A 72,089-nucleotide genomic window follows, 5' to 3' on the forward strand; every position below is an offset into this window, starting at 1 on the left:
GAGGGAGGGCATTGAGGGAGAAGGGTGACCATGATTATGACAATGAAAACATACGGCCAAGTTATAATGGACTTAAGCAAGAGGTAGGTTTTAAGTAATGGCTATAACATTGACAAAGAGTACAGGGAAATAAATGTTCTCATTGACAAAGAGTACAGGGAAATAAATGTTCTCAGCATAGGTAAAAGTAACGTATTTTTTTAATGGGCAAGATGCACAATCTGTAGGCATGCTTCGTTTAGAGATTACAAAAATTCTGAGACTGATATGAGTTTACCTAAAGAGAAAGCATTAGACATTGAAGATGTGGCGATGTTACTGAAGGCTTCAGGAATAGCGAGATCAGATACTTGAATGCTGTAAAGATTGTTTTCTCTGTCTCGTACTTGCTTCTTTCTACATGTCCACTTGATTATAGCATTTTTTTGAAAATTAGCTGGCTTTGTGATTGTCCTCTCTACCTGACTCCCCATAATTCAAGAAGTTAGTTTTATTCTATGAAAACATTGGCCACAATGAGCCTATTATCGCTTAGTTTTTGATCATTCCATTTTGTTTATGGTCTCTCTTTTCTAGGGCATTAATTCACCATGAAGATGGCTTTTTTGAGTTTCAGTGGTGCTACCAGGAAAACAGGGAGAGAACCTACTAGAAATTAGAAGTGGAGACGTCATCATCTTGTGTACATGCTTTTGTGGGTCATGACTATGTGTTCAAATTATTTGAGATGTAACAAAACATGAATATATGAGCACCATAAGTTAATAAAAGTAGAAAACGTACTTGGATATCAAGAGGATTTTGAATAAAAGTTAAGTTACTAGAGATTTAATGTTTACACAAAGAAAAGGTATAAAAATATTTAAATAGGGACTTTACACTGTCCTGTACATACTGTACATGTATAGTTAGGTTCACAAGTAAAATATGAACTCAAAGTTGATGGCATATGTAAGGTGAGAAAAGAATGTTTAGAGTCACAGGACTGACTAGAAAGAATTTCTAGTTTGAATATTTGAGTCAGTTGTAGCTGATGTTTGACTTTCTCCGAGAGAGAGAGAGAGAGAGAGAGAGAGAGAGAGAGAGAGAGAGAGAGGGAGATGGAGGGAGGGAGGGAGGGAGAGGGAGAGGGAGGGAAGATGGGAGGAAGAAAGGAGAAAGAAAGGGCAGGAGGGAAGGCGAGAGAGAGAGAAATGAGAGAATGTGAACATCTAATTCTCAGCTACTTAGCTCTCGCTATACCATATTAAAAGGGTTTGAATTCATTTAAAGAAATGAAATGTCTATCATCTTATTTTATGGTTAAATTCCCAAAGGTGCATCTTCCTTTGTCTGTACTAACTAAAGGCTAAATTGAGCCTGTGACTTTTCATTCTAAGGATTGAGGGTTCTCACCCAGAGTAAGCCACACTTCACAGGTACCATGTGCAATCATGTAGTATGAAAGGAAAGGTAACCATAGAGACAAATTAATTCTGCAAATGCTACAATGAATAATTTCAGAGATCTTTGCTATTCTCAAGGTAACTCCAAACTCCCATTCATGTTTGGTAGAATCTTTAAAAGCAACATTGGGATAGACAGTCTCCCATAGGACCATGAAACCACTTTTTAGAAGGAAATCTCTGTGGGCTACATTCTGTTTAAAATTCAGTATGAAATGCCACTCAATCTAGAAATTTCCAAAGATAAAAAGGCCTATTTGTACAGTGAATATCCCTTAAGATGTTTCACCTTGCAGTGACATGACGAGCATTAGAAGATATATGTGACATTGTATTAAAATGATTCAAAATGATGACAAAAAACAACTCTCATCTTCTTTCAGATGTGTGTTCTAAATGTTCATTGGATCCTAAAGGAAGCCCAGGAAAATATTCATCACTAGAAAACTGTATTTTTAATGGAACTAAATTCATATCATGAATTCTCCAAAGGAGAATATTATAATAGTTTTTGTACTATCAATATTCTTTAATAGAGAAAATTCTACCTATACCAACACTCAGGCAATTGAAATAATAAGGTAGAGTATTGTCTGACGAGAAACCTAAGACTATTGCACAAGAAAATTTCAAGTAAAGATAGAACTATGCAACGCAATAGCAATATTTAAAATTCAATATGTTGGAAATTAGCTGTACAACTTGGGGGGCAGACTGAGGGGAAGGAAGGTGAGAGAAAAATGAAGAAGGGGGTAACAAGTATGACAAGAAATGTACTCACTAACTTATGCATGTAACTGTAACACCTCTGTAGATCACCTTGACAATAAAATTAAATTTAAAAAAGGTAACTGAACATTGCTATTCTCCAGTAAATACTGTTCAAATTTTTCCTTTAAAATCACATAATTAAAATATATGTGATTTTAAAGGGAAGGTATACATAAAGTTACATTTTTTTAACCAACTGGAAATTCATTTCACATACATGCAGGCTATACTTATATTTCTTTAATCACATTTTAATAAATCCGAAGACTTCTCATCACTCTTTATGTAAATGTGCTCTTTGAACAACCTACATTGAAATTCTCTAGGGGTCTCCCACTAGAGACCTTTTAAATCAGAATTTGTAGAGAATCTGCAGAGACTGTAAGAATCTTCAGTACAGTAAATACCCAGGTGATTTTATGCACATGGTTTTTGAGAAAAACTCTATTAGTTTTTGCTTGTCCTAGAAAATGTATAGTCATTATCATCAAAAATATTGAAAAGTACAAGCCAACTACAGACTCAATTATTAATTAATTCATAGGTCATGCATCCTTACTGAGATGATTTCCAAGGGGGTAATAGGGTGGCTTCTGAGCTTATAGTTAATAAATTCCTTTTCTAATTTGGATATAAAACTGATAAATAAAAGAAAATCTTCACTATAGTGTGAAATGTGCAGAAATATTGTTTGAGAATTTTTATAATGTTGATTTTTAATGGTAAGTTTGTTTTCTAGCTCAGACCTCGAAAATGGTTTACAATTTGTTTATCCACCAGGGAGGTGGGCATAAATTATCAGAATTTTAAACACAAAGTATTTTTAATGTGTAATTCCTCCCAAGCCTTCCCAAGGAATGTCTATCAAATTGAAGAGCTGATGTACTTTGAACACTTAGCTCCAGAAAGAAGATGACATTTTTTTCATTAGTTTAAGATTTGTATTCCAAACTATCTGTCACAATAATAATAAATTCTGACAGTGCAGATCATCTGGTTTTTGCACACAGCAGAGGTATAATGTGTTCTTTCAGAGATACAAGTGACAATTTGTTCAAATCAGAGATTTAAAAAATTTAGACAAGCATGGGAAATCCAAAACATTATATTTCATCATTTCAAATCATTCATTTAAGGACATTTGTGTCTTGTCAGCCATAGTGATTAATATTCTGTATGTAAGAACAAATATAAGGTACTAGTTTATCAATTATTTGATTATTAAGATTTTCATAAGGTCAGGTGCCAATCAGCTTAAGTGCATATGCAAAGACAGATGATTTGGGATATAACTTGAACATAAATACACGGTGTCATTGCTGAGCTTTTTTGGCTTTGGTAAATATATCTATATGAAATTCCAATCCAGTAGACATAAGAGTACTGAAACATGTGCAAGTAACTTTACTTAAATAAGAAGAAATATCTTCTCAGGAAAAAAGTAAAATATTAAGGCCCCATTGTCTTTCTGCTCTGTACAAAAATACCTTGATCGCACTAGCATGCATCTCTCAAGAGAATGGTTACATTTTATCTGTTTTTGTCATCCATGACAGAATTGAAAGAAAAAGTGAATAAATAAATTTGCTCAGGAACCTACCACTAATGTCCTGTAAATAAATTATGAATGTGTATGTACTAAAATAACACCCACAAATACCTCACAAGTACCTCTACTTTCAAAATACAAATTAAGTAGTAGATTAAAAAAATAACTTTTCAATGTCTTTTACAGCTTGGCTCCCAACTACTTCCATCAATATACATCAATGTACAAAAGAAAACAGTTGATCTCTTTGAAAATTACTTAATACTGAGAGATCATAATTTATCCTGAATGAGTTAAACTGTCTCCTAACATACTTTCTATATTCTCAAGAAAATAGTTCTTTTGAGGGAGTGTAACTCCCTGAAACTTGATTTTCTGCACATAAAGTGCTTGCTTTAGTTTCTTTACCAAAAGAAACCTTTAGAATAGTCATCATTTTTTATCCTCCAAGCTACATTTTGTTGTCAAATTGTATTTTACATGAACACTGCAGAAATTTCCAGTTTAACCCTCAGGGAAAGAATTCATACCATCTGCAGCCCAGAAAGGATTAATCACAGATAAGTATAATGTGAAACTACAGCATTTTATAACATCACTAAAACATAATTACATAAATATAGTGTCAAAAACATTCAGGAACAAAGAGGGAAGCTCTCATGTTGAAGCTCACACTAGAAATTAAAAAAAAAAACAAACTAGGGGCTGGGGATATGGCCTAGTGGCAAGAGTGCCTGCCTCGGATACACGAGGCCCTAGGTTCGATTCCCCAGCACCACATATACAGAAAACGGCCAGAAGCGGCGCTGTGGCTCAAGTGGCAGAGTGCTAGCCTTGAGCGGGAAGAAGCCAGGGACAGTGCTCAGGCCCTGAGTCCAAGGCCCAGGACTGGCCAAAAAAAAAAAAAAAAAAAAAAAAAACTATAATTCTCTAAGACAATTACACTGAAAATCCGTATTGAGTCTCCGAACCAAACTACCTGTCTAGAGGAAGCTTTCCTCAACTGTTCAGATTACTTTTCTTCTATATTCTATTACTTAAAAAAGTGTCTTTACACGATCTAGTCCCTTAAGTGAAGTAAAGTAAAATTTTCCGAATCCTGAGAAAAGATCTATCTTTATAATGTTCATGATACCAAGTTGCCTTCATCAGTAAATGGTTCATAAATACTTAATAAGTTATTATGTGAACAGTTACATATTGAATAAGCATCACAGGAAAACAGAATTCTTCAGACTTGCACATGAAAGCATGCATGCATATGCACATAGTTATAGCTTCATGGGTCTTTTGAGAAGGACATGGCATATCAGACACTGTCCTATAGGTAAGTGAAAAAATAGGGGAACATATTGGAAATAAGTCCTTTATGCCTCTTTCTCTTTTTATTAGCCAAATCTGGTAAGTAAATAATTATAAATATGAAAAAAATGCATTCATTATACTCAGGATGTTCTTATTAATGTTCCATTAATGATGTCAAAACCTCAGTGACCAATATCAAGAAAAAAAAGCAAAGGCCAGGGCTGGAAATATGGCCTAATGACAAGAGTGCTTGCCTCATATACATTAAGCCCTTGGTTCGATTCCCAGCACCACATATATACAAAATGGCCAGAAGTGGTGCTGTGGCTCATGTGGCAGAGTGCTAGCCTTGAGCAAAAGAAGCCAGGGACAGTCCTCTGACCCTGAATTCAAGCTCCAAAACAGGCAAAAAAAAAAAAAAAAAAAAAAAGCAAAGGCCAAGCTCTGATGATTATAATCCTAGCTACACAGGAAGCTAAGACTTAGACAATTGTGGTTCAAAGTCATCCAGGGCAGAAAAGTCTCTGAAAAGCCAAAATAACCAGCAAAAATTAAGGCTGGATGTGGGTCTCAAATGGTAAAGTGACAGAGGTACAAGTATGAGGCCTGGCATTCTGCAAAAAGGAAAAAGAAAGAAGATAACCTATTCCTTTTGAATTATGTCTGTTGCGTTATATAAGAAGAGTTCACCATATCTTGTTGTTCCTAGTCAGAGAATCTGCCATCTTGACTATCGCCTGTGGTTAAGCCAAAGGAAGATGAGACAAAAAGGTTTCGTTCACAGGTTAAAAGCTCTAAATTATCATGTTAACAGATATTTGCGTTTGTAATTTATGGCCTACAAATGATCAATTTGTCTGACCCACCCAAAAGGGGCATTAATAGAGTTATAATAAAGATAGAATAAGAGATAAGTATTTAGCACTGATGTCTCCCTCTCACCAACACAGAAATAAGGACAAAAAAAAACATAGGTACCAATTACCAAGGTGATGTCTGCATAACATTTTCTTTTGAGTAGAATATCCAATTCATTTTATGTCTTTGTCTAACATTGTTGTTCTCTTGTCATTACTTCAAGCCACTTTATTGTAGTCTGAAATTTTACCCATTTTTTTCTCTGAGACTTTGAGCAGACTAAGAAAATTTGCCATTTTTCATTATTTTCAGTACAGGTCCTGACATCCTGTAGGTACTCAATAAATTTAATAACCAAATGAATGGCTCCTGAGATGCCTGGACCTTTTTAAACAGAGTATGCAAGGAGATTTATAACATACTCCATCCTGATTATATTTTTTTCAAGAGTAAATTTTAGGTCTTTATAACATGATCCCATTCTGTTTAGTTATGGAATCAGCTAATACATCTATAGATGATTGGGTGATCACATTAAATACCTTGGTTGTATTTTCCTCCAATTGAAAGATATGATCAAGGAATTTTTTTTTTTTTGCAAATGGAGCATTTTAGAAGGTGATGTCTAGAAACAAGAACTGCTCAAAAGCCAGAACTCACTGTCAAAGATTTAATCTAAATAATGAAACCTAGAGGCTGAGTTTTCCAAAGTTCATTTTAACTTTATTTCAGAAAAAAAAAAACACCTTTGAGTTCAATATGATTGACTAAAGGGATTTTTCCCTTGTCTGCCCTTTCCTTTTACTTGATATTTGTATCAACTGTTATCAGGTCATTTTTTTAAATAACCATGTCTATTAACATTGGATCGTTTATAACTCATGTAAAATCTAATTTACTTTACAAATGAACAAAGAAAAGAAACTGGTAAAATTTCATCCTACCCAATTCTCAGCAGTGTTGGCAATAATTTTTTATCTTTGCCATTCTTGGGCCTTGGACTCAGGGACTGAGCACTGCCCCTGGCTTCTTTTTGCTCAAGGCTAACACTCTGCCACTTGAGCCACAGCGCCACCTCTGGCTGTTTTCTATATATGTGGTGCTGGGGAATTGAACCCAGGGCTTCATGTATACAAGGCAAGCACTCTTGCCACTAGGCCATATTCCCAGCCCGGCAATAAAATATTTTTCATGATGATCTTTCTACCAAACACTTAGATGTTAAGGTAACCCTCTTGCATACTGCATTAGCCAATGACACTGTTTTGACCACAGTAGTTTACTGTGTATTATACTTTAATGAAATATGACTAGTTTAAGTCATCCCCCTACTTCCTAGAAAAGAAAAAAAGAAATAAAATGTTGAGAGGGAAATGATTAAGATGAAAGAGATAGACTTCTACTAATGCTAAGTATGGAAGTAATGTCAACTTCCATTTTTATTCCTCAATCTTATTCTATAATTTTTCCCCTGCCTTGCCAATTCCCTAGCCTTGGCAACTGTATCAGTCAATCTTTGATAAACCACCACAAAACCAAGTGACTTGAAAGAGAGTGCTATTTTATATAATAATGCCGTCTGCCCGTGGTTTTGTTTGGGCCCTCAATTATTATATAGCAATAAGCTCGAGGTCAAGTGAGTTGGAACCTCTGAGGTGGCTTAACTTTTAGGACTGATGGGTAAAATTGGTCTTCTGTCTTGAGTATCATTGGTATTTTTCTTGTAACATAGCATCCTCCAAGATAACTAAACATTGACACTTCAATGCTCAGCCACAGAATTGTACAGTGTCATTCATTATTTTTTATATTAGCTAAAGCAAATTTATGAAACTAAGTATAAGAGATATATAAGGACCTTCCATACCTGGATTAAAATGTTCTGAAAATATTACAGCCTGAACAGACAAAGTTATAAACAGCTTTGACTTTTTTTCTTCTAGAATAACCAAATAGTTAATTTCTAAACCTTATATTTTCACATAACAGTATACCATTAAGTAGGCAATGTGAGTCTGATTAGTTCCTTTTTCTACAGCAAGTATCTAGCCAGGAAAGAGTGTGCAAGCCAGTTCAGATCTAAGTTCCAATTGGCAGTTGAATTAATAGTATTAAATCTATAGAGCTAGCTTAATAGAAATGATGTTCTACTAAAGTAAGATGAAAGGAATACACCCAGAAGATGCCAGATGATATACAGGATCTTAAAAGCAGAATAAGTCACTGCACATGGCAATAACATAACTGAAGGAATGTATTTTCCCCCAGATCTCCCAACAAACACACATACTGAGAACCATCATCCTTCATTTGGTCAGTGGATGACCTTAAGCAAGCAAATTTCCGTCAGTTTCTTCAAAGAGTTGATACTCATAAGAAGGATTTTGATGAAATTGAGGGAGATCATTTATGTTAAGTAACTAGCGGTATAGTTTGCACTTAGAAAACATTCCCAAAAGGGTTTGCATTGTCATCAGCATCAACAACATGGTGCCAGCAATTTCCTTTAAAAAAAAAAAAAAAGAATCTGCTATAATATTTGGCAGAAAAATCCCTCCTGTTTATGTTATACAGAACCAGTTCTCATAGTTGGAATTCCAGAACTACATATACTTTTATAACCTTAGGTATGAACATAATCTGAGTTACTTACTATAAATGTGTACATTTGTGCACAAAATGATTTACAAATCTCCAAGGAATGTAGTATCTCAGGAAGCTTAAAGATGACCTAAACTGTATACCAGAAAACATTTCAAAATTGGGTAAAATAGCCTAGAGCAGCACTAAGCAACAACTTTTCTCTGACTTTAAACTAGAAATATGTTTGCTATTAAATTACATATTTCTGTAGCATGAATCACAGGACTTTGTGCAATATTTGCTACTGAAGAAAACAAAACAAAACATAGAAGATAGACACAAGGCATGGTTGACAACCGAGTTTTTCCTCTGTGAGGTGATGTGTCTATTCTCTGTCCAATGTGAGAATTTCACTATGTCATCCTTTCTATCTTGGCCTTTTCTTAATTGGATTATTGAGTTGGAGACTGCTTTTCAAGTAACTTAGTAACAGAAAACCTTTCCCATTTATTGTCTTGGTAACTTTATTCTCCAGCTCTGTTTTTCTTCCCAATTGCATGCACCACTCAAACTACAAGAGCAGCTTGCATTAGCACGAACATGCAAGGCCTTCATTGCCTCAGAGACACTTGGGCAATTTACGATCATTTGTTGCAAAGAGGCTTTGCCATTTCTCTCAGCCAGAAGGAAAATATCATTGCTTCCTCAATTGCATCTCAAGGACTCAGCTAATGCAGCCTTGGTGCTCTTCTCTGGATAGAAGTGTCTACAAAGGCTCTGAGAGCTCCGATCAAGTATTTTCACTGTCAGCCACCAAAGGTATTCTGCCCCCTGCCTGCCACAATTACAGGACTCTCTAGCCAGCAAAAAATAGGCAATCTGACATTTCTTCTAATGCTCCTGTCAATATTGAACTTTATAGATTGCCTGAAAAAGCAATTCTATTCTCTCTGCTGCTGAAATGCATTGCATAGTCTCTATAGCCCTCTGTGTCAATCTGGGACTTGAGGTTTCAAGATCTTTCTATGCTTGGCCACTAATGGCCCCTACAACATACTGTGCAAAATTGCTGCCTCACTGCTGAGTAGAAAGAGGAGGTAGTTGTTCCACTTACATCGCTCTTTCAGAGGATGAGATGGCCCAGCAAAAGAGCTAAGAAGTAACAAGGAAAAGGAGATTTAAAGACCTAAGTTATTATTATAACAATGACCTCCAGAGAGCAAAGGTGATTTTGCTTTCATACCTATTAGTGATGGAGCACTAATGAAGTGAACAGATTTCAGTATTTGAAAATCTCAGTAAATTTCCCTTTAGGTAGTATTCATTTTTTTCAGAGCACATTTTATTAAACAAAACAAACCCTTAACCCACACAAAGCCACCAGTGTGATATTCAGACAGGAGTCAACATTGTTAAGGAGAGTGAGTATAGTTTATTCCTTTAGGGTATAGTCAACGTGCAGAGGGTAATTAAAAGTGTGTACAGCAAGCAAAGACACAGCAAGGCTACGTCTGCCATGCACTATTAGTCACATAGAATTTCCAATTTATGTAACAATGAGAACAGTTAAATAGTGTTGTTCACCTTAAATATTGATGTTTTAATAGCTATAGCATCCTATAACTGCCACTTACTCCATCATCCTTAGCTAATATGCTTGAGAAACACTGTTTTCTTTATAAATTATCAAACATAAAGCATGAAATGATATTGTCTTCATATTTTCCATATTAAATCTAAAAAAATCAGTCTTCAACCTATTAAATGGCACTAATATGAAGAATATTATATTCGAACACTGAGAAAAAGGAAACTGTAGAGAACAAAAACAATCTTCATATCAATTGAACTGAAAACCCTTTCAAACTCATTTTTAAGCAGAGAAAATGCCTTTTGGCTGTTGTTGAGTTTAGCAGCAGCAGCAGCAGCATGCGTGGAAGGCAAGAGGAAGAAAGAATATGTCTTTAAGGTTGTTGGTGAGATTTTCCAATTTGGGACCAAATAGATATTGAATAACTAAACAAAAGAAAGAAAAGGAAAGTAGACTTTTTTGCATTCCAGCGGCCTATAGTGGAGAATTTTCAATGAGAACCAGCCTCTATATCCAGAGTAAAAATAAGTACAGAGAAAATCAAATCAGAGCACAGGTTACAGGAGAAAGAGTCATTGATCATTCCTAACAGCCATATCTGGAAATAATTCAATGAGGATGTGGAACCTTAGAGTTAGACTAAGTTTTCAACATGAAGAAAGCAATTATAACATGGCAGAGTCAGAGAACAATATGTGAATATTGTGCTAGTGAGCTTTCCAATACTGCAACACAATACCTGGGAGAGATCAACTCAAACGGGAAAAGGTTCATTTTGGCTCATGGTTCCAGACTATAATTACTTGGCCAGGGAGGTTGTTTTTAAGCCCACAACAGGGTAATATATCATGGCAGAAAAGCATGTTGGAGAAAGTTGAACTCTGTAGTGGCCAGGAGTCAGAGAAGACAGGAAGGAAGAATGAGTGAGTGTGAAAATAAGGAAATGTCCAAATATTTCCAAAAGAGAATTGCGGAATCAATTAGAAGACTCCAAGATGATGCTTAAGAAATGATTAGAATAATGCTTGATAAACTATTAGAAACTTTTAGAGTGATGGCTTGACAAGAGAGGGGAATGAATGAATGAATCTGATCAAAAGGAAAAGGAGTGAATGTAGAAATCAGCAATATAAGCAAAATTGTCCTCAGCTTGATGAGGGAGGTGGAATAGGAATTCATAGAAGGTTAGGTAGAAATTGAAAGTCAAGAAGAACAGTAGTCTTAAGGTAGTGAATATATCAATTTTTGATCATAAAATGTGCAGTTGGTCAAGACATTTCCTACGGAAAATTCTTTTAAAGAAAAAATTTATTTCCATGGAAAATTTATTTAGAAGAAGATCAAGGACACTGTGATGATGAACTCTAGTGTGACAGTTTGGCTGGGTTGTGGCCATGTATTTGGTGAATCATTACTTTGGTCATGGCTATTGGTTTGTTTGGGGATGGGATTAACATTTGGCTTGGTATAAGATTAAAAACCTTGTCTTCAGGGACCCATTCAGTCCGTGAAAGGTCTGTTTAGATTGGTTTGGAGAGTGGGAAGGGGAGACAAGGAGGAGTCATAGAGATTGATTTACATTATAGACACATTTAAATATGTCAAAATGAAAACTTTAACTTCATGCACAACCAACTGATCCTAATAAAAATGTGATTTACAAAAAGGAAAGGAAATTGAAGTTGACAAAATTTATCAGCATCATTGAATTAGCAACTTAACAATAGAAAGATCATCAGCTCACTCAGAACATGGAGAGATAAATACGAAACAAACCAAGAAGAATAACTAAAAGTTAACTGCACATGAACAGAGAGGATTCTGGTATTTTCCTAAGTTTCTCTTTGAGCATCAAGCACCACTGCTCTCCAGAATCAAAGCAATTTATCATCCATGAACAACTGCCAACAAGAACATCACCAGGGACAGGCTGAGGTTGTATTTTTACCAGGCCTGGGTTTTCATATAAAAGTATTGAATTTATGCGGACTGTGGAGAGTTGCTAAACTGAGTGTCAAGGGAAAGTCCCATCTTATTAGCAGTGATATTATCTTAGTTATGGTACTCTGTCATGTACAGACAAGCAAAGAAGAGCCAGATATGGAGTCACAGTTGCAAACAAATCTCAGTGTGCTTCTAAGGAGCCTCTTGTTACTAACCTTGTACTTTGCTTGTGGAAGAGCTTTTTTATGCCAAGATGTGTCAGGGACCCAGTATTATATCTTGGATCTTCATCAGTTCAAGCAAAAGTGATTGTGTGTGTGTGTGTGTGTGTGTGTGTGTGTGTGTGTGCTGAAGCTCGTAATCTCAGATTGGAATGCAGTCCCACTGACAACACATATAAAGAAATGCCCATAAATATACAATGAGAAACTCTGTGTGTGTGTGTGTGTGTGTGTGTGTGTGTATGTTTAGTAAAACCCACATACCTTCACAGAAAAAGGGACTATTCAGATGTTCTGAAATGATGGAAATATTTCATATTTCAAAATGTGATGGGGTAAAAACCTTCTTCCTTCACGGAGGGCAATGGCTGTTCCCATGCCCCACTCAAGCCTAATGTGATTAATGAATGCGCTTGCATGCAATCATCAAAGAGGCTGAAAGCAACACAGATGATATGTGTTGGATTCTCTAGACTGCATTTTCTTTTTGTGAGACAGGGTTACTGGGTCTTGAATCAGGACCTATTGTTCATTCTGCTTACTAGTCCATGGCTAAAACTCTACCACTTGTACATCAAGCTCAGCTTTTTGCTGTTTAAATTGAAAATGGAGTCTCTCAGACTCTTCTGGGCAAGCTGCCTTCAACCACAGAGACATCAGCTTCTGGGGTGGCTAGTTTGACAGGTGTGGGCCACCAAAACACTAGGCTTAGAGTAATTTTTGACTATTCATTTATACCTGACACCAACCCCTTGACTCTACTACCAATACACAATACCCCAGTCACACAAGCAGACTATCCAGGATGAGAACAAGAGATGAGGTAAGCTCATAGGGGTATAAACTGAAATTCATCTTCCCCTCCTCCTCCACAGTCTCTGAATACTTAGCTGGACATGGCATAGAAAGAGAGAGTGTTGTGACAAGAGGGGGGTGGAGAATGAGCATTTTAACACAGTAAAAACAAACCCATCTCTCAGTCTGCATGATGAGACTCTGTCCAGCCTCATATCTGACTGGTGAGGAGACAGAGTTAAGCAAACACGTAAGACGGCAGTGCCGCACAAGTACATTAACCCAACTGAATGGACTTCTGCCTCTAATGTATTTTGATAGTTTCAAACACAGAAAGTAAAACCAAATTCACAGAAAAACATTCCAACTTAAAACTAACCCACCATCACTTAAAATTAGTATTTTGCTATGCTTGATTTACCACCAACCTATGTGACTATTCCTCGCTGTATTTACCCACTAATCCGTTTGTCAATTTACTTCTTAGCAAGTCTCTGACTTAAGTGAACTTTCCTTTAATACATATGCATGGGCATCATGTTCAAGCATTTGCGGAGGGTTTTGGTTTTTCTTTTTCCACTTGGAATTTTGATATAACTATAGATGGTTCTATACATACATACTATATATACACTCTATGTATATAGATATATCTGTGAGACCAAAATTCGTATCAAAATAAAGAAATTAATGTTGTTTTCCAATTCTCAAGATACCTACTAAGGAAGACAATCACTCAACTGACACGTTGGAGTGAACTTTCATAGAAGCTTTTAAGAGGCCTCTCTGTCTACTCAGGAGAGATGGCCACTTAGATATTAAAAGACATGTTCCTAAACTACGAAGACATTTTTTAAAGTATGTTCCTAAACTAGGAAGAAGTGAATCAAGGATTAGGGAACCAGGAGAAGGAATGAAAATATGATGCCAAGTTCAAGAGGCTACAAAAGTGACTAAGGAACTTTAGGTAAGGTAACACTACACAGAGATATATATTACCTTATGTCTCAAAGAGTCAAGAGTGAATGTAGTTTTCACATTGTATAAAGCAAAATTGGAATCAGACTTCACTTTGACTACTTATTAATTGTATTACATGGAGAAAATTAGAAAAACAAATTGGGCCTTGAGGCTTCATTTGTAAAAAGTGGTGCAGAATTGTTCAAAATTACAAGAACACTCCAATAATTAAATAATTTTTCAAAAGGGTTGACTATATGCTAAACACTATATGCTAAACAGTAATGTAATCTTTGCCCTCAAGCAATGAAATCTTTACCTTTACTTTTCGATAATACCACAATTATTCTAAAGAAATGTATCCTGATGCCATTTTTTTTATCTCACATTGGGGAAGATCAAAGAAAAATATGGATTTATAAGTGGGATACTGATCACTGAAAGAAAAGACAATAATCCTCTAAAAGTTTTCCAGAGATACTATAAATATATTATAATTTCAATTTCTGCAATCATGGTAATCGTAGCAATGGTAGTCAATTTAAGAAAATGGTAGGCAGAGACAGAAAGAGAATATAGTATCAAGTCAAACTAGGTTAAAGACTAGAAAAGAGGGGCTGGTGATATAGCCTAGTGGCAAGAGTGCCTGCCTCGGATACACGAGGCCCTAGGTTCGATTCCCCAGCACCACATATACAGAAAATGGCCAGAAGTGGCACTGTGGCTCAAGTGGCAGAGTGCTAGCCTTGAGCGGGAAGAAGCCAGGGACAGTGCTCAGGCCCTGAGTCCAAGGCCCAGGACTGGCCAAAAAAAAAAAAAAAGACTAGAAAAGTATCACAATATAACAAATATTCTTGCTTGTTTTAGATGGTTGGGTTAGATCAAAAAAGAGGACTTTTTAATATAAGAGCATGTTACTATCCCCAAGGGGAAAGCCAATAAAGTCATAAAATATAGCTATATTCCTAGATAAGAATAATAAATGTGAAAATAAATATATATGTGCCCAAAAGAAGAAGATTCATGTATAATATTAATAGGGGAAGAACTGGGTTCTATAGTACATAAACATAAACACGACACAGCTTTCTTCAGAAAAAAAGAATTAACCAAATTACAAATCCAAAATTAAGTGTGTGTGTGTTTTCATTTCTTGTTTCTTACAGTAACAAATTCCTACAAGATTAATCATTCACACAAGACAATGTATTATCTTACAGTCCTGCAGATAACAAAGCCAAATTGAGGACCATGGGGCTTAGATGAAAGGTTGGCAATTGTACCTCTTCCCAGGAATTCTATGGGGAATTCCTTTTCATGCCCTTTCCAGCTTCTGGGCTACCAGGAGCTTGAAATTTGCCACATCTGAGCTATACTAGATCACTCTTACATTGGCTCAGCTTCCTCTGTTTTTCACATTTAATGACTTTGTGATGACTATTATTTAGATAATTCAGGACAATCAGTTGATTAGTAACCTCAATTATGTCTGAAACACAAATTCCTATTCAGCATGAATTTAGCATGTTCATAAATTCCGTGTGGCAGAATACGGACATTTTGACAGGGCATTGTTCTGTGAGCCAAAATACAAAGTAGAAATTTATATTTAGTCAATAAATAATTATATCATTGCCAATATTGGTATTCAAAGACAGCGTATAACTAGTTCACGTTTTTAAAAATTTTTTTCTTATTTATTGCCAAAATAATGTACAGAGAGGTTACAGTTTCATACGTCAGGCATTGGATACATTTCTTGTACTGTTTGTTACCTCCTCCCACATTCCCCCCTCTCCCCCTTCCCTTGCCCTCTCCCCCCATGAGTTGTTCAGTTGGTTTACACCAAACAGTTTTGCAAGTATTGCTTTTGTAGTCGTTTGTCTTTTTATCCTGTGTCTCTCAATTTTGGTATTCCCTTTCACTTTCCTAGTTCTAATACCAGTATATACTGTTTCCAATGTACTCAGATAAGATACAGTGATAGTGCAGGTACAGCCACAGGAAGGGATACAAGAGGATCATCAACAATAGAAGCTATGGTTTCACATGGCATGTTGAAAGTAATTACAACAGTGATATATCACTCGTTTCCATAACATGGTTATATTAACTACAGGAAACCTGAATGTATTTCTTCTTGGCTCCTCAATTTAATAGAAACTTGTCTTCTACTGACTATTTCCATCCAGCCCCAGGGCTACTTTCAGAATACCCCAAATTCTCTTTTCCCTATGGGTTATAAGATTTGGAAGACACACTTAGGAAGAGAATTATCTCAGCTCTTGGCCTCTTGGTGCTGTGGATTTTGTGAAGAAGCTGAGTGAGATTTCCAAAACCCCAAACTCTGTATCTGAACCAAGATGTGTGTGTGTGTGTGTGTGTCTGTGTGTCTGTGTGTGTCTGTGTGTGTGTTTGGGTGTGTTTGGGTGTGGGGGGAGAACCACAATCCCAGGAGGGTTGACAATGCCATTCTGCCATTCTGCCACTTAGCAGTGTGGCACTTGCTAGCCAAGGAAGCAAAGAGTAGATAAGGAAAAGGGCAGGACAGGATTTGTAAGGCAACTTGTCAATCCTTTTTCTCCCAAGCACCTCTTGGAAGAACCTTACAGCTGGATTCACAGTGACCATCATGAATATTTCTATGTGCCCCCAAATAACCAAAAGCTGACTCCTTCCAGAAGACAAGGGAACACAACCTAAGGCAGACAGCATGCATAGGAAACTGGTGCAAAGATGCCATCAAGAACGTTGGAGATCCTCATTTCAGAGACACAGACAGCAGGGGTCTAGGCACTGGGAAACAGTGACTCCTTAACTCACACAGGGAGCAGAACCCGGTTTCTATATTCCAGCTGGGAAATCACACAGCATGGCATCCTCTAACAGAACCTTGTGACTTTACTTGTGTGTTTGTTTAATATAAAGTGCTTTGTCCCGGTGAAAGCTGCAGAATTAATAATATGGAATAAATACTACCTACCGCTCTATTGCATATCCACTGTTAATTAAAAGAGGAACAATGGATAAACTGCAAGAAATCACTGAGGTTCAGTCGAAATAGAATCAATAGATTCAGCGGAATATAATGAGCTCAAACTCAATGGAAAAATAGCATTGGGGAGAATCCAAATGCAATATATTTTTATGTAATTATTCTTATAATTTTACATTTAATAGTATGCAATGAAGCCTTTTGTTCCCATTTACCATAAGGTTGTAAAATATTTGGCTCATAAAAGCATTAGGAGGGGGAAATGAGAGGGAGAGAAAAGGAAACCCTTTGTTTGGTTTTTTAAAAAGCATTCTTTTGTTTTGCTCCCTGGTTGTGAATCTGTCCCCTGAACTCATTGTTCCCTGATTTAAATTTTTTTCTATGCTCCCAAATGCCTGCCTTTAAACTTTCTATCATGTTTAAAAACAAATAGTGATGCCACTTAATTCATTTTGCTTTCCAGGGAGCAAAGGAAATGAACATTAAAAATGATTTCAACTCCTGTAAAGAAATCTAAAATAGAGAGGTTTAAATGGAAGCATTACAAGAATAATTGTATTTCCATATTTGCTGTTGATTTTTCTTAAGAGTTTCCCTCATCTGTCTCAAATGGCAATCTGGTAAACACTGGAGATAGCTGAGTTATACATTCTGCAAGTGTAGTGACCCAACACAGGTCTTGTGTTCAAAAAACAGCTAAAAAGCAGGAGAAAGAATGAAACTGAATACAGACTGGAAATGAAATTACTTCAGAAAGGGTTCTCTTTTTGTTATGACTTTAAGCTTCCTGATAACTCAAAGCTATGTTTATCTTACTCACTCATAGTGACCTGGCTACTGGACTTCTTCCATATTTGTCCAGTTAATTACTGTGATGTGTAGTCTCAGGGGAAATGATTCTTTACACAGACTGTGTCCTAAACCTATGGTCAAGAATCTCAAAGACAATTATGAATAAACAGGGAAGGAGCCTTGGCAAAGTTTGTGATGAGGCTGAAAACCAAACTGTATTGGCTAAATTGGGGTCATATTGCGACAGCAATGTGTCCATGAGTAACTTATCTGATATGGCAAATCAACTCTAGATGAGTTGCTGTAAATCTGAGATAAGTCTGTAAATGATAGTTTGTCTGTTTCAAAATACAGATCATATTAATTAATATCTGTTTCACAGGATTCTAAAGGTTAAGTAATATCCTTTATTCAAATTTCGTGATACTAGAAGTTAGCCCTTATTGGTGTTGTTACGTGCACTGTAATAGTTATAACTGTTGGAGGGGATGTGGCCAAAAGGGAACCCTACTTCGTTGTGGGAATGTAAACTGGTTCAGCCACTCTGGCAAGCGGTATGGAGATTCCTCAGAAGGCTAAACATAGAACTCCCCTATGACCCAGCAACCCCACTTTTGGGTATCTATCCAAAAGACCACAAACATAATCACACAAAAGCCACCAGCACAACAATGTTCATTGCAGCACAATGTGTCATAGCTAGAATCTGGAACCAACCCAGATGCCCCTCAGCAGATGAGTGGATCAGGAAAATGTGGTACATATACACAATGGAATTTTATGCCTCTATCAGAAAGAATGACATTGCCCCATTCATAAGGAAATGCAAGGACTTGGAAAAAGTTATACTAAGTGAAGTGAGCCAGACCCAAAGAAACATGGACTCTATGGTCTCCCTTATAGGGAATAATTAGCACAAGTTTAGGCAACTCACAGCAGAGGATCACAGGAGCCCAGTAGCTATACCCTTATGAACACATAAGATAATGCTAGGTGAAATGAACTCCATGTTATAGAAACGATTGTTATATCACAGTTATAAATACTTCCAATATGCCATCTGTAACTGTAGCCTCTATTACTGATGATATTCCTGTATCACCTTCCTGTGGTTGTACCTACACTATCTCTGTATCTTATCTGAGTATATTGGAAACCGTGTATACTGGTATTAGAACCAGGAAATTGGAAGGGAATACCAAAATCAAGAGACACTCACAAACTGTTTGATGAAAATGAACTGAAAAACTGAACAACTCGTGGGGGGGAGGGGGAAGGGAAAGAAGGAGGGGGGAGGGGGGAATGAGGGACAAGGTAGCAGTACAAGAAATGTATCCAATGCCTAATGTATGAAACTGTAACCTCTCGGTAATTCAGTTTGATAGTAAATATATATGTACATATATATATATACATATATATAAAGAAATCACAAATTTTAGGACTGAAAACAATAAGGAATAATAATTGTAGCATATCTAAAGTTCAGAAGTACCAAGTAAGTCTGATGATGTTACAGTAAAGGTACTAGTAGGATTTTTACCATAGGGAGGCTCCCTGAGAGAAACTGTTCTAGATTTTTCCTGACTGCCTGAAAGCCTGCCTTCAATGTCTCTGGGAGACATCACATTACTTACTCTGTTTCCCTTACTGCCTCATCTTTTTCTTCTCTTATTTCTAGCTTATACATACTTTTAGATCTACATAGATAATCAGGTATAATATCCTCACCTCACTATCAACTTCAATATATCTGCAAGGAATCCTTTATCAAGTGAGGTATCTTTTTAGAAGGTCCTGGAAACTCAAGCATTAAGATCTTCCAAGGTTTTTCAACCCAATTACATACACCAACATGATCAAATTCATAGTCTGTTATAAATTTATAAATCTTTTAATGTCTAATAGTAGTTCTCTTCTTCAAAACCATATACCTAGGGAAATTTTTGCTTGCTTGTAGGTTCCCATGACTTAACTAAGTTTGAGAAAACCTCAGTAAATTCAGAAAGACTCAGTAAATTCTAGAAAGACAAGAACTGGGGACAGCTCCTAGGATTTGTATGGAAGTTACATAAGTTATTTTTAATTGCTTTGACCTTCATTTAGTAAGTAATGATTATTGTTGTGTGAGGTACAGACTTTTAGGTTCATAAACACATTTTAAATAGGAAAACAAAATAAAATTTTAATTGATGTGGCAAATACATAAAGTAGACTAGGGCTGGGGATATGGCCTAGTGGCAAGAGTGCCTGCCTCATATACATGAGGCCCTGGGTTCGATTCCCCAGCACCACATATACAGAAAATGGCCAGAAGTGGCGCTGTGGCTCAAGTGGCAGAGTGCTAGCCTTGAGCAAAAAGAAGCCAGGGACAGTGCTCAGGCCCTGAGTCCAAGCCCCAGGACTGGCCAAAAAAAATAAAAAAATAAAAATAAATAAAGTAGACTAATGTGAAGTTGAGATCTAGAAGCAATAATATGAAGGGTGACCTGCTATCAACAGGAAGAACATTTCCCTGTGTTCAGATTTTATTTTCCTTCTCTAACTTTTAATTTGGTATGTTAAAAAAAAGATTTTTCTTCCATCACCATCTATGATGGTGAATTGTAGATGTGTATTTGACCAAAGAATTGTTCTTTTATGCTGAAATGTTTAGAGCAAAGCTATTTCCTCCTACAACTTAAATAAAAGGTGTCAGTGTGGGGGTTGCTCTAGTCTCAGGTTTGCCCTCCAAAGTACTGTTTAAGTCATAAACTCAACCCACTAGTAAGGAGCAGAAATTTCTTTTTTAACAGGAAAGACAGCAAATGACTTGGGGAACAATGGGCTGAGATGGAAGATGTGCCGGCCAATCTGATGAATCTGGCCAACCACCAGCTACCAGGTCCCTGAAGAGTGCGCATGCTCTCTCCCTGATGCTCTTGCTCGAATGCTAAGTGCAGGGCATGCATTCAATGGTAGCAGAGGTCATTCTGTGTTCCTGAAGTTTTATGATGACAACCTCATTTTAAATATAACTCCAGACTCCCTAACAATAACATTAATAAAACACAGGGTACTAACCAAGCTAGCAAATGTTCCAAGTGCTTCGTAATGAGAAATCTTTTAAGCACACAAAATCCTGGGAGATAGACCGGGCTATTATCTTGATTTCACAGATGAGAAAACTGGGACACAAAGTTACATAACAGAACTGGAATCACAGATCACAGAATTGGAAGGCGAGGCTTAGTAGTCTAGTTCAAAAGTTTGCCACTCCTTGCCTCCTCCCTTATTCTGCCTTATTTGATGATTTATAAAAATTCCGCACAAATAAAAATACTAAATAATGATCATCTTAAATCCCCAAAAGTTTATTTAATATGTTACTAATATTTTAACTTTACTACTATAGAAAGCTTCATGGTCTGACATCTCTGGTTCTGCTTGGTGGTTTGTTTATGTTCCTATAATTCTCTTCCTTGTCTGTACTAGTGCTCATCATCAAAACTGTTAAGATCTGAATTGCCTTTATAAGAAAATAATTATGTCATATGCCAAGTGATAACAGTCAAGTGTCTGTCCACTCCAGCTCCAGTGTATACTATGCTTATTTCTGTGAATAAATTATCTTTCTTAACATTCACTGGACAACAGAGAAAAAAGGCGAATTTGCAGTGAAGATTAGCATCATCACATGAAAATAAGAAAACAACTACTTTGGTTCTTTGAACATCCTGAGCATTACAAGGTGTGTAGGAAATGGTAAATCTAGAATCCAAGTCTTGCAAAGAGTCTATTTTCTGAAAGAAAGTTACTTCTGTAATTCCGTCTATGCACAGCCAGAAGTTGGAGGAACTTTGTATTTATCACTCAATAAAGAAGCAAGATTCATAGACAGGAAACATGCCCAATTCTTTCTGGAAGGAAGGTATGTAGATGATTGCCAACTTTATTAGGTGATATTTCCTCAAACTTAAATGGTCACATTATCCCTTTACTTGCCTACAACAAATAGATGCGTGTGTGTGTGTGTGTGTGTGTGTGTGAGAGAGAGAGAGAGAGAGAGAGAGAGAGAGAGTGTGTGTGTGTGTGTGTGTGTGTGTGTGTGTGTGTGTGTTGTCCTGGGGCTTAAACTTAAGGCCTGGGCATCATTCTTAAATGTTTTGTGCTCAAGGCTAACACTCTACCACTTGAGAGGCACAGATCCACTTCCATGTTTTGCTGGTTGTTTGGAAATAAGGGTCTCTGGAACTTTCCTGCCCAGACTGGCTTCAAATTATGATCTTCAGAGCTCAGCCTCTTAAGTAGCTAGGATTACAGGCAAGAATCACAGGTACTTTTTAGTAGTACTGATGTCCTTCCTGAGCCAACCTGAATACAGCTTTTATGAGTCACCAAATTAAAACCATGAATTTGCTATTCACAAGCAGTGGTTAGAGGTTTGGGGAGGTCTTAAAAATTTAATGACATTTCTTACCTGGTGCCTTCAGTCACTATTTGATGCTTTTACTTCTGCTCTACTCCCTATGGTAAATAAAAGATGGTAAATAAAAGATGTCATATTTTAAATAACAGTTTAAATATTTTTCCCCAAAAAACATTTTCCTCCACAAGTACTGCAACATTGTATTTTGTAATTTTTGACAACTGTTTCTTTCCATTAGACTTTAACACCTTGGTGGTATTTATTTTGTCTCAGTTTTGCTCACTGACAGAGACAAAATGCCAAGAAAAGAGGCTACAGAACCACATCGACCCATTTCTACACATTCTCCTACCATAGTGTGGGTTAAGGTCAGTGTAGGCATCTAACTTGTCCATTTCTTTTTTAAGATCACTCTCTCTCTGACATGTCCCATAGCCTTTCTTCCCTGTGGTATATTTACCAAGAAAATCTCTGCCCTTCGCAAGCCAGCTTACCATTTGGAATAGGTAAGGTCAATTAACAAAGGATGGATTTTAAAACTTGCCGAAGGACTGCACACTATCATCTAGCTCTTTCAATAAGAAAAATCACCATATTAATATTCACCTGACAGTGTGAATTGTTTATAACACTGGAGTAACCAAATTTCCTAACCTGTACCTAACACTGAGATTATAATGATATAACAAGCCAGGAGTTTTGAAAGAATCAGACTTACGTTTGGTGTGAGAGACATAAATTATCATTTGAGTAAATTAGTGTATCAAGGGTGGCTCTGGTTTCAGACCTCTAGGGACCACACAGCAGTCCACTATAGCAGACAGCAAGTGGTGTTCAGTGGGCTTTTCCTAAGTAGCACCAGGATAAGCAAGCACAGCTCATGCTGGCTTTTGCAGCTGACCTTGACTGATGCAGGTACAACTTTGACCTAAGCAAGCATGAATGAGATAAGGATTAGATTATCTGGGGACAGGGAGTCTTTTAGTTTCAGTTAAGGCTCACTTCATACAGGCTTTCCAGGCATTGAGGGGTGAAATGATTTTTGTTCCTTGTAGTGTTTCTTGTCCTCAACCGACTGGCACTTCCATCTGCAAAGGGAGTTTAATATCTATGTGGGCTCTAATGTAAGTGGGCGAGTTTTAAGCTTTTGCATTGTTAGTATTTGACATTAATAGAAGCTATTAGTTTAGCTACGTGAAATTCCTTCCCCTTGCCACACTTGAAAGGGTATCTAACTCCAAAAAGAGATTTAAAAAAAAGAAACCTTCCGGGGCTGGGGATATGGCCTAGTGGCAACAGTGCCTGCCTCGGATACAAGAGGCCCTAGGTTCGATTCCCCAGCACCACATATACAGAAAAAAACGGCCAGAAGCGGTGCTGTGGCTCAAGTGGCAGAGTGCTAGCCTTGAGCGGGAAGAAGCCAGGGACAGTGCTCAGGCCCTGAGTCCAAGGCCCAGGACTGGCAAAAAAAAAAAAAAAGAAACCTTCCCAAAGTTAATATCTTGGATTTATGTAACAGGTTCATAGATTTGAGAACCATCTTCTACCATGCTTTTTCGAATTGACTCTGGTCATTGAATAGGCTATGACCATAGCATAAGATTTCCAAGACCCAGACTGTATTATTGATCCACAAAAGGCTGTTTTATTAGATCAATCAATAAGTAAGCAAGTACAGGGAAGAGAAAGATATATGATGTTGAAAATGCCTCTTTCTTGAACAAGACTTAAAGAATAATGAATGATAACTAAGCACGAAATAGCACTTGAACATTTGCTTTTTTATGAAGTATGGACTCATAGTTGCACTAAAAAAGGAGCAGGGACTACAATCCTTATGGGGCTTACATCTCAAGCAGAGAGAAACAAAAGATAAAAGATTAATAAATGAGTATCTAGTATGAAAGAGAGTGAGAGGAAAAGAAGAAAACAAGAAATGTCCATTGAAGGAAGTAATCAAAGACTGATGATCAAGTTCTTTTCCTTATTGATGGGAAAAAGGATTGTGATTTAACATCAGGTGTCAACATGACTGACTAGAGTAAGATTATGTAGACAGTTGGTTAATCATTATTTCTGAGTGTGTCTCCACTTCTAGAAGATATTGCTATGTGAACCCCTGGGCATAATGAAGCATGTAGCAGTGGTTTTTATTTGTGCTATTGTGGGTACAGGCACAATCCTATTGGCTAGGAGTTTGGATCTAATTAAACAAAACAGAAATAAACCAAATTCTTTCATCACTCCAGGTGTTCATTCATCTGTCCTCTCCTGCCCTAAAGGTGTGGACACCAGGACTTTCATCAGTGACTACAGTTATCAGGCCTTCAGCCTCAGGCTAAGATCCAGATCACTGACTTCCTGATTCTGAAGCTTTCAGAGTTGAACTAAATCATGCTACTAGCAACGTAGCCAACCCACTTGTACATGGCCTATCAGGGGAGTTCACAAACTTCATAATCAGATAAACAAATATCCTGAGTAAATCCCCTGTTTATCTATCATTTATCTACCTGTCTCTCTGTCTTTCTATCTTTTGCCTATATCTATCTCCTATCACATTGATTCCTTCTCACTGAGAAACCCTGACTAACATAGGCAAACAAAGGGAAGGCAAAGATGTTAGAAACAAAGCAAGGAAACAAAAATGAAGACAAGGAGAACTAAGAAACCTAAAACCCTAGTTCTTGGACTTTGGACAATTGGACTTCATCAGATAAGTTCATCATGGTGACTTGACTCTTCTCTCTGTTTTTTTTTTGTCTTTAACAATAATCTAAATGCAACGGAGCCAACTACTGTGTTATATGGATTCTATTGACTTGTCAGTTTGGTATATATTGGGATTTCCAGGGTTGAGGGTACAGTGCCAATGCTGTGAAAGAATAAAATACCATGTGTGGATTATTTTTTAAGATGTGAACTCGTGAGAAAGTTTTGATAAAAGCATTTGAAAATCAGAAGTCCTGAATTATTATTATTTCTAGGTGATGTTCTACATCCTTCAGCACTGGACCACCTGACTGAACATGGTGGAGAGAAAGAAACTATAAAGGTTAAACTTATATATTTTATTCAGTTTTAGCCTAAAGTACTTCAGAGAATTAAATACTAGAATTGGAATTTCTCCTGTGAGTTTAATAAGAGTAGATAATACCGGAATGCAAATTTGCACCATTTTCAGAATTATATTACTTGGAATAATTTTTTTCCTCCTATGTGCCTACATTATGATGTCTCTTGCATGGGAGACTAGAAACTGACAGGTCAGGTTTTAGGTTAAGTGTGGAAGAAAGGATGAACTTCCAAGGGTACAGTTCAAATGAGGATTATTTCCATTTGTAAACTATATTTTTAATCTTTTGTGGGTATACACTGAAATCCACATAGGAGTCCTCAAAAGATAAATGAAGTTGCTGTGGTGGTAAGATGTAGGAGGAAGGAACAAAGATATTTCATAGAGAGTTGGTCTTTCTAGAAAGGACAGCTATAGTCATACCATAGCTCAAATATAGAAACATTTTAACCAGATCCCTTATTCTGAAGCACAGAGATTCGATGGGAAAAGCATGGGAATTTAGAAGCTTTTTTTCCTCCTTTGTCCTCACACTAGTCAAGTCAGACATCTAACGCCTATCACCTTTCTATCATGCTCATTTATTTGAGCATAATAAGAAAGGAAGAGGGAAATTAAGAATGGCTACTCACACTTGGATAAATGTTCGCTCTGAAGAATCTGTGGAGAGGTGGTTGAAGATTTCCATAGAGATCCCCAGCTCCTTGTCCAATTTCATATTGGGAGTCAAAAGCTGAGCTGTTGATCTCTGCACAAAGAACCATTAAGGTACATGTCACTTCCCTCATTTTCAACCAAATGAAACACTTCTCAAAATGAAGGAACTATTTTAGAGGCACATGTTAAGTACAAAAAAGAATTCCCAACTGGGTCTGTCATATAAAAAGCATCTGCTATTCCCACATTGTATCACTTAAGATCCTTGCCATCCTCCCTTAAAAACACATCCCACATGGCATAGCCCCAGGCGCCATGTTTTCCTCTGTTATAGCATGCAAATTAATGTTCAATAAATACCATATGCCTCTTTCAGCTTCCTCAGAGTTTCCATACACATATTTTTCAGCCTCATAAATTATTCCTACTCATCCTCCAACTTGCTTGCATGCTCTGAAGTTGCTTTATTCTAGAAATCCTTCAAAAACTCTTCCTGATGCCCTCCCTTCCATATGTCCCACAACATTTCTTGGGGTAGCACTTTTCATAGTAGCACATGGTAAGGTTCTTATTACATGCATCTTTTCTTGTACCTTAAAATTCCCTGCACTAGCAGAGTTCTAGTTGTGTAGTTATTCTTTTGGTGTGTGTCTGAAGGATGAAATTCCTTCAGATTTTCAGCAGTTTAGTGAAATAAGCATTTCATCTCAATTAATCCAACATTTAATAGCGTTCAAAAACTTAGAACTGGCTACAGACACGAGAGAACACTAGGCCTTCCTTCATTTGATCCTTGAAGTCTAACTGCAAAGGGAGTAGCCTCAGTGATGTCTGAGTGACTGTTTTTTGCATGCTTTGCTCATTTGTTCATTTCCAAAGATACAGAAGTATGAGATCTAGGGACAAAAATACCGCTCCCTTTTCTGATAGCTACTCTTGAATCACTCTTTTTTGAAAACCAGTTCAAGCTTTTTAAATTCCAACATTTCATATTTATTGGCCATGTCACTTTAATCCATATGTTTGTCTTTACTTTTTATTAATTGTTAAAATTGAATTGTACATATTTATAAGGTATACTGTGATGATTCAATACATGTATCCTTAGTATATAATGATCAAATAGCTAAAATATGTAAAATGTTCAATAATAAAAATATAATTATAATATGGGCAAATTAAATGAATATGCACATCTCCAGAGAAGGGATCAAAGGCCAAGAAATGTATGAAAATGGGCATGGGAAAATAGTTAAATATAATTTTCTCCTAAAGAACATGGTGGTCTTTATCCACTTGAACAATTTAAGTACTCGGTCAATATGATGTATTTGGGAATTAACCAATGGGCTGCTGTTACCTGTGAATACTGGGAGCGTATGAGCACATGGCCATGTCAGAGAACATTTTCCTGTCCCAGGGAATGGAAGAGTCTGATGTCCTGGAAGAGTTAACTCACTTCTCTGAGCATCTGCTTTACTTCCAGAGTGAATTAAGCATTGAGGACAATCTGCTTTAGTGTTGGGGATGCTGAAAGGTAAATCATCTCTTCTCACATTTATGATGTGCAGGACAGATCATGACACGCAGTCTGTCAAATTGTGTTCATTTGTGACAAAGCATTCCTGCAATTAAACCTCCTTCCCAATGATTCTTACTCTATTACTTCTGAGATTTAAGGGAGGTCTCAAGACCAACTACTGTCACTGACATGTGATGCTCCACCAGCCATTGGCAATAAATCACTCTTGCAACTTTTCCAGGTGCCTTCAGTCACAGATTATATACATTTTACAATTTATGGCAAGCTTTACAATTCCTACAATTTGAAGTAGGTCACTAAGAAGTGTTAAGAGTTTTGAAACTTGATGTGTTATGCTTCTTTTTCCTATCAGGAAATCTTGTTATTTTTAGCACTGGAGGAAACTTCGGGGATGATGTCATTCAGCCTCTTCATTTTGTAGATTGGGAGCCTGAGACCTGGGAAGGTTAATTGATTTCCTCTAAGTCCCCAAGCTAGGTAGTGGCTGTGCCAACACTGGAACCCAGCTTTGTCTTGTTCCAATGGCTTCCGTCCCACTCAACCTCCATCTCTGACTAGGCAAATCAGGCTTCTGATTTTTATTATTAAAGAATTATCAATTCTAACCCCAGTGACTAGGTCAGCAATAAGATTATTAAATTTTTATCTTACTCAGAGCTCTCTAAACTAGGAGGTTCTCATCTGCTATACTCAATCTGCCAAAAATATACAGAGGGAAATAAGGAGAGCATACAGTGGTGGTCACCGAATTAGACACTGAAAGCCATTAGCTGGGCAAGCACTAGTCCAATCTATAGCTAATTTTTTTCGTGATTTCAAAAGCATTTCTTCTTTTCACATAGCCTACAAGAAGCCTGCACAATAACAGTCTGATCTGAACTGGCACAGCTCACTCCCGGAAGTGCCTACACATTCTGACATCTGCAAAAATGCCAAATGAATCTGCCATAGGATAATGAATACAAAATGAATTAATAATGATATGTGGATTATAAATACAATTTACAGTTCCTCAGACAAAATAGTGTTTTTTTTTAGCATGCACCTGCATAAACTACCTCCTACTGTAAGCCTGTCTAAACTCTCCCTGCTGTCTTTCAGCACACCACCGCCATCTACTGTCCTCACATAGAATGGCACCCTTCTTCAAAGCTTGGTTTCTGCTTGATCTGCTCCTTCCTGTTTGCTCTGATTACCAAGAATATATATTTGTACTTCTTGTATTTTCAAAGTCATTATACTCTTCAGGAGTGGTCTCCCTTCGTTCAATTAGTAACTTTAAACTACTCCTGGGCAAGAATACTTGACAGCATGTTGTATTAGGCCATGTGTTCTTAATACCGCAACCCCATCTTCAATAGAACTGCTCCCTGTGAAAAAAATAATGAAAAATAATGCTGTTTTGCTTCTTTTAAGTATAGCTTCTTTTAAAGAAGTCCACTGGATGGTCAGACACTTCCAAGCTTTCCATACTTTCTTTGGTCATCATTTCAGTACTTCTAGACTCCTCAGACACATCATTAGACTTGTAAGTTATATTAGCTTCGATCCCTGCACCTCAGCAGATTTCTGCTCTTTGTTTCCTACTTCCTCCCTCTAGCTCTTCGAATCTCTTTCTTTCTTCATTATGTCTGAATTTCCGATGTTGGATCAGGGGGATGCTAAGCCAGTATTGACTGTTTGAAAAGATCAAGGTGACCTGTGAATGGAGGGGAAAATGTAGGAAGAATGCATGAGTTAGGTATCTGGTGTTAAAATCCAGATCAAGAGAAAGCTGCAACTTCCTCTAGCCCTGGAATGGTGAAGTTGTTGAGGAGTGTTAAGATTAGAGATACAGCTTGGAAGGTGGGTTAATAGCATTGTTGATGAATTAGATACAAAGTGAATGAGGAGAAGGAGACTCCTATAGCTTCTTGGCATTTATCCTGATTTGGAAAGGAAACCAAGAGTTCTGCTCCCAGTACTCTGAATATGAGATTTCTTTTTTATGTCTAAATAGAGCTATGTGGTGGTAGAGGTTTCATTTACCTGCTCAGTTCATTTAGGGCTATTACTCTTTTCCATAATAAGCTGTCCAAATAGGATTAAAATTAAAATATTCAGCCTTTTTTCCACAAACATGCTATACCTGAGATTCAAAGTTACAGAAAGAATGGAGAGTGTGACTCAGATGGTAGAGCATTTGCCTAGCAAATGTCAGGTCCTGATTTATTTTATGGAGAGATCAAAAGAGATGAACTGTTCACCCAGTACTTGAATTCATCTGAAAGATGTGATAACCTCTTTTAGAAACAAACACTTCTACTAGCTCCAGAGTCTTCCTATGTTTTGCATACTTTGGTTTAGATCTAAGAAATCAAAATGAAATGAAAATTAGTATAGTCTTCTTTAGCTTTGCCTGTGAAAGGTGTCGAATTGATCATTAGATGTCTAACTTTGTACCTCACAAACACATACTGCTGATTCTATGATGGTATGCAATTAAGTGGAGTATGTGTTTCTTTGTAACCAGGTCATCTTTATTTTAAAAAAATCCAGTCCATTTATTTTTCAGATTACAATATTCGCAATCATGTCATCTTTAAAAGTGTTTACCAAGGTTTAGGAAAAATGTTGTTGCCAAGTAACCAGTCTCATGGAGAGAAATGAATTAGACAGGATGTAGCAGAAAATGAAACTCAAAATTCCAAAAGAAACTCTTCAAAATCACGGGAAAGTACAGTGTTTGCGTGCCAACATTTGAGTCTTCCTAAGTTACATCCAGATTTGAATTTTCAAATGGTGCTTTAAAAGAAAAGGAGAGGAGTAGATAAACATTGTTCTCTCATTTTTGTAAACATATATTGAACAAATATATCCAGAGTTTGGAGAATTCTGATGATTCATTCTATTCATATGTGTGTGTGTTTGTATACATATACCAAACCTGTATTTGTATATGTGTGTATGACACAAGTGACCGGAAAGTGTGATGATTTGATTAGATACAAGCATTTAGACAAAGGAAAAATCATAACTTTGGCAACAAACTTGTAGGAAGTAATTCATTATGAGTAGAAACATTTTTAAATTTCATTATACTATTTACTGCTAATTAGGTCATATACAATTCTAAAACCATCACCCTTTTCCCTCCCAACACACGCACAATCCCATCGTCCATCCCTAGATAGTTCAGCAGTGTGATGGCTCCTCCTGTTTCTAGCTCTCTTGTATTTGTCCATCAAACCTGGTTCAGGAGACCATAGTGCAGCTTCTTTTTTCTACTTTTCTTCTAGACAAAAGAAACCTCTTCATCTGATCCTTCTCACTAAAATATAGAAAAGAACTTAATAGATTTAACAAGATCTTTTTTAATATGTCAGAGTCATTCTATTCACACTCTGCACTTTCAATACTGAGAATATTTCAGCCTATCCACAAACACTTTGTGAACTTTTAGGTGATCTGTGGCAATTTAATCTCTCTTAGTAAGAGGTTGTGCATGTTCACTTAAAGGACCCATTGAGAAGGGAACAAACAGACCCAGTATTCGCCTGGGAAGAAAACATTTCTCTTGTAACATGTCATCACATCTTCCTGATGAGGTAATCAATTAGAAACACAACCATAAAATGCCCAAGCTGTGCTAAGAATCATTAATAGGTCTTGTGATTTGTGATTTACTTGTTGATGTATGTTGTCTCTGCTGTTTTTACTCTGTGTGCATATTAATGCATATTAAATGGCTTCAGAATCCAGCAAGTTTCTGTGGCATATAAAAACAAATATGTGATCAACAAGTCTATGGAAGAAACTGCTCTGTATCCTCCAATCTATAGACCTCCCTCTTTTTTTTTTTTTTAGCAGTATTTGCGTGCCTCTATGAGAATATGATCAGGAGAATACTGACTACTTTTCCTAGCATGTTTTGCAGGTGGGTGTGGTCACACGAATGTAAGAACATGTAAGAACAGTGGCATGTGAACACCCCAGATTGTGCCCTCAAGGAAAACTGTGTCTAGCCCTCATCCCATTACTGTCTGCTGCGAATGAATCACAGCGAATCGTTCTGAGCTCAGCAGGTAAATGTAGTCCTTTAGAAAGGACAGTGGGAAAAATAAGAGAAACTTGGGTTTCTGATGACTCCCTAGAGCAAAAATGATCATGCCAGTTCAAGTTTTATATGAGCGAAAAATGAATCCACCATATTTAAGTGAACATTTTTGTTTTTACTTTAAAACTGTGTTTCAAGCAACAATTCTCTTTTTGTGGGTGGAGCTGTTTTTCCTGTTTTGAAATTGAATGTTATCAGAAGGGGATGACATGTTAACGTGTATTCCAGATAGATGTTGAATATTCTAAATAAAAAGCGAGCAAAGCCATTCATTCTAAAGTGACAAGTTATGATGGACATGGGTGTTCTGTGTTGCTCCTTGAAAGACAAAAAATACTACATAAGTTTCCAGAGAAATATATTTGATTCAATGAGCTGAAAAAAAATCTTAGAATTGAATTTAAAACCTTCACAACATGCCAACGATTCAACCCTACTTTGGCACAAGAGTTTTGGTAATTATTATGTGTAAGTCATACACTTATCTACTTGAAGAGAGTCACTTACTCACCTGATTCAAGTTGGCTTAAAAATAAAGCCTAAGTGGTTCAGGAACTCTTGATATCTTATAGCACATAGCCATATCCTAGTTGTTCCCTGTATAAAGGAAGATAAGCTTGATGTCTCATTTTTGCCATCTGTGTCTTAAGACAAACCTACGGAGCCAGAACTTTTAGTCCTATTTTTCAGATACTAATCCAATGTTCAATTGGATTAAATTGCCTAAACCAGAAGCACAAAAGGAATAGATGTGGAAGTTCTGATGACATTCATTTTCTGACACTGGAAACATTTCTCCCAAATTCAATTTTATTTGATGTGCCTATAGCAATGTCTATACAGTTTCCCAATGTTCTTAACATCATCTAATGATGAATACAAACTTTCCAACACAAGATGGTTTGCTTTGCACACAGTCTATTTATTGAGTCAACTAGTTCATTAGTGCTGGTGATTGACAGCTCACCTTCTTGCTTCCTGCTCAAAGGTTGTCAATCACATTGAAAGCTTCCGTGTACACATCCCTTCAGGTGTCTGAATGACATCAGGGCAAGTTTACTCCTACCACCTAAATTTATAGGAGCTCGTACCATGTCACTGATGTGTGTGGGTGGTCCTGATATTCTGGAGGAGAAATGTAATTAGGAAAATAGAATATACTTGATTTCTTCAATATATAGTTGACCTAGCTTACATATAGTACCTATTTTGCTGATACAGATAATCTTTCATGTATAATGAACACTCAGGGTCCCATTTAGAAGGATTAGAAAAATAAAACAGAGTTTGCTGTGGAATAAATTTTACTATGCCACACAATCTCTCCCAGTCCTCAGATTCTACTCATTGCTCAACAAATGATAATAACAGATTGTTCATTCACATATCAGCTTCACTGATATACTCTAGTTAGCACTAACCTCAACTATGTGGCACACCTACTACCACAATTTTTATACTTTCATAGTAACTAGTGTTTAGTTTGAAAAGAAAAAAATCTAATTCATTGCATTGTTATTTCTGCATTATTTCTTCAGCACGATTTCTATCATTTGTTAGTGTTATCACCAGCACACTTCCAATACACTAGGTAGTTAAGAAACTCTCCTAAAAATAACCCACTTTCCGCTGCTAGCAGTTAAATTAAAAAATATATGATTTATTTTTCTAAACAGTATCTCTCAGAAACTCTTTTTCCTTTGTTTTTCTGTAAGAATCTCTGGTACTTTCTAATGGGGGTATAGGTCTGAGTGAAAGCATATTTTCCATTCAGTAATAGAATCTCTTTTGGAAAGAGTACTTAAGAGCTCTCTAATAAGATGCACTGCAGAATGATGGTAAAAGTAGGTCCACTTACACCACAGCTTTGATGCGCTCACAGAGGAGCCTGCTCAGAGGGGAACTCACATGTGTAGGTGCTGTACCCTCTCCCTTTCTCCCACACCATGTCCCCATCTACTCGGTCTCTGCATTTCTCTCTTTGCCTCTCATCCCATCATCCCCTCTGCATTTATTTTGTCAGTATATCCGCTCACCCACAAGCTGAAGTAAAACTTAAATTTTCAAACATCTAGGAAGAATATAGATCAACATAAACATCTGTAATTCAGACCTAGTTTCAGAATCGTTACCACATTTTCTTTTGAAAATATCATATCAACAGGTAAGGAAATTAGACAGTAAGGTGTCTTAGCAATTCATGTATGATTTAACTCACCCAAATCCCATAAAATATCCACTTGATATCAACAGACTACTTTTGAGCACAATGTAAACTCCAGGCTATGAAATGAGGTAATACAGTAAAATTTGATTTTCAGTCTAAACATTGTATCCCACATTAGTGAATGCAAGACTGTTAGTAGACAAGCAGAGAATGGGTAGATGGGTTATGATACAATAGAATTCAGTGATCTAACCCTTTTTGCAGATTTATGTCATTTCCTTTTGAAATTGCTGTTTTTCTTACATGAATCAAATTATTGTGTTCTCAAAAACTCCCGGTTAAAATAAAAACCTATCTCATAATCCTGGGATATTAAAAAAAAACAAACCTGTCTCTCTTGCTTCTTTCTCTCCCTCTTCCTTCCTTCCTTCTTTCTTTCTTTCTTGTTTTATTTGTGCCTATACTGGAACTCAGGGCCTAGCCCTCTTGCTTGGCTTTTGTTTTCTTTTCCTCAAGGCTGATGCTCTACCACTTTCAAGCTACTTTCAGCATTTTGCTGATTAATTGGAAAAAGAATCTCTTGGGTATGTTTGTCCAGGTTGACTTTGAACTTATATCTTCATATGATGATTACTGGTAAAATATTTGTTATGTAATTATCTGACAGTATAACACAACACTCTCAGGACCCAAATCAGGAATCCTTAATTTGGGAAATGGTTGCATGTTTTAAACCTCTATTTACAGAAGATTTGTCCAATATATAATGTGATCTATATATTTGGCTTCTCCAATATAATTAGAGCTAGATACATTTGAGAGGTCCCTTGAAATAAGGAACACCAAAATGAGAATTTTTCACAATATAGTTATCTTATTTACAATCTATGGATCCCTAAAAATGTTTATACTCACTGTCTTAATATCAGATTTATGTAGAAATACTTGGATGAAATTACTTAGAGCTTTTATTGGAGGAGTAAAATATTTAAGTATAGCATAAAAACATATCAAAGGCTTTAAGAGCAGACTGCAGCCCCCCAGTTTCTGTAAATCAAAAATCTCATTTTTACCCTTATTTTGGGCACAGAAAAAGGAGTTAAATCCACTTTATTTCAACCCATCCTTCTGTAAAATTACCTTTCTGATTATTAAATGTTTCTAAAGTTTTCACCGTTTCCTGAGCGTGGAATATAACATGTATAGAGGCACTGTTTTTGCCCTCTAGGAGTATAACGAAGCTTGCTACCTACTTCTAGGAATGTCTTGGGGATTGAAATACTATTTTAAAGTGCCAAGAGCTACTCCAAAGAAATGTGCTGTATAATTGCAAATATCATTATAGATGAGTGGACATGTTCCATTAAGCACTAGGATTGGTTACCAAGGGAGCTTGTGGACTTTTCTTCCCTGGAGACCTTCAAAGTATACAAAGCTGCTGGATATACATACATCTGCCTATGTTGGCTTAGACAGAGAGGTGCATATCCAAACTGGAAGATTAATCAAGAAAAAAAAATATAAGTTCCCAATTTACATCAATATTAGGATCATATGCAGATAAAGGATGAAATGAGATAAGCTAAATTAACAAAGAGATTGAAATACAGAAATACCTAAATTTTGAGTTCAGGATTCAGAGAGGAAGAACTATTCAGGTTATTTATACAGTAGGCATTTATTTGATGGACTTCCAGGTATTCTCCACCTGATTGGTTTATTTCTTAAACAACCTGAATAGTTTTAAAACTTACTACTTTTGGCAAAGACAAAAATCCAAATTTCTCATCAATGAGGGATGAAGGGTTGACTAAAGGAGATATAGTTTTAAATCATCTAAAAATAAGGATTTCAAATTGACAATTTTTTATCATCAATAGTTCCTGAAAGTTCTTTCTCTTTATGTTTATATTTTTATTTGTTTGATTTAAAAATATCTTTAAGTGGTTGTACAAAGGAGTTGCCATTTAACAAAGTAGTTTATAAATAAAATACGTATTGATCAATGTCTCCATTTTCTCAGCCAGCCCTCCCCTACCTACCTCTTCTCACTCTTCTTAATTTTGTGGAATATACATTGAAGAGGGAAAGAATGCAATCAAAAAGTTCCTTAAAGTTCTTAATAAACTATTTTCTTAATTTAAGTCATTCTACTGAAAATAGTGTATAAACTATAGTAGCTTGCTTGAGTGAGCAAACGTAGTAAAATAATTTATTATTTCTCCCATGCACAGAGCAGACATTTGCAAAGTTGGTACTCTAAACATTTTTAAATGTTCAGACACTTTCATTATTATATATTTCTTTAAATTCAAAATCAGACCTGGGATTGTTTGAAAACAAACAAGTGCAAATAAGCAGTGTTCAACTACAATAAGAAAGTCCTAGTTGTGAGCTTGCTTGAGGGTCATTTGCTGCTTTCCCGTAAAATCTTAATAAAAGATAAGCAACCACATGACCTTCAGAGCAGGATAACCAGACTACCTGTTGGCAGAATTAATTATTGACTTGAAGGCTGTGAAATAGCCTTCGACAGAGTTATTTTCACAGTCTCTAGAAACTCTGCTTTCCCCTGGCATTATCACTGTGAACATTGACAGAAGTGTTTAAAACATTATCTATTATTTCTGCATCACAAACCCAATGTACTGGGTCAATCGCCTTGTCAGTTTCAGCCCTCAACCCAACCTGACTTAAATGAAGACGCAGGCTGAGCTAGGAAGAGACTGTCTCTAGGAAACAGGAACTTTGGGTTCTCAAGCTCAGCTCTGTGGCTTCTTTTGTACTTCTTTGTCTCTGGGCCTTAAATTCTGCATGTCTACCACCAGGAAATAAATAAGATATGCATGCACTTAGGTCTTTTTTATCATGAAGACTCATTGTTCCATTGTGTATTCTTCTGCTTTTGCAGTTTTAAAGGAAAACAAAGTTCTTCTTGGTAGTTGTTTTGTTAAGGACGTTGCATTACCCCTGTTGAAGCATGTGTCATTACTCAAGGCATAAAAATGTACAACTCCAGAGTCCAACTCTATGTTGAATCCAAGATATCGAGATCTTTGTTCAGCTTCCACTTAAAAAAAAAAAAAAAGTACGTTAGCCAGGCACCAGAAACGTGAAACCAGGTATTGGTGGCTCAAGCCTGTAATCCTAGCTACAGAGGAGGCTGAAACCTCAGAATCACATTCCAAGCCAGCCCAGGCAGGAAAATCCATAAGACTCTTTTTTTTTTTTTTTCTTGGTCAACTACTTTTCTTTTTTTTTCTTATTTGTTGTCAAAGTGATGTATCTCTAATTAATCACAGAAAAAGCCGGAACTGATGCTTTGGCTCAAGTGGTAGAGCACTAGCCTTGAACAAAAGCTGCTTAGGGACAACACGCAGGCCCAGAGTTCAAGCCTCAGGACTGGCCCAAAAAAAAAAAAAGAAAAAGAAAAATTTAAGTGAGTTCATTTGTGCCTCCTTTAAAAAAAATGAGAGAAGAAACTTAAACTTTGAGGTTCTGTTGAAAAAGCAAAGAGATAAATATGTCATACCATCTGATCTCATGTCGGCTATTAATTCAAGCTGGGTAGTTATTGTCATCTGTAGTTATGACATGTTTTCTATAATTTCCCATCCATACCATAGTATTTAATTCCATGTTCTTCCACTAAACAAGGAACTTTCCTAGGACAAAAAGAGCTTGTCCTGATCCTACCATAGGCACTTTCAGAAGACCAAAAATTATATGTTTGTTATTATTGAATTACACTTTTGTTTACAAAAAAAAAAACCACCAATTCTGTTCATAGTACAATCTGTCCTGTCGCTATAGCTTTCTAAGCAATCAAGTTTCCTTTGCTTCTCATACTAGCAAGGAAGGGTTCTTTGGGGGAAAGCGAGCATTTTACTTAATTAAAACACATAGACACATGTCCACACACAGACATCTATGATGTCTCAACTGGCTCACATGTCAATCATTCATAATTTCTGTGTAACTCAAATTCTTGCTTGGAAGACAGATTCACCTGTTGGGTGATCATGCAACCTTAGAAACAGAAATCATATGCTAAGATGACATTTAAAACAAAATGAAAGGAGCACTGAATTCGGACTGAATCGCTGAGATACTTAACCAGTACTTTATGGTCCCTTACTGGAGGGAAAATTAATAAAACTTCTCCCCAGTGGACAAGTCATGAGGAAATGTCCTGATTATTAATGTCAGATTCATCCATAACAACTATACCTTTACTGAATCTCAAGTAACAGATTTACAGGAAGTAGGTGATTATCAATGTGTTAGTCAAGAAAGTAATAGCGCTGCTGAGAATGTACTATGAGCCCCAGGAGCCCCATTCACAGATGGCACATGGGAAGGATAAATATTTTGGTCTAGGTCATGCCATTCTTTGGAATGAATTATGAATCTTTCATTGATGTTCAAAACGGCAAAGTCTGAAAGTACAACACTTGATTCAGTTTCATAAACTAAAATATTTCCCTCATCCAATAATATTTAATACTATATATGAGCAACTAAATATCAACTGGGCTGAAAAAATTCCGTAACATCCTTAGTTTTCCTTTCTCTCTGTCTCTCTTTTCATAAGAACTGTCATCAACCTCCACTGCCTCTTATTCTCTTTTATTCTCCAATAGGGAAACAAATAGCTTATTTACATTAGCTCTTAGTTAGTTCAGTTTTCTGAAATTCAAATTAATGAATTGTTCCAATTGTTACTTAAGATCAAACCATGAATTGTCATCCTAGATTTCTTTCCTTACTTGCAATCTGAACATTATTCCACTAGAGCTATACAATCCCTCTCCTACATTATCAGATTTCCCCCTTCCATCAGAATAAAAATACACCACTTGTTGTTATAAAAAAAATTCCATTACTCTTCCCAGCCTTTCCCATAACAGACTCAGAGTTATTGAATCTCTGTTTTCTGTGCTTTACCTTTTATCTTCAATACTTTTAATTTTATACCTATCAGATTTCTGAAAATATTCTCAAAGAACCTTGGTGATGACTATTTCAATAATCAACTATCATTAGTAGAATTTAGCATGGGTTATGCCTCCTTGCTTTATAATCACTAAATTCACTAAGATTTTTGCCTTTTTCTCCTTTTCATTCTATTCTGTTAGTAATTTTACCCTAGTCTTTTCTGACTTTGTCCTTTTTTCTGACCATTATTCATTAGGTCCAATGCCATAACACTTCACCTGGAATTTCTTCTCTTCCCATGTGTCTTACTCAGACAAATGTACATTAAGTACATTTCTGTGCTGATGAGTCTCAAATTTTATCTCAAACTCAGACTTTTCTCCTGAGGTTAGCTCATACACCCAAGTTTCTATTTGACAACTCCACTAGCCATATATAAAGGACCATGTCTAAGACCTAGGACTAATTCCTGATTGTACCAGAATATCCCTTGGTAATATGAATGCCATTCGTGCAGTTGTTGCAAATTGGAAACTTTTCAATCATTCTTCAGTTCTCATTTTATTCTTTCCAACCTCTCCATGATTAAGACATGTCATTTATAACTACTTCTTACTACTTCCATTTAAATACCCCCAATCCAAACCAACTCGGGATTTTTTTAATATATTATGATTTCCCCCATTCTTCCTTTTTTCACTTTCTCCTGTCAACATTGACCAAAACAAGTCTACATTCAGAGCTCTCTGCAGATTTTTCTTCCTGTTTAGAATAATAGCCTTAAGATACCACAGGACCTAACATCTAACTACAAAGTGAATTCATCTCTTACTAAAGATCATTTGTTTGTCATAGATAGCCTCAGCACACTGTGGTTTTTACTCTTCATTAAATACCACAACTTTATTTCCTCAGTAGGGGGTTTATATATGCAGTTTCACTTTCCTAAATTAATTTTACCTGAAACATTCATCCTGCAAGTTTTTCAAATATTTCTCAAATATTCCCTTAGATATCTGATTACATCTAGACGTTTGATTCAGATGCATACATAATCAGTAAGTTCTTAAAGATGTCTTATCTTGACTAATCAATCAAAATGACATTTATTTTCTATTACTTTACATTTTTTTGTTTTTAAAACAGACTTACTTGATCATTACCAGACTTAATATTTTCTCTATTTTCTGAAACACACTGCCTCATAAATTACTTGCAAATAAGGACTTTTTCCATCTTAGGCATGACTCAAAATCCTACAAAAGCACTCAGAATGGAGGAAGAGTTAAACAACATTAAGAAATGCATAGACTGATGAATTGTTAATATCTTGTCTTTCCAATTAAACAAATACAATGCACTATATCTCCACCTTATGTAGACCTCATAATTTAATAAATGCAGAGTTCAGTCATTGCAAATGCCTATGAAAAATATCCAATTCTAACTTTATCATCCTTTAATTTAATTTTGCAAGTATCTGTAAGACTCTGCTTCCCCTTTAATGTTCTTGGCTTCCTTAGATTCTTCTTAGAATTCATATTTAAACATAAGCCTTACAATCCTGCTAGTTTAGGGACTATTTCTATAAGGATCAATGTTCCCATTACAGAAATTCTCATCGTAACAGCCTAACAACTTGCATGTACAAAAATTACCGAACAACTTCCCTCTGGTGGATATGAGCTATTGTTTAGTATTCCTTTTAAAGTGACACTACTTATAGAAAAAGCATATCTTTGGGGAACCTGAGAGAGTAGGACTCAGCTTGCCCTTACACTAATTGCCTTTCCAGGCTGCACCACTTTTATGTATATACAGAATAACCTTCAATGTTAATGTGAAATCTTAAATATCCTCCAGACATTATCTCTGCTTTCTACTTATTCTCTGTTTTCACATTTTTTGCTTTGATCGTTTCCATTTCTATGTCTTTATTAAATCCTCCACTCGATGCCCTTGAACATTTCTGATGTCTCTGCTACCTATGGACTCATCTATATTTAATCTTCTCCATTTACATATGATTATATGCATGTATATGTACATGATATGAATATAGATATTTGTTTTTTCCTTGAATATTGGCCTCAGTTTCTTCATTTGATATTTTTTTCTGTAGAAGTTATAAACAAAATGCTATATTTTTTCTCTAAGTTGAGTTAACATATTAACAGGAAAATAAAAATAAGTCACAATTTGTTTGCTTTTTTACTGGTTCTTGAAGCTCCTGTCTTTAAGTCTGATTTACTTAAACCAAAATATTCAAATACAAAGTAGAGAATTTCTACAGGATGTTACTCAAGGATCTTCATCTGAGTAACAAATGACACAATAAATACAATCCAAAAATTATACTTTGTATTATTCTAGATTCATAGAAAATGAGTTTATTACAATATGTAAGACATATTCTACTTAATTTTGTCATAGTTCATATTGGACAAACATGCTTTCTTTATGTCTTAGCATGTCTTTTTATTCAAAAGTCAAAAGGAATTTAAACTCTAAAGGAATTTCAGAAAAACAACAAATCACTTATCTTCTACATATATCTTTTGGAACCTTTTTGGTCAATGTGCTCAAACACAAAACATCTAGATTCTTAAAGATCAGTGTTCATGCACAAGTGAATTAAAATTCTATTGTTTTTATAAAATGATACTCATTAATGTATTATCTGAATAAATTAATAAAAAGTGAGGAGAGGTAATCAATCTTCTAATTTTATATTTCTTGTTATTAGTGAGGCAAAAGAAAATATTCACTGAAGACTTGAGCCTCTTCATGTACATTCTGGAAATATAGAGTTACAGGGAATGATCAGATATAGATGTAGGCTCAAAGTGCTGGTAGTGTTGGTGGTAGTGTTGGTGGTTATACATCTTTTAGATGTATAAAATCAAAATAGAAACTATTGAAGTAGGGATATATGCCAAAAGAAGAATTTGAATTCAGTTTTTTTCTCTTTCATTTCATTGTGTTGAGGAAATACATTTCATTCCTTACTATAGAATAGTAACAATAACAATAGCAATTAATAGTTAACTGATATTATTTCAATAAACATATCACTTTAAGTCAATCTTATTTTCAGAGAAAGTGTCATTATATAGGACTTCAGCTTAATGTAATCACTTACACATCAGTGTCAATAATAAAAAGGAAGAAAACAGGAACAGGAAACATTAATAATTAGGCATATAGATAGTATATAAGGCCAATATTTCTACCAAATTTACAGTAATGTCTGAAACAATTGGACATAAATACAGACCACGTTAAATTTGCAACATTAAATTTGTCATATCTAATTAATGAATCCAGAAGAGATATAAATCTCATGTGCTACAAAAAATTAGATGCTATCATTTCATGTTGCCATTGATATTAAATGACTGAGGAAATTCACTTTCTTTTTTCATAGTAAATCTTCACAGTGTCATGTTTATTTTACAGTAAAAGACATTTCAATGACAAAATAGACTTATTCCTGCTGCAAACATGGTCAGTTGTTAGCATTTTGAGCACTGTGACTGTACAATAAGAACATGATTCGAAAAAAGAATTTTTTGGAGCTGGGGATATGGCCTAGTGGCAAGAGTGCTTGCCTCCTACACATGAAGCTCATGGTTCGATTCCCCAGCACCACATATGTGTAAAACGGCCAGAAGGGGCGCTGTGGCTCAGGTGGCAGAGTGCTATCCTTGAGCGGGAAGAAGCCAGGGACGGTGTTCAGGCCCTGAGTCCAAGGCTAAGGACTGAATTTTTGTTACCACATTAAGTCAATGCCACATCATAACAAATCTGGGTTGTGTGTGACTGTAGTATATATTATACATGCAAATAAACATGTGTGACTTTAAGTATATGGTTTAATGTGAGAAAATAACTATGTATATGTGTTCAGTTATATATTGACTAATTTTTACATGATTCTTATTTGAAAAGCAAGAGCATGAGTGATAATTAGTAACTTAGAGATTATATGTAACTTTCATGAAAGTCCCCATCACTTTTAATTGGCAAATACATGGTCAAAGTCAGGCCTTTCAGAATTCTATCTAACAATCGTGTTGCTACAGATCAGCACTGTTAATACTCCCTTGTTGAGAAGGATAAGTGATTTATTTCATTTTTATTTGCTTTGTTTTGAACTTCACTCTTCACTAATTCATGGTTTTGTGAAGAAAAATAGATAGCTTGGGAAACTTTCAAATACAAAGTAGAGAATTTCTACAGGACGTTACTCAAGGATCTTCATCTGAGTAACAAATGACACAAATTTAAATACAATGCAAAAATTATACTTTATGTTATTCTAGATTCATAGAAAATGAGTTTATTACAATATTTAAGGCATATTTTTTCTTTTTCTTTTTTTTCTTTTTTTTTTTTCTTTTTTTTTTTTGCTAGTCCTGGGCCTTGGACTCAGGGCCTGAGCACTGTCCCTGGCTTCTCTTTGCTCAAGGCTATCTCTCTACCACTTGAGCCACAGCGCCACTTCTGGCCGTTTTCTATATATGTGGTGCTGAGGAATCGAACCCAGTGCTTCATGTATAAGAGGCAAGCACTCTTGCCACTAGGCCATATTCCCAGCCCCAAGGCGTATTCGTTTTAAATTTCCATCATTAAACACCCCAGAAAACCTTAAAGCATTCAAATGTAATAAAGGATTTCAAAGCTTTATGCTATACTCTCAATCCATACACTTCTCTAATTTTTGCACAATACAAATTTCAGAGGCAGAGTGAGCTCCTGACCATGACTTTAGTAGCACTGTACTAAAGTCACACTGGAAATTAGGTTCCTTTTTAAATTAAAACTGAAATTTAAAAATTATTTGATGAAGCCTACTTTTAATTAATAATTAATATTAATAATTCAGTGTTCCTCAACTCATTTGAAGCCTACTCTTCTCCCGAAAGGTGAAACAGGAAAAAAACAATTTATTTGCATGTCAATATGAGCCATTACTACAGCATATAAAATGTATAACTTTTGCAAAAGATTTTGGCTCTTCTGGAACCAAAACAAAAAATGTTTAAAAGAGAAAATAAGCAGAGAGGGTTTGTGAAATGTAATTTTCTTTAAAAAATGGAACAGCTCTAAATAGTACTTCTAGGAGGAACAATTACCATTAACCAGCAAAGCACTGCTAGTTTTAATTATACTGTAGATATTTCCTATTTATATTTTATTCTAGTTAGCAACATTAAATTACATTTACCAGTAGTCTTCTCATTTTTTCTCTTACAGATTCATTGTAGACCCATTAATTCTGCTGCTCTGGAAATATCAAACAAGATTCATTGAGAATTTCCTATGAAATTCTCAGTTTTTCGTGCAAAGTTAACAAGGCTTCCTTAGAAACTTATGACATTATCAAAACCACTAAGTACAAGCTGAATATCTGAAGTCAATTTTGTGAATATGCTTAAAAGACTAAATTCTCTGAGGGATGACTGATAGACAATTTGTATCTCTCCTCCCAATCCTTATGGTGAAGTCCTCACCTCCATTACATCAAAATGTAAGTATCATTAGAGATGGGGACTTTAAAGAGTCAATTAAGGTAAAACAAGCTCAGAGAAAAGAGTCCTAATCCAGTGGGATTGGATTTAGAACACAGACACCCATTCAGAAGAATGCCCATGTGGGGACACAGTATGAAGGGGCATATCTGCAATGCAAAGAGAGGACTCCAAAGAAAAGCAAACCAGCCAGCACCTCGAATTGGAATGTCGTGGTTTTTGAATGCCTATCCTTCCTGATAGTGAGAAAATAAATGTCTGTTGTTGTAGCCATTCAGTCTGTGGTGTTTAATCATTAGTTTCCTAGCAAAATAATCGAAAAAACAATTTTAAGGGAATACAATGAGGAAAATGTATCAGTCAAGTTATTTATATCCTCTTATGTTAGAAAAAAATATACATAGTTTAAAACTGTGATTTATACTTCATGAAAAACACTAAATATCCAGAGAATATAATGTGCCACAAACACTCATCATTAATCAAATATTAAATATCATTTATCCCATTAAATACTTTTTGTTTTGTTTTAGTTTGGCTTCTTGCCAATCCTGGGGCTTGAATTCAGGGCCTGAGCACTGTCCCTGGCTTCTTTTTGCTCAAGGCCAGCACTCTACCACTTGAGCCACAGTGCCATTTCTGGCTTTTTCTATATATGTGGTGCTGAGGAATTGAACCCAGGGCTTCATATTCCCAGCCCCCATTAAATACTTTTTGATGTGTATTATCAACATGGATCACTTTACCAGTGATTCTGGTGATTTCTTTTTTGTCAGTGCTTTTTTTGTTTGTTTGGTGCTTGAACTCAGGGATTGGTTATTGTTCCTGAGCTTTTATGCTCAAGACTAGTGAGGTAACAAACAGTACAAGAAATGTATCCAATGCCTAACGTATGAAACTGTAACCTCTCTGTACATCAGTTTGATAGTAAAAATTTGAAAAAAAAAAAAAAAAGACTAGCATTCTACCACTTCTAAACCACAGCCTCGCTTCTTGTTTTTAGGTTGTTAATTGGAACTAAGTTTCACAGACTTTCCTGTCCAGGCTCGCTTTGAACCATGGTCTTCAGATCACAGTGGTCTAAGTAGCTAGGATTACATGCATGAGCCAGCAGTGGTACCCAGCATTTCTAGTAGTTCCTACTGGGAAAGTGTGGAACTAAAAATAGCATTCAACAAGTTCCAAAGAAATGTGAAAATAATATGAATAGGAATTGGGTGGGACAAGGGAAAATTTGCCCCAAAACAGTGTAAAAGACTAAAAATTCATGATTTTTATAAAGTATATGGTTTTAACAAGCAAGACTGAAATACAATATTTATTAATTGGATTAAAATTATTTAATGTCTTGAATCTATTAATTCTTTAAAAAAATTAACACTAGTTGAATCTATTGATACTCTGAAAAATATTTGTACATATTTGCTTCGTTTCCAGCATTTTTAAATGTACGTTTTCTTCCAGAATTCATCTCTGTGGTAGTAAGTTTGACATAGTGCCTTTTCTGAAAAAGTTTCATTTTAGAAACAGATTCTAACACAGAATTATATTCTTCCTGATGCAAAGTGAGAAAATCTTACAATCACTAACATATCAAAGGAAATAGCATTGAGCTGGTTTTGTTGCTAAGTGGTTAAACTAGTGCAAAATATGTAAAAACCCTAGGTTCAATTTGTAACAACAAACAAACAAGAAAGCAAAAAAGAAATAGTAGTATGTAGTCAAAATTATCCTCACTCAGCTCTTCAAAAGTGTTAAATTTAAACATTAAAAAGGGATAGGAAACTGAGAAAATTATTAAGGCTAATGACAACATTTGTAGGGCTATTGATCTTAATGTATTGCTTTACTTAACTATTATACATTAATAATAATAGGAAAAACCCCTATCTCTATCATAAATGTAATTTAACCAAGTGAGAAAGAAAAATACATCTATTTTAGTATAACACCTGTGCTTCAAGAAATTACTTTTCCTTTTCAGGAGAAAGCTAAAACATTAAATCAATTAATTCAAACATTACAATTTTTTTTTATTTTTTTTTTCTCTGCAAAACATTATTGTGGATAATTCAATTCACATAGTATTGGCCTGAGTATTAACATCTTTTTTTTTTTTTTTTTTGGCCAGTCCTGGGCCTTGGACTCAGGGCCTGAGCACTGTCCCTGGCTTCTTCCCGCTCAAGGCTAGCACTCTGCCACTTGAGCCACAGCGCCGCTTCTGGCCGTTTTCTGTATATGTGGTGCTGGGGAATCGAACCTAGGGCCTCATGTATCCGAGGCAGGCACTCTTGCCACTAGGCTATATCCCCAGCCCCCCAAACATTACAATTTTTAATTTCACTGCCTACTTTATTCCTAGATTCTTCACTTTAAAACTATTTCAAATGAGTTAATATCTAAATATTATCCTAGTATGTTAATAGAAATTTGTTAACTTAAGCTAACAAGAAACATGCCAATGTTACAATAATTATCTTTATTTCCCCCATGATCATTTTTTAGCTTTCCTAGAGCAATACTGCCAAATGCCTTAAAAAATCTCTTGTCAATATAGCAGTAGATATTATTGTCATTTCTAACTAACAACAAATATTGATTAACAGTTATTCTTTTGTCTAAATTTTAAGTTCATCAATGCAAAAGTCAGGCTGGTTTTAAGCAACATATATATTTTTCTATTTAGATAAATTATTTGCTTGTGTCCACAACCTTTTCTACAATTGGGTGGTTTTCAGTGTTCAAAGTGGCATACATTTTGATGTCTACGGTTGAGAATTCCTTGCTGTAAGCAATACACGAAGACCAGCATTCCTGTACTACAAAATTCAAACTTAAGACATCATTTTAGAATAAATTTTGGAAAATATGTATGTAGTGTTACCACTTTCTAATTTAGTCTTGTATTTTTTTCTGGATATTTCTCTGTCTCTGTGTCTGTCTCTCTTTGTCTCTCTATCTCTGTCTCTCTCTCTCTCTGCCCCTTTCTCTTTCTCCAGAAATTTTTCATTGATATAGAAGTCTCCTAGCTTTCCCCCACCCAAATTTGTCTGCAAGAGCCATCAGTCAGATCTGCACCTCCTGAATAGCTAGTATTCTAGACAATTATAGACATAAACCAGCATACCAGGCTTGGATTGTATTAAGTTTGAGCATTCTGGTTTTGGAATCATTTCAAAAGCTCATTGCCAACAATACTACTAAATTCCTAATAACTTTCATAAAGCAATGAGGTAAAATATAGAACAATGAAAAGATTTATTAATGATAGCTTTGACTTTCTGCTCAGCTAAGTAACTCTTTGTGAAGAGTTTGTGGAGCTCTTTGTAGGGAGTCCAGTATCTTCCATCTACTGTTGTCTATTGATTTCTTAGATTTGGAGTGGCTTCAGATTGTGCATTTTAACAATAAAATTTCTTCATTTCTTGATGGGGAGACATATCCTGGGGTTCTGGTACAAAACTTTTGGCTGTTTTGAACTGGGAATAAGGGTAAATAGTCAGGATCTAGCAGTTTTATTTTCTATATTGATACAAGGCATTTCACATAACTTCTATTTCTTCACCTTTTTTCTACTTCAAAATAGTTACTTTCTACTTTTCTTCTTTTTCCCTACAAAATTAATCAATACTATCTCCACTTTTTCACTGCTTCACTTCTTCACCATTAAAAGTTAAATCATATCAGTCAACCTCCATATTATTTAGATTTTTGAATTTCCATGCATTCATGCTTTTAATATGTATTTCCTTGGCCAGTTATTAAGTCATTCTCTTAATAGACACTGAGCATTTGAAGTGAAGTACAAAATCAAAGAAATCTCTGCTCACACTCTTGGGAATGGCTACCGAATAGTGAGTAATCAAAACCAAAAGGTGATATTTAAAACATCAATACCTGTGGGGAGGCTGTGAGAAGGATACATTCTCTAGCTCCACCAAAATTCTCTTAAGTCAGGATTTGAGCAGATTCTTCAGAAATCAAAATGCACACCTAAGCAAGAAGCATTATAATGATGTCATTAATTAATTATATTATTACAATTAATCATAATTAATTACAAGTATTACAATTAACTGTGATTAACAATTGCAGTTAATTAAGCATTTTAATTAATTGTAATAGAAAAAGCAAAAGTCCTCCACTGAAATTTATAAATATCCATTATTTTAAAACTGTATGTCTGTCAATCAGATTTTCTACATGACTCAGACTTTTATCATTTATTTCTCTCAAAAAATAAATTTGCGCATTTCTTGCAATACACATCCTTTTTGTGCATTGTACACTGACTCATCAAAGTCCCGCTTGAATAATACTACTAGCAGTGGTGATGACTGTGTTATTTAACTGTGTGACAAGGGCTCCTGTAATATCTTTATATGTACCAGTTCATTTAACACTCAGGACACTGAGGAAGATGCCATGATTATCCTCATCTTACAGATGAGAAACAGAGGTACAGAGACCTTAGATAACAAAGACATTATAAAGCCTTTCCAAACCCCCTCAGTGGAACTCAATCCATTCTCTTCTAAATACTCCTAGATCTTCCTCTGTATTTCAACTAAGAAACTTATTACTCCCTCAAAGGATTGTTTTCATGTATGTCTCACACATTATTTTCCTTTAGAATTTAAATATTATATATCCACTACACATATTTGAGGGATTTATAACACTTTCTGGATAGAGATTTTATTTTAGTATTGACTTGCTTAAAACTTAATATTATCTGGTTCTATAAAGGAGGAAATAGAAAGCATTTTACAAATAGGAATTTTAAAAATAAAAATTATTTTTGGATTATTGTCTGTTGTTTATACTGAAATTTTGCCTCAATCTATTGCTTTTACTTACTATGTTTTCTTATTACTACCTTTAAAATAGTTCTCATAGCTTCAGAAGCATCAATAAAATTTTGCAAATCTAGTGTGGATTAGTGACTTTGACTAGAGGAAGTTAGCTAGGAGATTGTCATCACAGAATGTGCCTGAAACCTCAAAATCTAACCAGAAGGAACATTCAAAGGGACTACAAAGCAAAATATTAGGAAAAAGTAGGGAGAAGTAGAGTGAACTCCCTGGATATGAAGAGGAAGGGGATGGAATCTAGAAATGAGTTTCCAGAAGAGAAATGATACAGTAGGTGGGACTCAGAGAATCATGAAAGGTTATAAGAACAAGCACTGGCATTTAAAGAAGGTGACAAAAAAGGAAAAGGGAGTTGAATAAGAAAACGGTAAGTCCAAAGAGAAAAAACAAAATCCACAAAATCATTAACAGAATTGTGAAAAACTGCTATATATGATGTATACGTTATATTTGGTGAAAAAATATATTTTTATTATCTTTAAGTGTTTGTACAAAGGAGTTGTCATTCAACAAAGCAGCTTAGGAATAGTGTCTCTCAATCAATGTCACCCTTTCAACATGCTCACCCTAGCCCAAGATTTAAAGATTTTAACTACAGAACCAATAAAGATCTAAAGCATAGTAACCACACGTTCCAAATTTAGACGGTTTTCCAGCAAATGTTCATCAATTTAGTAAAACTTTTCACTATATTCTGGCCTTTAAGAACCGTATTTGTGTTAGTAGAAAAAGAAGCCTTTAAACACTGAGAAAATTGCAATTATATAAACTTCAATTTACGTAAACTCCAGTTGAAAATCTAGAGTCAATGTCAAAATGAAGCTACAGATAAGAGAATTCGGTTAAATATTCTGTCTTATGTTTTACTTGATATTCCATGTGAGATTTATGGAAATATTGATGAACACGTTTTTGCTTACTTCTGAATATGAATCAAGAGGGGATAATGCAGTAATCCATTGCAAACTATCTCTAAGAATAAGAATTATCATTAGGAGCTGGGAATATGGCCTAGTGGCAAGAGTGATTGCATCCCATACATGAAGCCCTCCGTTCAATTCATCAGCACCACATATATAGAAAATGGCCAGAAGTGGCGCTGTGGCTCAAGTGGCAGAGTGCTAGCCTTGAGCAAAAAGAAGCCAGGGACAGTGCTCAGGCCCTGAGTCCAAGCCCCAGGACTGGCCAAAAAAAAAAAAAAAAAAAAAAAAAAAAAAAAAAAAATAGAAAGCACAGGAATAAAAGACAAGGAATTAAAGAGAAAAATGTCTGAATCATTTCCACTTTTTCACTTTGTACTATAAATACAGGATTCTGTACCTTGACCTACAGAGAATATCAAATAGTTTATGCTTCTGACATTTCTGTGATTGGACTTAAAAAAGTTTATGGACAATAGCACTTCTATTATTAGTTGGTTACCAATCCCCTTTATAAACTGCTTTCTTCTTTTCCTTCCTATTTCTGGAGAAGCAATATAATAATAAACAACTTGATCAATAACTGACAAATTGTGCCATTACATTATTATCAATCCCAAGGAAGAAAAAATACAATACTTTGCACAAGAATAGCATAACTTACACTGTAATGATGAAGAATTACATGCAAACTCATTTTATTAGCAGGGAAGTAATTTTTAGAGAATAATAGGTCCATGTAATTTCATCTTATAGCAAAACCATTTGCAAAATATCCAACGTAATGTCTTTTATATCACTCAAGTCTGAAAATACATGCATGAATATGTTGACACTTAATATTTATTTCTATTAAAATTTAGACATTAAGATTTAAGTTGAATCTGCCATCTTTTGTTTTTGTTAGTTTCCTTGACAATGACCATTCTAACTGGAGTGAGGTGGAATCTCAATGTCGTTTTGATTTGCATTTCTTTTATGGCAGGAGATGCTGACTATTTCTTCATGTATCTATTGGCCATTCTTAAATCTTCCTCTGAGAAGTCTCTCTTTAAGTCTTTAGTCCATTTATTAATTAGGTTGTTGATTCTTTGAGGGTTTAGTGGAGGGGTCTAATTGAGCTCTAAGTATATTTTAGATATAAGGCCCTTTTTTGATGCATAGCTGATAAAAATCGTCTCCCAATTTGTAGGCTTTCTATTCATCTTGTTAGCAATATCCTTTTCTGTGTAGAAGCTCATCGCTTTGATGCAATCCCATTTATCCATTTCTTTGATTTGTTGTGGTCTGGATCTTTACTTAGGAAGTTTCAAGCCATACCTAAGAGTCCTACTCCCTCCTACTCCCTCCTGTAATATTTTCATGGCCTCTGGTCTTACACTGAGATCTTTGATCCATGTAGATTGATTCTGGTGCAGAGTGGCATATAAGGATCTAGCTTCAGTTTTCTGCATGTGTATAGCCAATTTTGCCATTACCATTTGTTGAAGAGGCTGTCTTTCAAATAGGCTGTCTAATTAAATATTAGGTGGCTATATTTCTGTGGGTTCATTTCTTGTTCTTCTATTCTATTTCACTAGTCCTCAGGCCTGTTCTTGTGTCAGTACCAAACTTTTTTTTTTACTATTGCTTTGTAATCTAGTTTGAAGTTTGGTATTGATATTCCTCCACCACTGTTATTCCTGTTAAGGATTGTTTTTATCATTCAGGGTTTTTTATTATCCTATATGAATGTTTTTATTGTTTTCCCTATTTCTTTGAAGGAAGTCATAGGGATTTAGATAACCATTATTTTGAATTTATAAATTGCTATGGGAAGCATTGCCATTTTCACAATGTTAATCTTCTCATCCAGGAGCATGAGAAGTCTTTCCATTTCTGTAAATCTTTTTCCATATCCTTTTTCCAGTTTTTAACATTTTCACAAGAGAGGTCCTTCACATCTTTGGTTATCTTTGGTTATCTTCCTAAGAATTTTATTTTTTATTGATGCTAATATAAATAAAGTTACTTTCCTGAGTTCAGTCTCAGTCTTCTCATTATTGACATAGAGAAAAGCTACTGATATAGAACACAAACATCATACTAAAGCTACTAGCACAACTATATTAGCTGCAACCTTTTTATAAAATCATAGTCAAGGTATGGAATCAACTCAGATGCCCCTATTGTACAAATGGATCAAGAAAATGGATCAAGAAATGGACACACTATCCATAAAATTATATCATTCATAAGGAAATGGAAAGACTTGGGAAAAAATTATATTAAGTAAGCCAGACACAAAGAAAAATAGGTTAAATGGTTTCCTTCATTTGTGGTAACTAGAATGTACCTATAAATCTACAATTAAACACCATACACACACACACACACACACACACACATATATACATATACTGGGACATTATAAATTATACAGGTCTCTAGACAAACAGTGAAACCAATTGAAGATATTCATAGGAGTGGATCACAAAGGCTCAATAGCTATGTATATATGATCTTATAAAATAATGTTTTAAATAAGCTCCAAGAAATGGAAGGAAGAAGTTTTTTGGTACACACTGTATTCTTGTCTTAAACAATCACATGAAATCCACTAATACATACAATTAATGTGCTAATAATTTTAAATATATATAATAAGACTGTCTTGAGAAATAAATACTATGATCAAAATACAAATTAGACTGATTTTGAGTAATAATAAATACTTAGATTATTAGCATTGGGGATTATTAAGCAATCAAGTTATTTTTATTATGCTTGAAAACTACAAGGCAAATGAATCATGAAGCCTAATCTCAAAAACCTTACAATCCCAGGTGAGTAAGTGTTTATTAAAAGTGGAGAAATGGTTAGAAAGTCCTAACAGTGCTCTATGTTTGTATAACTGGTATTGATTAGAAAAAAGAAGAATAATTCTTATTTATGCTTTACAAAGACTAAACCTACTCTAAACACATAGTGCATTGCGTAGTTTGATAGTAGAAACTAACCACATAGTAAGAATTTTCTATAGTTCAAAAGCAAAGCGTGGATGTCCCCTCCTCTATGCTAAACATTATCTTTAGTCAGTCCACTACACTGAGGACTGAGAAACTTGAGGTAGAAGATGTAGAGGCCCAGGAAGTAAGTGGTCTCAATTAGTACAGGATAATGGCTATTTATTCTTTGCTGCAACAACATTTCAAAACTTAAAAGAAAAAAACTCATCCATAATCTATAAATGTGTAGGCTAAACATATGGTCCGCTATACTGAAATGGAACTCAGTAGATATAGTATTTTAGCATTGGCTGTGTTATATGAGGCTGATAGATGAGGTTTATGGAACACCTCAATGTAATAATCTAGCTAAAGTAGTGACACAGCATTTCATTTGTTCTATACCAACATTACATCACTATTGCACCCATTGTTTAAAAATACACCTTTCAACATTTTCAAACCATGAATTTCTTATCAGATCCCTTGCTTTCTGTGTTGTTTCTCTTTTTTACTTCTACTTTTAACAAATAATTTTTTCTTTATTGCCAAAGTGAAGTACAGGGGGGTTACAGTTTCATATGTAAGGCAGTGAGTACATTTCTTATCCAACTTGTTACCTCCTCCCTCATTTTCCCCGCCCCCTTTCTCTCTTTCTCCTCCCACTAGCCCCTCCCACCATGAGTTGTACAGGTTTTTATCCCAAATGGTTTTCTAAGTATTGCTTTTGGAATGGTTTGTCTTTTTATCCTTTGTCTCAATTTTGATATTCCCTTGCCCTTCCCTAGTAATAATACACGTATATACAGTATACAGGGTACTAAGATCAAATACAGTGATAGCAGGGGTAAAACCACAGGAAGGAAATATGAGAGGGGGAAAAATTAAAAAAATAGGTACTGTTTCACATGGCATGTTGAAAATAATTACAACAATGATATACCACTTCCATAATGTGGAGTTCATTACACTTGGCACCATTTTAGGTGTTCATGAAGGCATAGCTATTGGGCTATTGTGATCTTCTGCTATGACTAGTCTAAACATGGACTAATTATTCCCTATGAGGGAAACCATATCATCCATGTTTCCTTGGGTCTAGCTTACTTCATCCAGATGCCCCTCAGTAGAGGAGTGGATCAGGAAAATGTGGTACATATACATATACATATACATATACATATACATATACATATACATATACATATACATATACACAATGGAATTCTATGGCTCTATCAGAAAGAATGACACTGCCCCATTTGTAAGGAAATGGAAGGACTTGGACAAAATCATGCAAATTACTTTTAATTTCACTTTATTGTCAAGAATAACATTGCCCCATTCAGAAGATGGAAAGACTTAGAAGAAAAAAATCATACTAGGAGAAGTGAACCAGACCCCAAGAAACATAAACTCTATGGTCTCCCTTACTAATAATTAATGTATGTCTAGAATAGTCTTAGCAGATGATCACAGTTGCTCAGTAGGCATGTACATATAATCACATAAGATGATGCTAGAAACAATCTTCAAAATATGGATACAAGTGGTTTGTCATTGATGTTATTTTCAACATCCAAATTATTTTTAAGTAGTTGTACAAAGGAGCTGTTGTTTAATAAAGCTGTTTATAAATACAATGCATCTTGATCAATGTCAGCATTTTCACCCATCTACCGCTTTCCCCGGCCCTTCCCTCATTGTTCTTAATTTTGTAGGACATATTTTGAATTATTGACTGAGTTCTCTCCCATCTCTTCACTTTCTTTAGTGATCTATTTTGCCTTTACTTTTTCAGTGAGGGTGGCAGAACTGACAAAGCAGAGATTCTACTTTGTCAACTGAGTAGCAGAGGTATAGAACACAATAGTAGTAAGCCACATTAATCTGATTCCTTCAATAGCACCTCCAAGCAAATATAATCTACCTTCAAATCCACTGCCCCAAGAGAGGAGCTTCTCTAAATTTTGGTATTGCAACTTGGGTGGCAGTCACTGCGTATGGCACCACAATGAAGTACAGTTATGTTCCCCTTACTTTTTTTAAGTGCAGTATCATCTTAAATTTCCTTTGTTGTCCTCTTGAAATAACTGGCACAAATCTTAACACAATCACATCCTTTGTTTTCATTTGAATATAGATGGCAGGAAGTACTTACTTTTTAACACTAACTCTGCAGAGCCTATTTCCCTTTCATGTTCAAATGTCATGAATATTTATGAGCCCGTAGATGTAAGCAGTAAAATAAAATGAATTGGCTTGAGCCAAACACTATTCGGAGATCTTTTCCAGTTCATTCAACTGACTGCCACTTGACCAAGACCTCACTCAAATGTACTTACACATTAAACTACTCACTGAAAAATTGATTTCCCAAATGTTTTCCAATTACAAAATCACATGGAGTTTTGCACAAGGATTCAGCAATGCAATCAGTACTGGCAAGACTTAATTTTCATCCAATATTTTAAAGGAAGTTATTCCTTTTATTTTTTTTTTTTTTTGCTTTTTTGCCTTTTTGCTTTTTTTTCTTATCTGTTTGTCCTTAGACCCTCATTCTCCCTCTTACAATGCATTATTATAATAAGCTGCACTTTGTTCTGAAAGTCAAATGTATGCTCTTAGTAAAAGAAATTATATTTCCCTCAGCCAGGTAACTTGCAGGTCATGTTGCAGGCGTCTATTGCCAGTTGTTGGCCATTGATTTTCTCTGGCCTACAAAATATGGGCTGGGATGACAAAATGTTGATCCAAGTAGACGTTTACTTAGCTTTTATCCAGGCCCATTTGAGCTATTTTGCTCAAGGCAAGCACTTTACCACTCCAATCACAGCTCCAGTTTTGGCTTTATATATATTATATATTAGTTTATTGGAGATAAGACTTTCATGGACTCTCCTACCCAGACTGGCTTCAAAGCATGCTCCTTGGATCTCAGCCTCCTGAGTAGGCTTACAGGGGTGAGCCACCAGTGCCTGAGTCCAGCAAGCTCTTTTATAGCTGACTCCAGAAGAGATGGCACATGAAACCAGAGACCATTGCTAATGCACTCAGAGAAAGCAACTTAACAAAATTAGAAGCTGTTTATATTTTCAAGTTATAACTGAAGTAAAATCTACTAAAGTCATTCAGTATGAGGTGTTTTTTTTTTCATGATAATAGCTTAAAATATGTAGCCCTGTCTTCGAAGACTAGGAGGAAGCAAAGGCCCGTTCTGTCACAGAATGTTTAAAAAGCAATGGAAAAAAATACATATAACTAAATACATATAAAAGCAGTTGGAAAAAAATACATATAACTAGATCATACACTCACCTGAAATGCTTTTTTTTTCTTCTTTATTGTCAAAGTGAAGTACAGAGGGGTTACAGTTTCATATGTAAGGCAAGTACATTTCTTATCCAACTTGTTACCTCCTCCCTCATTCCCCCCCCCCACCCCGGTCTTCCCCTTCCCTAATTCCCTCCCCCACCATGAGTTGTATGGTTGAACACCAAAATTGAGAGACAAAGGATAAAAAGACAAACCATTGCAATAGCAATACATTCAATGGTTTTATACGGTCACAAATGGAAGTCGAAAAGCTATAGTTTTCTTCAGATTTTGAAATAAGTAATGTTACCTTGAAGATAGTTGTCTTTAGTGACCCAGGTGACCTCACTATTCCATCTCAATTTTGATCAACTTTAGACAGATGTCTTATTTATTCCTGACCCAGAGTACCAATCTCTGGACTTCTTTCTTTGATAATATTTCCTTGAATTAACAAACAGACATAACTTTCCATTGTAAGTCTTTTCTCTGCTCCCATTAAAATGTTATCTCTTATATTCCAAGAATTTCTTTCTCCAAGGACAAATTCATCTCTAAGTGGTATTACCAGGATCTGTTCCTCAGTGTTCATAGGATAGTAGGTGCCTAATTTTTTTCTTTTTTTAACAATTCAACTGTTATTTAATATTTCTTTTTTTTTCAAATTTTTATTATCAAACTGATTTACAGAGAGGTTACAGTTTCATACGTTAGGCTTTGGATACATTTCGAAGGCACCAATTAGTAAACCCAGGACACAATCACATTGAACAACCTCCCTCAAAGTCTACCAATAATTTCCATTATCCTTGACTCACTCAATAATTTCAGTGGTCTTGGAGTCTGAAACATGGCTTTGTGCTTTTTAGACCAAACCCTTTGCTATTGAGCCATCACTATATCTCTTTTTGCTTTCATTGCTTTGAGGGTAAGGCCTTCCTGTCCCAACATGTACCTAGACTGTGATTTGCCTATTTTAGGCTTTCTGTAACAGCTGGGCTGGAAGGCCTGTGCTACCAGGTACAGTTCCCTACCCCCATTATGGAGTTGGAGTCTCATTGTTCTTTCTACCCAGAATGAACTAGAACTCTCATTCTCTCTTTCAACCCCAACCTTCAAATTACCCGGGATGGAAAACAAGAGCTACCAGTGCCTGATAGTTCATTCTAATGTTACAAATCTGTCCTGTCTCACAAAGGAGTTGAGTTCATTCTCTTCAACCTATTGTGATAATCTTCACTCATTGCAATACTTAAGTTTCCCTTGCTTATTTAACTCTATCTGATAAAATTTTCCTTTAATATTAGAAACAATTCACAATACTATAGGAATAAACTGGCTTTTAGAATAGCAGGCTAGTTTACAAGAAGAAGAGGAAAAAAAGATTCCAGAAAATTCAGAGTGCACAAAATAAGAAACAGGCAAAGATCAAACTCATTGTACTGTTGTTAGACATTGTATTTTTAAAATAAACATACTTAATTTATCTTCAAAACTCTTATAGATATCATGATGTCCCAAGAAAAAGAAAGTAAGACTGTAGAACTACCCTCATGACCAAACAACTCAAACATCAATATCATAGATAAAGTCAGGTACTTCAAAAAGAACTGCTGATTAAACTACTGCTGTAAACTATCCTTACTGGATTCACAAAGTTCTTCATTAGGTTATACTGCCAGCTAAAGCTACCCACCTACCTGGAAAGATTGTAAAATAAGCTATGGACTGTGCAGTTTTTATGGTTGGAAGAAGATGGAAATCATTTCTCTGTTCCTGAAGATTCTACTATCCAATGTTTCTTTTGTATATGACTGAGGAAAATACTACAAAAGAAGGACTTTTCAGAGCAAAGAATTAGGAGCCAAAAATCAGTAGGAGAAGCAGTCTTTATGAGCTAGACCTAGGCCTAGTTGAATATAATTCCTACTTTCCAGGATTATGAGATCTATGAAGAACAAGTCATTTACCATGACCAAATAATATCTATGTGTTTGCTGCTGCTCTAGAGTAGATCACTATTACCATTTTATTTGTATTTTCTTGATGCATCTTAGACTGTTTTGTAAAGGACAGGATTTTCTTGGTTTCCATGAAAGATTTTGTCTTTTATCTAAGTGTACCTGATATACATGCTAAGAAAAGATTTTCTAGTTTTTGTCTATTGCTGAGATTGGATGCAAGTTTTCTATGGTCTTTCTTGAGGAAATACCTTGCATGTGTATTGCATGAAGAGGCACAGTGAAGAGGTAAGTGAATCTGGGGAACAGGAAAAAATAACATACAACATACGACATTATCACTTACAGTTATGTTCTCTCATATTTACCTACAAGAGCATCTTACCTCTGCCTATTTTCATGGAGCTAAGCAAGCCACAAGGGGAGGCTTGGTCATATGACATGATTGGCCAACAAAATGAGAGCTGGAAAAAGGTCCAATTAAAGGACAAAATTTAAAGTCTCTGTGTGTCTCCAACAGCAATCTTGCTTTTTTGCCTTTATTAAGAACTGTATACCCACAATACATGTTACTCTGAAGCCTGAAAAAGACTCATGAGCAGAACTTCAACCAAACCAAACCTGCCAAGATGTAACAAAAGTAGAAATGCCAGAGTCATTTAAACCACAGGCATCCTGAGGGGATGACAGTATAACCTAAATAACCAACAAACGTAGACCATGCCTGCAAGACTAAAAGTAGGAATTTTACATTTCACCTGATCCCCTTACACCTGGGTTTTGATTAATTACTCTCACTGGGAGGTATTTGCTTCACATTAGAAAACAGAAAGAAGCAAGAACACAGATTACAGCTACTGGAAACAACATTGGTAGTTATAGCTCCTACAGTTCTTCAGCATCCGAAGAAAGTTCCTATTCTTAGGGGGAATACACAGTCTCTCCTCTATATTACAGCCCTGCAGGTAATGACATTGTTCTACAATTAAAGACCCAGAGGCACTATTGCCTTTTCTCTTGTTTGCTCCCTTATGTCTAGGAAATATTACCAGTTTCTTACACTTACTATATTTTTTAATAACATCATCTTTCTAATTAGTTTGTTCATGTAATATTTCTAGTATCTAACGATTCTACAAGAATTTTCTTCTATCGAATCCTTTCATCCTGATCAAAATTGTTAAAAAGAGATTGTTTCCACAGTACTTCACCTGATGTATAGACAGGAAGTGTGTGTGTGTGTGTGTGTGTGTGTGTGTGTGTGTGTGTGTGTGTGTGTGAAGTTTGGAGTTAACTACAAAAAGTGGGGTAAAAATAATTCAATTAAACTAAATCAAAGACATAAAGAAATAGTAATAGAAAAGTACAACAACATGTCAAGTATGTGACCCCATATATTAACTAACTGCATAAAGCAGACATCATTCTCAGTACTACTATTAAGTATTACATAATACTCAAGTATATGAGTGATAAATATCTTTTTTCAACTCCATAAATCTACACATCCTCCTGAGCATGCTTTACTCTGATGTTAAAACTAAAATATGGAAATTGCAAAACTTCTCAAGAAATACTCATTCTATTAGGTTTGTCTTCATTATTAAAAATTACCTAACACTAAATATTAGTTACTATTCTTCAAACTAAAACATACTTAAAGAGAATATAGTTAAGTGATACAAAAAGTTGATTTTATAGCAAAGTAAAATATAAGATGAGCTCTACTCAAATAGAAAAGGTAATGAAAGAGGAATAAGTTTCAATATTTTGTAAAATATAAGCTAGAACCCCAGCAAGCAGTAAGAACAACATTGAAAGGTACAGGAGACAGGAATGAGATCTAAAAGGACATACTAAATATGATTTGCTTCAGGTAAAATGAAGTTACTGGTTTGATAGAAACTGACACTATAATTTTCAGTTCATAAGTGATACAATAAACTAGGAACATGCAGTTTAGACAAATAAGTGTTGAGTTTAAGTTCAACCTCAGCTTTGTTTTCCCTAATGGGATTCCAGACTTTCTTGAGCAAGTTTGTTATTTTAGTGGACATATGGAGAATAAACAGAATCAGAACAACATTAACACCTCATTACCTAGTATGATGGCTAATTCTTAATTATCAACTTGATTGAACTAAGAGGTGCCTCAGCTACTATAGCATACCTCTAAGTGTGTCTCTGAGTAACTTCTAAGGAAGATCAGACAGTCAGGGCTCTGATTTAATCAATAATTTCATCCATCGATGAATTTAAACTTTGTGTAAATTGTTGTAGGTAGCAACACTGTTGAATCTGGGCATCCTATGAATAAGTACATTGCTGGGGATATGCCTTTGAAGGGTACATTAGCCTGGACCTTTCATGTTACTGAGCTCCACTGCATGGATGCCCTGAGGTAAACAACCTCTGCCATAAGCTCATGTCACTTTGGCTTGTTATTTGGCTTTGCCTCAGGCTAAAAATAATGGAAACATGCTCCCATGGGCTGAAACTTCTGAAACCATGAACCAAAATAAATCTTTCTTCCTTTCAAATAGATTATCTCGTGTATTTATATAGCAACAAGTGTGCTTAAAGAAGATATAAATAAAGTATAAGATGGTGGTTAAGAAATGAGATGGTAGAATCATATTGGCTGTGTTTGATGACCATTTATTAGCGTGGGAATTTATACAACTAATTTAACCATTTTGTGGCCCATTTTCTCATCAGTAAAACTGCACTAAAGATAGGTGCAGTATAGGATGTTGGGGGTTTATGCCACGAACAATAATCTGACTGCATGCTTGTCACACAAATCAGTAAATAAATGAATAATACTTTGTTGTAATCAATTCTACTGCCCAAAGAGAGAATTTTTATTCCTTTGTCATGAAAACTTGTCCCATGCAAACACATGTGCCACACTTGTTAGTGAGAAATGTGTCATGTTGAAATTACAACTTCATGGCTTACATTTTAAAAATGCTTGATTTATTTATTTATGACTTTGTTGCAAATAATACAAATAAAGGCAATGTGAAAAGGCCAACAAGATGGAATTCCTTCACTTTGGTTTTTTTGTTTGTTTGTTTGTTTTGTTGTTTTGGGTTTTTTTCCAGTCCTGGGGCCTGGGACTCAGGGACTGAGCACTGCTGTGGCTTCCTTTGGCTTAAGGCTAGCACTCTATCTCTTGAGACACAGTGCCACTTCTGGCTTTTTCTGTGTATGTGGTGCTAAGGAATCAAAACCAGGCCTTCATGCATGCTAGACAAGCACTCTACAGCTAAGCTACATTCCAAACCCTCCTTCACTTCTTAAATGTTATTCCATGTTGGATAGAATTTCACTGTATCTCTGTGATCGACTCTACTTAAATTTACCAATGAGATATCACATCAAGTATTTCAATTTTTATCTCTTTACATATTTAAATACAGAAAAGGGAATGACTCAATCAGCTTGACATATTTCCAACTAAGAACTCTGTTGCTTCACTCAGAACTTTGGCTCCTAGAGAGCTATGTCCATCTATACTTAATCTTTCAATATTTCTTTGATGTAATCAAATTTTATTCTCTTTTGTAAAATGCATTGGTTATTTGCCTTTGACAAAAACCAGTTTATGCAACCTATCAAATGAATCCTTCACTAATCTTATAGAAATCTATGAGTAATTACAAAAAACATAGACTCTCTTTTGTACATTGAAACACCAACTGGTATGGTAAACTGAAACTCTCTTACACAAGCATTTAAAGATAATAAAATAAATAAATAAATGGTTAAATAAATGAATAATTTAAAAGATATCAACTTAAAGAAAGAATAGAGCTCCTAGGGAAATGATTTCTTACTGAAATTTCAAAATAGATAATTATTATTATTCCCCCAAGTGGAGAAAGAATCCTTAGGTCTTGATGTTCTTTACTTTGTTGCCCCATAATTTATTTTTTGTAGTTTATCTTCTCTTAAACATCCCTGATATATTTAATGCAGAAGCTCTGTATTGTGCATTTGTGTATGAATGTCTCATAAAATAATTGGCTATGCATGCAATACTACATTCAATTAAGCATGTGAAAGCAATTCTCTGAAAAATGCTGGTTTCTGTCTTGTCCTATTACAAAGCGATTAATACATGAAAATTATTTAATGCTAGCGAATGTTTTATCTCAAATTCAATATAAATGCAAAGATATTTCATTAAAATAAATCTGCCTAATAATGCAAATCAGAAAATATTGGATGCTCATGAAATAAAAATGCTTTGTAGCATCCATTAAAATTGTGCCTATTTAGCCTTAACCGGTCAAAAATAAGGGAAAATGGGATCTTAGAAATCTTGACTTTAAAATAATTTTACAGTGTCCTCACATAATTGAAAATTACAAATTTTTTACACATATTAAGAGTCCAACAGAGTGCTTTGACCTTGAAAGGCACATTATTCCAGCTAATGAGCAATTCCAAGGGTATATCTTCTCTATTAAGCTGAACATGATTGCCCTCTAAGTGCAATTCATTGGTGCTAGATCTGTTCTCCAGAGTAATGCAGAAAATATTAAGTCACTCTTTAACAGAGCAGACCTTTCAGCACTAAATATGCTACTTTGCCCTCTTAATTGAACTTTTCCAGAAGGAATATCAGGCAACAGTTAAAGCATACATACAGACTTTCATTAATGAAAAAAGAATCAAAGATTGTCAATTTGATGAGCTATCTGTGTCCAATTTGCAACCTTAGGGATGATTTTAACCCTGAGCCAAAGAGAATTAATTAAAACATTCTGTAATATTACCTAAATAAGCCTCCATTAAAGTCCTTCAATTTACTTTTTAAAGTCAAGTCAGCCCTTTAGACATGTTCCTTACTGTTTAGCTTCCTGTATCTCTGTTGTCCTCCCATCCCCACCCCCCACACCTATCCGCAGTATAAATTGACAGGGGCCATACAAAGATAGTGCTGTAGAATGTTCATTCCTGTGTTTGGACTGCTGGCCAAGCAATCCTTTCCCATCGAATATTGGCAGCACAATGTTATTTCTTTCAGTAATTTCCATTTTTATGAGTTTCCTTTGCAATTTGGCCTAGAAAATAAGATCCTGGGAAGTTCTGAAGAATCTAATAACCAGGGGTCTTTGGAATTTATCAGGGGCAGAAATGATACCAAAGCCAAACTCAAGAATTTAGGTGGTTGTCCTATTCAAGATAATATCACATGTGCGGTTTATTGTATTTTGTCGAGGCAAAGTAAGCAACAACTTCAGATCAATGATGTTTGTGGGACCTAGGTACAATTAGGTTTTGAAAATAAACCATCTCAGGTTTAAGTTTAAATTTTTGGAAATAAGTTTCGAGTGTTTACTGGTAAACTCATCATTCTAGTCTTCTGAAGTAATTATGTAATAATACCTTATGTAATTATGTATATTATATAATGTATACAATATACATATGTGTAAAATGTGGATATATTATATAATGTACATATTATGTAATGTAAGTTATACAATATGTACATTATATAATGTGTACAATAATTATGTAATTATATCTTACCAAAAATTCACTGTAACATGTACAGGTACAATCACTTTTGTATATGCCTAGGTTCTTCCATTTTACAATATTGGGGCTTCAACTCAAGGCCTCAATCCCTCCCACAGCTTCTCACTGAAGCCTGGCAGTCTGCTTTGAGCCAATATCCACTTTTGGCTTTTTGCTAGTTAATTCAAGAGAAGAGGGCTGGGAAAGTGGCTTAGCAGTGGAGTGCTTGCCTAGCATACATGAAGCCCTGGGGTCAATTCCTCAGCACCACATATACAGGAAAAGCTGAAAGTGGAGCTGTGGCTCAAGAGGTAAAGTGCTAACCTTGAGCAAAAAGAAGCCAGGGACAGTACTCAGGCCCTGAGTTCAAGCCCCAGGACTGGCCAAAAAAAAAAAAATTCAAAAGAAGAGTCTCTCAGATTTGCATTGGTTAGCTACAAAGCAAGATCCTCAGATCTCCGCCTCCTGAGCAGTTGGGATAACAGGTGTGAGCTACTTGCATAGGGCTAACCCTGGGTTATTTTATACTTTACTATCCATAATACTTTCATAGAAAATACAAGTGTTTCACAGCTACTTGCTGAGGTAAATAAACACTTCCTAATTATACTTGTTTGGTGCTGATTTCTGTGGGGAAAAATATGTATTAGCTTCTAAAACTTCGAAAGAATTTTCTAGTTTCAAGAATCTCTATGTTTTCATCAAAAGGCTACTTAACTGTGCTAGATTCTATTTACAATCTTCTCCCTGTTTTTCTTGCCTCCCTACTGTTCTTCCTAGTCTTGGGTAACCCCTAGTCAATTTTCAGGTTCCATGAGGTCTGGGTTTTTAGAATAAATGGCTGCCTAGTTTCTTCCACTTAACACAATTCATCCACAAGTTCTTCTGTAGCCACCTAACAGAGAGATAATAATAATGTAGTATTCGTTTCCAAAGAGCCAGAAGAGAGGATTTTAAAAACATATTCTTACCACAAAGAATTAATAAATGATTGTGGAAGGAGATAAGCTCACTCTGATTTAAATACTACAGAATATATTCATGTATTAAAATACCATGTATGATTCTTTAAATATATATGGTCATTATATGACAAACACAAAACTTTTTTTGAAGCTATCAAATAAAAAATAATTTCCATTTTTTCTCATGGCCCCAACAAACCAATGACTTAAGTACTCAGGAAAATGATAAGATCTTGTACTTATTTAAAGTCTAGTTTTAACTTTCTATACAATTGAAGTATATTATAGACTGATTGTTTGTATTTGTTACTAAACTTTTGATCCTGAAGTTCACAGTACTTAGAGATAAGATTTTGGCACAGAATTATGTTCTGAGGGTCGACTCTCATAAATAGCATTATTTTCCTTATAAGAGAAAGGAGATATTGCTTTCTGAGTTCTGTTTTCTTGGCCAGGTGAATATAGACATGAGAAGTTTATTTGCTAGCCAGAAAGGGAATTCTTACTATGCACTGCATCCACTAGACCTTGAGTCTGAATTTCTTAGTCTCCAAAATATGGAAAATAATATTTTGTTGTGTATGCTACCCAGCCCATTGTTGTTTTATAGCATCCTGAACACCCTAAGACAATAATCAATTAATAGAGAATCAATCAATTAACATGACAATTATTTCCTAATAGAATATATATAAAGACATACTTTTCTGTAAAAGAAAAACCGGAGAGGGAAACTTTCTATTCAGATTACATGGTAGCCTTTAAGCCAGCAAAGTTTAATGTAACAGTTGGGAAAAGTTATTTTGAAATAAGATTCCATAATTTTAAAGTACATAATTTGGAGGGATTTGACACTAAATTGTGTAAAGAAAGCAAAATTAAACGAGACAATGGATGTGAAAATCAAAACCAGAGATATGATAAATAAATGAGCACAGAATAATAAAGGTATTGTTGGGTTTGGATATTTAATAAATTAACAAGAAGGGAGAGAGAAGACACCCCTGTCTTGCTCCTGATTTTAAAGGGAATGACTTTAGTTTTTCACCATTTAGAATTATGCTTGCTGTTGGTTTGTCATAGACTTCCTTTATTATATTCAGGAATGTTCCCTGGAATCCCAGTTTTTCCAGGGCTTTTAGCATAAATGGGTGCTGGATTTTATCGAACGCCTTTTCCTCATCCAGAGATAAAACCATGTGGTTCTTTACCTTGCTCTGGTTGATGTGGTGGATTACATTAATTGACTTGCGTATATTAAACCAACTTTGCATCCCTGGGATGAATCCTGTTTGATCTTGGTTTATGATTTTTTTATTTATTTATTTTTTGGCCAGTCCTGGGCCTTGGACTCAGGGCCTGAGCACTGTCCCTGGCTTCTTCCCGCTCAAGGCTAGCACTCTGCCACTTGAGCCACAGCGCCGCTTCTGGCCGTTTTCTGTATATGTGGTGCTGGGGAATCGAACCTAGGGCCTCCTGTATCCGAGGCAGGCACTCTTGCCACTAGGCTATATCCCCAGCCCTTGGCTTATGATTTTTTTGATGAACTGTTGAAGTCGATTGGCCAGAATTTTGTTGAGAATTTTAGCATCTATGTTCATCAGGGAAATCAGTCTATAGTCCTCTTTCCGTGATGAGTCCCTGCTTGGTTTGGGGATGAGGGTTATACTGGCTTCGTAGAATGTGTCTGGTAGAGAACGTTCTCTTTCAATTTCATTGAAGAGTTTGAGAAATATTGGTGTGAGTTCTGTTTTGAAGGCCTTGTAGAATTCTGCAGTGAATCCGTCTGGACCTGGGCTTTTCTTGGATGTGAGATCACTCATTGCCGTTTCTATTTCAGTGCTGGATATGGGTCTGTTTAGAAGGTTTAAATCTTCGTAGTTGAGTTTGGGGATATCAATTTTTGCTAGAAAATCACCCATTTCTTCCAAGTCCTGGAATTTGTTGGCATAAAGCTTTGCAAAATAGTCCCTTATTGTGTTCTGAATTTTGGTTATTTCTGTACTAATGTTACTGTTTCAACTCTGATCTTGTTTATTTGAGTGTGCTGCCTTCATTTTTTGGTCAGGTTTGCCAGGGGTCTGTCTATCTTGTTGATATTTTCAAAGAGCCAATTCTTCATTTCGTTGATTCTTTTGGTGTTTTTTTTGTCTCTAATTCATTTAATTCTGATTTGATTTTACTTATTTGCTTCTATTGACTGGGGGTTTGGTTTGTTGTTCTCTTTCAAAGAAATTAAGGTGCTTCCTTAAATTATTGAGTTGCTGTTTCTCCAGTTTGTTGATGTAGGCACTCAGAGATATAAATTTTCCTCTGAGTACTGCCTTTGCTGTGTCCCAAAGGAGCTGGTACTTTGTGTCCTCAACTTGGTTGAAGTCCATAAACATTTGAATTTCTGTTTTAATTTCTTCAATGATCCACTGATGGTTCAGCAGTGTGTTGTTTAGTCTCCATGAATTGTAGGATTTTCTGTGGTGGCTGTTTGAGTTGAGCTCTAATTTTATTCCATGGTGGTCTGAGAGAATGCAGGGAATGGTTTTGATACTTCTGAATTTGTACAGATATTCTTTGGAGAATGTTCCATGTGCTGCTGGACAGAATGTGCATTCTGTTGTTGCTGGATGGAATATTCTTTTTTTTTTTCTTTTTTGGCCAGTCCTGGGCCTTGGACTCAGGGCCTGAGCACTGTCCCTGGCTTCTTTTTGCTCAAGGCTAGCACTCTGCCACTTGAGCCACAGCGCCACTTCTGGCCATTTTCTGTATATGTGGTGCTAGGGAATTGAACCTAGGACCTAATGTATAGGAGGCGAGCACCCTTGCCACTAGGCCATATCCCCAGCCCTGGATGGAATATTCTGTAGATGTCAGTTAAGTCTAGTTGGTCTATGCAATTGTTTAGTCTTGTGGTAGCTACATTATAGAAAAATAGAAGAATAGCTGGCATTACTGAAGCTGGAGCAGACAATTCTCTTTTTCTAAATTTTGGTGACATTTATACAGCAGAAAAATCATGAGGATAAGTTAGTTTCTACAAGACTATAATACAATAACCTTGAATACAGAGGTTGACAAATGCTGTCCATACAATACCACGGGAGGCTTAATTTAATATCAATGAATCCACAGATAGAGAAAATAAATTTACAAAAAATGTTCTAACTATCTCACAGAAACCACAAGAGAGTATGTTCCAGATTCTGAAAGTGTGTGTAGAAAGAATCTGAAGCCAGTGTCATTGTCCTGGTTTACCTATACTCTACTGTCTTTCTGGTTGAGCAATTAAGGCACATTGGAATGAGTGAATAAATATTCTTTTTTCCTTCTACAGAAATTCAGGTATGTTCTTTTTTACCCAATCCTGGTCTTGAACTCAGGACCTGAGCACTTTCCCTGAGCCTCTTGGTATTCAAGGCTAGCAATCTACCACTTAAGCCACAGAACCACTTCTGCCTTTTTCTTTTTTTCATATTTTTTAATTTATATTTTATTGTAAAGGTGATATACAGAGAAGCTACAATTACATAAGTCAGGTAATGAGTACACTTCTTTTTCAACAGAATCACCTCTCCTCTCATTTTCTCCCAGGTTTTTCCCTCCCGACCCGCCTCCACCCTATGTTGTACAGTTCATTTCCAACATAATGTCTAGTGAGTATCCCTACTGAATTGGTTCACCCTTTGTCCCACTGTTTGTTTCCCCTTCCCCTCTCCAAATCAGATAAACTTATATATAAGACAAAAGGTACAGAAATCAAAAGCAGTAACAAAAAAGAAGACACTGAAGGAAAAGAAATAACTGCAAATGGTACAATAAAAAAAATCTTCTTTTTCTTCTTCTTAGAGTTCATTTTGATAAACATAATTTTATTTGACCTTATATACTTAGCTATGGAGCCTTTGTAATCCTCTCCTAAAAATATCCTCCTTTGTTCTGACTGGGAGAATATTTATAGTGCTATTTAATTAATCATGTACAAGTGTATGTAATTATCTGTCTTTTACTATCAATTGAATTTATTTGTAGATTTATAGGCACATTCTTTAGCACATTTTCAAAGACCAGTTACCTCCAATCATCATATTATTGTTTTCCAAATCTTACATAAGATATTTGAATGGCAGAAGCATCATCATTGCCCTGAAGCTGAGCTACAAGAGAGTCCAGGGAAACCAATTTTATGGTCTAATTTAGCAAGGCAAGATTCAAAGTGAGGATTATTTTCAAATATAAATAGGATGTGTAGGAGATAAGACAACTAAAAGCATTGATCTCCGTTAGATCCTAGATCTTAATCTTTATTAGTCTGACATTATTAGTATATGCCTTCTTTACAATTTAAATGTGAAAATTATATGCACCAAAACTAATATAACATACTATTTTTTCATAAAAATGAACAGTTGTTATTCTACCCTATGAAGAAATCAAATCAGCTACTGAATCTACTGGTCCAGTTTCTGAGCAATGGTCACTCCATCTATAAACAAGTTGTTGAAGACTGCATGCTACTTTTCCCCTGGAATTCATTTTAAAAGCCTCACCTTCAGTGGAATAACATTAATAATTAGGATCTTTGGAGGATAATTGGTTTTAGATGAGGTCCTGAGGGAGGAGGACTCATGATGTGATTAGTGTTCTTGGCAGATGATAAAGCACCTCTCTCTCTCTCTCTCTCTCTCTCTCTCTCTCTCTCTCTCTCTCTCTCTCTCTCTCTCCCCTTCCCTATCCTTCCCTCCCTCCCCTCTTTCTTGGCTATGAGATGATACCTGCCTTATGATACTGAACTTCAATGTTTATTTCAGGTATATTTTTTGACAGTGAGCTAAATTAAGACTGAATCAGGATACCATTTCTTTATAAATTCAGGAGAATGAACCTCTTTCCAACTGATCTTGTATAAAATAGAATGAAAACAGAAAGAAAAGTGAAACACAGGTAGTAAAGAGAAGCCAGATACTCTATTCCTGATTTCTGCAAACAATTAAAAGTCCTTATTGTTAGAGACTATATTTTCAGATATATAATTAATACTTATTTTATTCTCAGATAATGACTGAGTTTGTCAATGTTATTCACCTGGAAATAAAAATGACTTGAAACTACATTTTCTCAGTCTTTATTTCATTTTATTGTAATTCTCCTACTCTCCATTCCCTTTTCTTAAGAGAATGAAAGTGTTAGAAGCTACCTCAGAAAATCCTCCAGGGTCATCTGTCATTCTGCTCTCCCAGATTTGGTAAGAAAATCTTTACCTTTGATTATGAGAAACAATAATCCACCAAGCACAACAATCATTACATTCTTTTATATTTTACTACAAAGAAGTCTGCAGTAACCAGATGGAAAGCTCAGCTGCCATTGACATGCAGTGTGGAATACTTGGTTATTTTAGACTAGGAGATCCCAGAGTTATATTCATTTTATCAGTCTTCCTTTTTTTTTTTTTTTTTTTTTTTTTTTTTTAGATATGGACCATTCTATGTTGCTCAGGCAAATGTCCAACTCCTGAGCTTTAAGGAGCCTCCTGCTCAAGTCAGGCACTACATGCATTTGTCAGCATATACATCATCATGGATTACATCTTAATTATCACAAATTTGATGCAAAACAGGACAGTAGTTTGTTCATTTGTGCCACTTCAATAGTGAAAAGGCAAATGTGTAGTCTCTAATCACTCTTAGTTATGTTTCTTCTAATCATATATTAAAGATAAGATATAACTACAATCTAGCCATAGACGATTTGGACCACATTTCATTATTTGCTGACCTCAGAAACATGAAAACACAGTGAAATGCTAGCCAAAGGATTAGAATTTTTTCAGGAACAGTGTCACTGGCTGAATATTTTATGTAATTGGCAGTTCTCTGGGCATAATTGCCCTAAGACGTAGTGAGGGGTCATGTTGGACAAAACCAAGGAGAGGTTTATCGAAAATTGCACAATATTAGTTTAGAATCCTTCCTCAAGCTTATTTTTACTGCCCTTTTCCAAACTGACATAAATATATAAATATCAGGGATCCCAAAAGTATTAATGATTATCACTAGTTACAAGTCTTCCTATAATAAAATTTCTTCTGTTATTTTTTACTTTTATCTATTATATATTTGTGCTAGGAACAAACAATAAATTAGTCACAGCCAAAGATCACTATGCATTCATTTGCTCCGGTTGTCACCTTGTCTCTAATTCCTATTACTATTGTTGTTGTTGGGTAGTTTTTCAAAGATTGCCATTTGACAAAGCAGTTTATGAATATAGTGCATCTTGATCAGTGTCACCCCTTTCATCATTCTCACCATCCCTCCCTTCCCTTCCCCTCACTTTACTTAATTTATATATATAGTATATATGTAATATATATATATTATTGACTTCATTCTTCACCCCTCAACACACAGCCCCGCGTGTGCTATTTATTGTCTACACTTCTCCATTTAACCCCACCTCATCCCTTGCACATACCCATTACTTGCTGCTTAGTTCGTTGGGCTTTGACTTTGTCTTTTTAAGGAATTACCCTATTTGAGTTCTTCCTTGGATCTGCCATTTTTCAGTGAATGCATTTGTAAACATTTGCATAGCACTCAAAGTACTTACTAATTTTCATAGCACTCTGTAGCTCTTAACACTAGCAGTCAGATAGGTGAAATTATTCAGACTTCGGAGCCAGTGGCAGAGGCCTTTGCTATCTCCCAAACTCTGTTGTCTTATTAAACTGGTAAAGTCAAGTTCAAGGAGCCGCCTAATAACTCTACCCTTAGCTCAGCCCCTCAGAATGAGGTTAACACTGCCTGAACAATGAAATCCCTATTGTCTTAATGAAGACATCATTGTCTTTGTCTTCTGGGAAAGGAAAAGTATAAGAAAAGTTTGCTCAAGTATTTCTATCTCTACAACTCTTCAAATTGCTTCTACTTTATATCAAAGGGTCTTTGTCCTCACTGCTTTAATAAGTACTAAATCCCTCTAGTTGGTTTAATCCTGAATTAAATTTGTAAAGTTATTTTAGGTATCTCAGATTCCTGGAAAGTGATGGAAACCTATCATGAAGGCTAGCAGTCAAATGGAATTAAGCAATAAAATCGCCATATTTAGCAAATAAAAATCAAAGCCACTCAATTACTGATTTAACAAACAGTACAAGAATTGTACCCAAGACCTCACATATGAAACTGTAACCTCTCTGTACATCACTTTGACAATAAATAGAAAAAAACAACAACAACAACAACAAAAAACTAATCCCAAGTCAGGAAAAAAATGTTTTTAGGGAAAGTATGTCTATGCAATATTTGGTG

The sequence above is a fragment of the Perognathus longimembris genome, chromosome 16 (genome assembly GCF_023159225.1).
Source record: "Perognathus longimembris pacificus isolate PPM17 chromosome 16, ASM2315922v1, whole genome shotgun sequence".
Taxonomy (NCBI): Eukaryota; Metazoa; Chordata; class Mammalia; order Rodentia; family Heteromyidae; genus Perognathus; species Perognathus longimembris.